The sequence below is a fragment of the Culicoides brevitarsis genome, chromosome 3 (assembly GCF_036172545.1).
Source record: "Culicoides brevitarsis isolate CSIRO-B50_1 chromosome 3, AGI_CSIRO_Cbre_v1, whole genome shotgun sequence".
Taxonomy (NCBI): domain Eukaryota; kingdom Metazoa; phylum Arthropoda; class Insecta; order Diptera; family Ceratopogonidae; genus Culicoides; species Culicoides brevitarsis.
In genome coordinates this window covers 3,702,630-3,774,718 of record NC_087087.1, presented here as the reverse complement: position 1 = coordinate 3,774,718, position 72,089 = coordinate 3,702,630, and the positions used below count along the sequence as shown (strand labels likewise).

The window sequence follows — 72,089 nt, the reverse complement described above, 5'->3', positions numbered from 1 at the left end:
TACAAATTTAAGTCTTAGGAGTTTATGTACTACTAAAGAAATACAGAAAAAATATCCGCTAGTCGATATATTTTGCCCTTTTTATGAATTCATAGCGATAAAAGACTGATAAAATTTAAGAAAAAAAAAATTCTTGTCATTTTTTAACATTTTTTTTATTAATTTAAAATTTAATTAAATAATTTTATTTTTTAATTAAATTAAATTTAAATTAAAATAATTTTTTTTTAATTAAATTAAAATTTTTTTTTAATTTTTATTTTTTACTTAATTTAATTTTAAATTTATTTTTTTTTATTTTTAAATTAAATATTTTAAAATAATTATTTAATTTAAAAAAATTTTTTTTAATAAATTTAATTTTGAATAAAATTAATGAATTTTTTGTTTTATTTAATTTAATTAAAATTTAATTATTTAAATAACAATTTTGATTTTTTAGTTCATTAAGTTTTAATTAAATATTTATTTAATAAAATAATTAAATTAATTAAAATTTGATTAAAAAAATCAATTTTTATTAAAAAAAATAAATTAAATAATTAATTTAAAATTGGTTAAAAAATTATTTTTCTCAAAAAATAAAAAAAAATATTTTACTTTTTAATTTTTTTTAAATATTTTTTTTAATTATTAATTTAAATTTTAAAATAATTTTATTAAATTTTTTTTTTATTTTTTGAAAAATTAAATTTTTAATTAATTTTTAAATTAATTATTTAATCTTATTTTTTAATATAAATTGAATTTTTTTATCAAATTTTAATTAATTTAATTATTTTATTAAATAAAAATTTAATTAAAACTTAAAAATGTTAGAAAATGACGAAAATAAAAAAAAATAAATATTAATTAAATATTTTTAAATAAAAAAATATGGCTGAGAGCAAAAAAATCAAAATTTAACTTATATAAAATTAACAGCAAAGTACCAAAAAAATATATACAAATAATTATTATTAAAAAATAAAAATAAAATAATAATATGTATTAATAAATTTTAAAGGGCAATATATTTATATTTTTATATTAAAAAAAAATAAAATTAAATGATAAAATAACGAAAAATCCTCAATAAAATTAATTATTAAAATTAATTTTTTTAACGAAAATAATTTAAAATGTTTAATTTTAAATTGAAAATGATTATAATTTTTTTTTAAAAAAAATATTTTTAATAAATTAATTATTTATTATTTTAATTATTTTTGTATAAATTAAAAAAAAATTAAAATTAATTATAAAATAATTTTGTTTAAGTAATGAAAATTGTAGTCAGACAATATAGCGGTAAGAGTACTATTAAAAAAAATAAATAAATAATTTATATTAAAAATAAATAAAAAATAAATCTAAGTCGAAAAAAATACAAATAAAATTAAAAAACAAACCAAATATTGGCCAAAAATGAAAAATTGAAATAAAAATAATAAAAATTTGAAAAAAAAAATAATTAATTTTTTTTTCTTAATATTAATCATTTATCGCCCAAAAAAATATAAATTATCCGAAAACAACGCAGTTCTTTCAGAAAAAAATATTTAAAAAAGATTAATTGATCTTTAACAGTCTAATAATGTGACATTTGACGCGTTTTTCTTCCTTAAAGATGTTCATAAAAGGTCGACATCTGTTTTTTTCATCGTGCGTTTGGTTCCTTTTCAAGTTCATCGCAGTTCAGTAAGTATTCTTACAAATGGTCTCTTTTAAAATTTAAATAAATCTTGCGCGCGACCCTTATTTATTTTTATGTACTGTAAAAAAAAGAACTTTTATGTATCGAGTAATAAATAAAATAAATAAATATTCACGTGCCAGATTTTTTTTTCTCGACAAGCACGTTAAAAAGGGAGACAACTTGATAATAAAATAAAAATTTTAGGCGCTATTTGAGGACATGTCAAGGGATTTAAATTTGACCGCTATTTTGAAAAAAAAAATTTACGGAAGTCTATTGATTGAAAATTGAATAAAAATTACTTCTTTAGAAAAAAAATCAAACTTCAGATGAATGATCATTTTTAATAAAAATAAAAATAAAATTTCTTATGAAAAAAAAATCAGGGGGAAAAAATTTAAATTAACAAGAAAAAAAATGTGACACGTGTTATTCACAAGGGATTATCCTCCTTACGGTTTTATAATATTTTGAAAAAAAAAATTTTTTTTTCCTTCCTCATTTTATTTCTTTATTTGTTGTCAATGATGATATCTTAAAGAAAAAAAATATAATAACGAGGATAAAAGAAATGTAGTCACACGGATGTGGGTCAAATGTCATCAAAAAATTGTTACGTTCATTTTCTCTCAATTGTCAGAGATCAGGAACTGTAAATAAATATTGCTTCTTAAGATTTGAAGATTAAAAAAAAAATCTAAAAAAAATGGAGGAAATCACCCCAATGTTGAGGTTATGTAACGACGAATAGAAAAGAGCGGATATAAAAAAATTGTTTGAAAAAAAAATGAACAAGGGGAATTTTTTTTATATGAAGATAATTAGACTTACATATAAAAAAATTACCCTCGTTTATTTTTTTAACAATTTTTTTAACGCACTTGTTTTTTGATGTTTTTAATAAAAAAAAAATACAGGGGAAAATGTCAAGTGCTGTGATTTATGACAGGTTCAAAAATGTATTTTTTGAGAAGTTATTTAAAAAATTTTAATTAAAAAAAGCGGATAAACTTGACATTCAACGACGCCTTCTACATGGAATGAATGAATTTTTTGATCAGGTACGTACTCTATAGAAATAAAATTAAGATTTTCAAACCAAAAAAAATGTTTGAAGAATTTTTGTTGATTAAAATTTACTTTTAGAAGTCCTTGGTTAAAGCTTAAAACATTTTTAGACACAAAAATTTTTTTTTTAATTATTGAAGAATTTTTTTTAATTAAAATTTTCTTTTAGAAGTCCTTGGTTAAAGCTAAAAACATTTTTAGACCAAAAAAAAATTTTTTTTTAAATTATTGAAAAATTTTTGTTAATTAAAATTTACTTTAAGAAGTCCTTGGTTAAAGCTAAAAACATTTTTAGACCAAAAAAAATTTTTTTTTAATTATTGAAGAAATTTTGTTGATTCAAGTTTCATTTCAGAAGCTTTATTTTCAAAACCTGAAAGCTTAAAACTTCAAATCTTACCTCTTTGCCCATTTTTTAAAACTTTCCTCCAACTCCATCTCTGCTAATGACATCTTTTTACTTCCTACATCTTTCATTTCATCCATCTAACAGGAGATTAGGTGCATCCATGACGAAGACTTGTCTCGTATCTATGGAAAAAATTGATTGTCAAGTTCAATTACACATGCTTAGAGCGATAAATTCAACACAAACTCTTACTTTCATTAAACACTTAGACACTTAGAGAGACTCTGTTTCATACAGAAAACTTGAATTTCGATTAATGAACGAACGATGGTGGTCCGTTTCTTATTATTTCAAGTACGTGCAAAAAAGCGTCGAGCCCAAAACTTGTCAAAAAATTATCTGTCGAATCTTTGCATAATATTTAACTCTCGAGACACGAAAAAGGACCAAATTATGATTAACGAATCGGCATGTTTTGAATTGTTTTGATTAGATCACGTTACCGGATAATTGTTTGGAATTCAACGTAATCTCGTTATTAATTTGTCACAGCAATCGACTTATAACCGAACGTAAGTTTTTTTTTTTTCGATAAAAATCAGAACTTTCAATTTCATTTTGTTTGCTTCGAGTAGAAATATTTGCAAAAAAAAGAAGAAGAAAAAAACACAAAAAAATGCTTAAAGAGTATTGAATACGGATTTTGCAGACAATATTGATTTTTGTGTTGTTTCCTCTTGTTCGTCTTTCCTCTTTTTCTCACTTTTTTTTTTGTCTGCAAAACAATTCTTTGTCTGTTACTCGACATTCCTTACTAACTATAAGATCAAAGTTCAATTGATGGTCAATTTTTATGTCTTTAGTTAGTTTAACTATTTAGGAAGATGAAAAAGTCCCCTTGATGACTTAAGAGTTTGACCTTCTTGAGGAAAGATAATTTTAAAAAGGTGTCAACATCCAATCCGAAAATTTCCGGTAACTATTAAATGTTATTTATCAATTAATCCGTCTGCGAGCTGTTTAAAATGAGCGCCAGCGAGTCAATAAAGTGCAATGGCATTGCGATAATAATCCGATCTGTTCCAGACTACTGAATAAACAAATTAGGTAAAGTAGGGTTTTAACGAATTAAATCTCTTGTAATAATCTTTCTCACTTCACTTTGGTATATAGCGTGAGCGAAGTTGCCCTGCGAGATGAAATCAGGTAAGTTTAGCTCATGAAAGTACTAAAAGTATCTCTTGAAGAAGTTGGATTTACGACAAGGAGTATCTTTGAGGTAAGGTTTTAATCTGAAAGTGTTAAAATGTTCAAAATGTGTTTTTTTAGAAAAAAAATTTAAATATGTTTCAACGTTTAAGGCTAAATTTGAAAATTTTAACAGCTAAAAAAGGTAAGAAAATTAGAATTATAATTTTTTTTCATTTTAATGAAGTTTTTTAAGCTAAAGGAAACATTAGATAAAGTCCCATAAGTAAGTATTGATCTTTTTTTCCGATATGGTAAACTATACTATCATTTTCTTTTAGCTTAACATAAGATGTAATCGAAGGACCTTCAATGAAGGAATAATCTACCGGTTCTAAAGCAATATCTATAGAAGAAGAACTCAATCTCAATTATTAAACAATACTGATCTCAAAACAAAACAAAAGCAATTAAAAAAATCATTACATTCTGATGAAAAAAGCCATCAACATATTAACATGCTAAACTGCAAAATATCAAACGACAATGAAAGCTTAACACAGAAAAAATATAATTTGCGAAGAAATTGAAAATAAGATAATTTAAAAACATGAGACGAGATGGTAGATCAACATAAATTCCATCAATATTTTTCAAGATATCAAATCGTTTCTGAAATTATCTTTAGCAAAACTCTTCAAGAGTTGAAGGTAGATCAAAAATTGTCAAAAGTACAAAAGTTACAAAATTTAAAAGCTTCTACTTCAAAAAGCTCAAACGTACAAAAATTTATAAGAGACTAAAAAATGATTCTATTTCTTATATTTAAAATTTTAGATTTTTTATATTTCGATACTTTTATATTTTATCAAATTTTAAAATTAATTTGTTCAGTTTCAACTAAACTCACATATTCGTAAATTTTAACTTTTATATTACTGCAAGATAGAAAAGGGTTAAATTAATCTCTTTTCAAACCACAGTGCAGTTAGTATAAATACTCCGCGCATTGCACATGAAATAAATGGTGTAACTGATTCAATATTATGACAAGCGAAATGCATTTAAATGGGTCTCGAGTCAATCACTTTTTAAAATTCAATCACGCGTTGTGCAATTCTTTCTTTTTTTCCAAACCCAAAAAAAAACCAAACGGAAAATTCCTTCCAAAAGTAACTTTTACCTTTTAAATAGGTCAATAAAATAAAAAAAAAATCAATTTCCTTCTTAAATTTGTAATCTATAAACCACAAAAATCCATCTCAGCTGTTCGTTCGTTACATACCACGAACATCGCATTAAAACCAACATTAAAATCAGTTGCGATCAATTTTCAACAACACCCTCATGTATGTCTCTCATTGATTAGAATTTATCGCTGGATAATTTATCGACCGATTTTTTTTTATGTCATCAATAGAACTTTTTAAGATTTTTACAACAATACCCGATACGCGGGAAGATAATGCGCCATAAATTTGTGTGCAGAGCGACAGTTGGATGCATCTTCCTTCGATCGATGTTAGTTTATAATAATAATAATACAAACAAAAGATAATCTTTTTGTAAGGCAGAAAGAAGAAACGGACAAGATAAAAATGTAAAACCATAAATTTTGTTTTTTTTTTGTCTTATTGTCCGTGCAATATCGAAAAAAATCGTAACTGAGGACAATAGTACCGATAATTGAATCAAAAGTCTTCGTGTCTCTCTCTATCCATTACTTAGAAACGAAGGATGGCATGCAAAAATCCGTACAGGTATCTATGGACCAAGAACACACTTTTAACATTTAACATTTGACCAGCAAAGTACCTGAAACTGAATTCAATATCAAAATAATGGCAATAATGGGCAATTGTTTGAATAGAGATTTTTCTTCTTCGTGTCGTGTGCCTTGATTTGTATCATTAGATCTTCTGTATCTACAAAGAACCAAAAAAAAAAAGGTATTGTTCGTACTTGTGATGATGCACACAAAGAATGAAACACAAAAAATTGCCTTGGATCTTGAATCAAAACGAACGTACGAAAAAAAAATGAATAGAAAAAAAAAATAAAAATCAGTTTATGGTCGTTTTTTGGCTGTAACGTTTATAGACACAGGAGCGACAAAATTGACCGGTAAATATCATGCACTCTACTGCTCGATGATTAATATGTGTGTTCGGTATAAAAATCTTGCATTTGGCATGCGCCCAAAAATATCTATAAATTTTTACCATTTTTATGTAAAAACATCTGTCTATGTGTGCTGCATGAATAACGAAAAAAAATGTGTCCTGATGCAAAATATTGAAGCGACATTTTTTTTTGTGTATGTTTTCTATTTATTTGTGTCTCCCTCGCAACAGCCGGTTTTTTTTTGTGATAAATATGAAATTTATATTTTTATTAAAAATTGTTGGAAGAAAAAAAGTTAATTTAGCGTTCGATTCAAAGTCGATGAATGAATGAAAAGAAAGTGTCCTTGTAAGAATTTAATGTTGTTTAGATAGGTGCGTTTGACATTTTTTTTATATAAAATTTTTTTTGAGAGATTTGGACAATTAACGATGTCAAAAATTGGTGATGGTTGTCCGATTAATAAAAAGGAAGAAATCAATCAAAAAAAGTCTTGAATGGATTTTTTGCGCAATTTGACAGAGATTTAATGGTCTTTAGCGATTTCATGCCAATTGGAGGTTTGATGTCTTATTTTTTTTAAAGAAAATTTTTTAGCGAAGTTTAAATTTAAAAAAAAATTCTTATAATAATTTTATCAAAAAAAAAAAAAAAAAAATTAATAATAAAAATTTCATATAAAAAAATAAAGAAATTAAGAAAATAAAAAAAATATTAAAAAAAAAAAAAATAATTAAAAGTTTTTTTTTTTAATTTTAAAAATTTAAATAAAATAATTGATTCAATTAATTGATTTTATTTTATTTAATAATTTTTATTTTTTTTTAAATTAATTTTTAATTTAATTTTTTTATACATTTTTTTTTAAATCATTTTATCAAAAAAGAAAAATGTATAATAATAAAAATTTTATGTAAAAAAAAAATAAAAAAATTCAGAAAAATAATTTTTCTAAAAATTATTGTAATTATTAAAAACAAAAAAATAAATTTATTTTTATTATAAAAAATAATAATTTTTTAATTTTAAAAGTTTAAGTAAAAATTTAAATTAAAATAATTTATTTTAATTTATTATATTTTATTGATTAATTATTAATTTTTATAATTGAAAATATTTTTTAAATTAAAATTTAATTTAATTAAATTTTATTAATTTCAATTTAATTTAATTTTATTTATTTTAAAATTTTATTTATTTTTTTATTTTTATAATTAATAGAATTTAAGAATTTATTATTTAAACATAATTTTTAAAAAATATTTTGAAATTTTAATTTTAATTTAATATTTTAATTTTTTTATAAAAAAAAATTTTTATTTTTTTATAAAAATTTTAATAATTAATAAAATTTAAGAATTTATTATTTAAACATAATTAAAAAATTTATTTTTAAATTTTTATAATTAAAAAATATTTTGAAATTTTTTGTAAAGTAAATATTTTAATAATTTCATATAAAATTCTCCAAATTTTTTGAAAAAAATCTTAAAATGAGAAAAAAAATATTTAAAAATACTTCTTTCTCTTAATGTAAAACAAAAAAAAAATGTCAATGGCAAATTTCCAAAGAAAGTGATAAAATTAAAATTCTTTCCTTTATTTTCACAAAAAAAGGTGAAAACTCCTTTAACGACTTCTCCGCATAAACTTTTCACTTTTTTTCCTCAAATTCCTTCATTTTAAACGACTTTCTTTATCTTCCGAAAATCTCCAAAATACAATTTTCTCCTCATCTCCTCTTGTAAAAAGTCGAAAAAACGAAAAAACCTCATAAATAAAACTTCCATAAATTTGCCCGAATTTTTTGCCATTTATTTTTGCCTACAATGAGAAAAAACACACAGTCATCATTTAATATAAGTACAAAAATGCGCACAAAATAACAATAAAAAGAAGTCTAGTTGGTTGGTATGTTTGCTCATAAGATGAATACGAAGCAAAAAAAAAACAGACTCCCTGCAATAAAAGCCATTAAATACATTTTTATGAAAAAAAAGTAGAGAGAACGAGACACTTTTCTTTCTATTTGTGCTTTTTTGGTTGGATTTTCGTCCCATTTTAATATGAATTCCTAAATAATAATGCCATTATTGTGAACGAGAGAAAAAAATATTTTAATATAAAAAAATTGTATTCATGGGTGGATTTTGTTTGGATAATGCGTAAGCATAAATTCTCACTGTTTGATGTCCTTTTAAGAGGATCCGAATCAAAATTTAATTTACTGTTTTTTTTTTCGTCAGCATTTTTTTTTTCGTTTTCGTACTTTACAGATGGTTTTTGGACCAATTTCGAGGCAATTTGGAGAGGAATGTAGGAGTACCGTTTACGGCAAAATACCATCGAAGCGATCATTTATCATCTTTTAGTGCCTTTAGAATGGGCCATTATGAGTGCGCGCATTCTTTTTGATGATGTGCACGCACTAAAATGCGTATCATCGTTCTTCATCGTCGTCGGCGCTCCGACTTTTGCAAAACCCGAAAAAATATAGCAGACATTTATTTTTTTATATTAATATAAACAACAGGCTGGAATTGGAATGGGGTGCATAAAAACGTACGAAAAATGTAATTTAATCAATTTCTTTCGTTTTTTTCCATCTCTCTCATTTTTCTACTTTTTTTTTCGTATTTGATATTTTTGTCCATCCAATCCAATCAACCCTCATGATGATATCGATTGTTTTACAGAAAATACACAAAAAAGGGATTTTCTGCCGTTTTTTTCCTCACAAAACGAAAATAACGAGACGTGGGAGTACAAACATTCATTATTTTGTTAGGACGATTTTTTTTCTCAATTGCGGAGGGTGATGGATAGAATCCATATGGCTTTTGCACAAATTCACAGATAAAAATATTTACTTGAATTTTGTGATTTTTTTCGACGAAACAAAGTAACACAATTCGAAAGGTGCTTGAATGAACCCTTTTTTCGGATCTTTTCATGCGATATGAATTGATTTTTGATCCTGCTCGAGAAACAGATGCATTTTGAAAAATGTTTCAATTTCGCATCATTAATAACTTTTTTCTGTCATCAATGTGGAATTATTGGATTGTTGAGCGACAATTGATCGGGTTTTATTTTTTTTTAAAGGTTGAAGGGGTGAATTTTCAATGGATTGTTGATTTTATGGCGAGTTGAGAGTCTCGAGTTTTTCTATGGGAGCTTAATTAAGATATTTAATTTGAAAAATTTAATTTTTAAATTAATATTGTCTAAATTTTATATTTTTTTCATTTTAATTATTTTTATAAGTCAAAAAAAAAATGTTTTTTAATTATTTTAATTTCTGAATTTTATTTTTGATTTTTTAATCACTTTTTTAGAATAAAAATTATTAATTTTTTTTCTGATTATTTAAATTTGATTTAAAATATTTTTTTTTTTTTTTTTAAATAAATTTTTAAATTTTAAAAATAATTTTAAAACTTTAAAAAAAAATTTCTAAAAAATTAAATAAAAAAAAATTAAAATTTGAATTAAAAATCTAAAAAATTTTTTATTCCTTTTTGAAGCAAAAAAAAATTAATAAATTAAATTATTTTTTTAAATTATTTTAATTTTTTAATTAAATTTAAAATATTTTAATTTATTTTTTTTTTAAATAATTTTTAAATTTTTTACTTTAAAAATAATTAAAACTAAAATTAATAAAATGTCTAAATTTCCTTTTTTAAAGTAAAAAAAAATTGTTATTAAAATCATATTATTTTTTTAATTATTTTTTTCTAATTATTTTAAAATGAATGTTAATTTAATTTTTAAAATAATTTTTTTTTTAAAAATATTTTTTTTTAAATTTTGATATCTCATAAAAAATTCTTCAAAATCCCAAGTAAACAAAAAATATTTCAAGTAAACAAAAATTGTTAAAAAATTTCATAATCTCCTCAAAAAAATCAATATTTTACGCGAGAAAAAAACTTCACGTAACAACGCATGAAACTGACAATAATAAAGGTTAAACGATCAACCGTAAATAAATTTACCTCCCAAAAAAAAACATAAATTGAATTTTTTATTCCGTAAAAAATGTTGCTTTTACCGTTTTTTGTCTTATTTTAAACAGGAAGACTTTTAAAAAAATGAGACAAAATTAATCTTTTTTTTAATTTTTATTAAAGCACTTTTTAAAAAAGTGATTGAGAATTATGATAACATAAAACAACTTTTTCGTGCAAAATTTATCGGAGAGGTGTGACAAGCATCATTCATACTCAACAAAAAATTCACCCAAAAAAACAACAAACATTGACGAGTAACGAGACTTGAAGCGATATAAAAAAACGTTGGGCGGATAATTGGATGATGATTAAAATTTCAGTGGGTTTAACGCGATGAAGAGAAAAAAATAAAAAGTGCAAGAAATGAAAAGGAAAGTTGTTAGCGAACACTTGTTGCAGCAAAAGTATCAAATTTCCACGCAGCACTTTTTTTTTCTTTCTTTTCTTCTTTCTTTTCAACATGGTCAGTCACACGATTTCGTGCTTGGCGCACGTGACATCCATTTTTGGTGCAACATTGTGAGTTCCATTCATTGCCATTCGAAGCCATTTGAATGAATCAAAGGATTATTGTTTGGCGTAAAATAAAAAAAAAACTTTTTCTTTCATTTCAGAATTCGTGTCCGTGACATTGATGAATTTATGAGTTTTTGCCGCATTTTATTTGAAGAAAAATGGTTTTTTGTACGAATTGAAGTCTGTGGTTGAAATTTTTGAAATGTGCATTAGGTCGATAAATTAAAATTTAGATTTTAATGAAAAAGTTTAATTTTTACTGAATTTATTAAAAATTTGCATTGGGATTAACTTTTGAAATGTATAATGGGATTAAAATTAAAATTAAAAAAATTAAAATAAATAAATTAAAATTTAATTTTAAATAAAATTTTTCTAAACATTAAAAATTAAATATTTGATAAATAAATTTTTTAAAAAAAATAAAATTTTATTTCGAAAAATATTTGGTATAAAAAAAAAATTGAAATTAAAAAAAAAAATTAAGTTAAATAAAATAAAAAAATTATTTAAAAAATAAAATTAAAATTTATTAAATTAATTAAGAAAATTTTCAAAAAAATAATTTTTAGATTAATTCCGATTTTTTTTTTGAAATCTCAGAAATTTTTAATAAATATTTTTATTAAAAATATTTTTTTTTATTATTTTATAATTTTTTTTTTAATATTTTACTGAATTTTATTTAGCTTAAAATTATTAAAAAAAAAATACAATAATTCAAATAATTCTTAAAATATTTTTTTTTTTGAAAAATTAAATTGACTTTTTTCTTAAAAAAATTAAAAAAAAAATTAAAATTTTTATAAATTAAAAAAAAATTAATTTAATTAAAATATGCATTGGGTCAAATTCTTCAAAATTTTATATGAATAGAAGTTTTTATCTAACGATAACTTTCTTTCAACAATTTTTTGAACACTTTAAGACGAAACATGTGTAAATCAATCAATACAAAGCACAAAAAAAAGACGAGACGAGAAAACGAAAGAGAAAAAGAACGGTCAAACATACATTCGCGAGACCATTACTTATGATAATAGATGCAAACCTAATGATAGCTATTTTGTTTATAACAAATTACTTTGCGTGAATTCTTACGTCGTCTCGAGACGCGGCTCGTACACGTAAATATTTATCAAACTCTTTTCTTCACCTTTTGTTGGTCATGTTCATGCATTTTTTGTCTCGACGTTGCAGTTGAAAAGTGAGAAAAATGTTGCTTTGTGCATCACGCCAACCATTAAACGTCGCTCGTTACAAACATTCATGACACAATGTTCGTTTAGTGATTAATAGTGTGAATTTTATTCAATTATTTATTAACATCTCTTTTACCTTTTTTTTTCAATGTGCACTTTTTTGTTTTATTTTCATTTTTATCGCTTTTCTTCGCGCAGCTCGTGAATGCTTGACTAACAATAAAGTTTATTGATTGTTTTTGAACGTTACTTCCAGTTTTATGGCGAACTTGATGATGATGGTGAATGTTTTAGGTATTCGATGGAATTCTCATGGACAACGTTATGTCGGATTTAATTACATTTTGTGTGAATAAATTTATTGAACTTTTTTGTTCAAAAGTTTTAACGATGTTCCTGAAAATTTTTTTCCCATATTGTCTAGAGGTTAGGATATCAGCTTTTAAGGATACTTACCTGACCTGAAATCCTTGAAGCTTCTTCCTGAAAAAAAAAATAAAATTATCAAAATTCATTTTTCAAACTAAATTGCCCGTATTGTCATCAAATTCTTACCTCAATGAAGATAATCTTTTAAAATAATTTTTAACGACATTTCGCTCCAAAAAATCTTAAATTGCCTTTGTTCATTAAAATATTTCATAAAAATCCATTAAATCGTAAATTTTCTATCGCAAATTCGTATCAACGTTCAAAATTTGTCACAATCGTAAATCTTTCATGTCACCTTTGGTCCATACTTCGTTCCAACTGACAGAAATCTGTAACAAATATACAAAAAAAAAATGTTTAAAATTTATTTATTTAAGCAGGGGTCAGATTTAGAACAATACATTTTGCGTGCCAGGGGTTAACAATTTTAACAAATCCAAAAAATTGTCCGATATAATATTATTAATGGTGCGAAAATAAATAAATTGGTTCAATTGTGTTTTTTTTTCTTGTCTACTTCCTTTCATTTTTCCTATTTTTATGTTTATTCAACAAAAAATTTACTTTTACCGTTTAAATTTTTAACGTTCGAGTAAAGATCAAGGCTTTGCGTGGATGGCGCCAAATTACTTCATTACATGAGAAATTTAATCATTTTACGTCAAAAAACTGTTAATTGAGTAATTTTCGGATATGATCATCTGGTTAACATCTACTGTCAAAATTATTAATTTTTGGTGCGAATAACCTCCGTCAAAGTATTTTTTTGAGCGAAAGTGTCGTCATTATTAAATAACATCTTGTCTGAATCTACATTTAACACCTGTTTAGAACGATAAAAATATCATTTTTATTAAAATCGATTTTTTTTTCTTACCTGACTCTTAATTTTTTTTTTTTAGAAAAAAAAAAAAAATGCCACAGAATTGCATATTGCACCATAAATCCATAAATATGCCACGAATTTAGGTAAAAAAAAATTTTTTTTTATAGATTTTTATAAATGTGTTTTTTTCTACTTTTTAATAGGTATAAAAGGACACATGCGCCGACGACTTGATTTCTTCGAATATTCATTGCACATTTTTTGTGCATCTTGAAAAAAATTTTTTTTAAAAGGATATGTACCTTTAAACATAATAAACAACAACAAAAAACAGATGATGATGATGACAAAAGTTTTTTTTTTTTTGAATGAACAGAGGAAATGAAACCAAAATCTCTCTGACTTACATTTTTTTTTTGTAGAAACTTAATATATTTGTAAGTATCGAATTTCTTTTTAGTTCCTTTTTTTGCAATTTTTTTTTATTAAAAATATTTTTTTAGAACATCACTTGATCAAAAAAAGGAACCAAGAGCTAAACAAAAAGGTGTTTATGAATTTCGTTTCGCCCCATTAAGATCACTTTTGATCGACGGAATGATAAGTCTGATGTCTCGCTTATTAAATGCAACAAACATGTGTGGTTTAATTTGAGAACGTCCCGTAATCCCGAACAGATCGAAAAAAAATATACACATCAAAGCGATTTAATCCCTCATACAATAAAAATTTGTTGGTTGAAATTTTTTACACATCGTTTCCTTCATAATGGGATCAAACTACCTTAAAATCATCAAATTACGACGACGACATGATGATGCAACAAAAGCGCACAAAAAAGTGCTTGAGGGATGTTTTTTATGTATGGAGTTCAAGTTGTTGGTTCGCAACAAGTTTAGAAAAAAAAATGGATTGGGGTGATTTTTTTTATCAAATAAATTGAAATCAACCAATAACCGAGGGTTTGATTTTTTATGTTGATAAAAAAAACAAAAAATAAATAAATAGGGAACTCCCGGATGTTTTTTTAAAAGTTTTTTATGTGATCATGACACGAGTTCAGTCAACAGGTTGTTGACAAAAAAATGAATGGAGGGTAAAAAAAATGTTACGTAACAGGTTTAAATTAATACAAAAGATAATAAAAGGGAGTGAACCTTTTATCCCTTTTTAATAAAAAAAAATAAAGCGGTTATAAAATATGGAAGGATTTAAGCCATTTTGTGATTTTAATAAGAATAAATTTTAATCCATTGAAGTTGCTGAAAAGTTTAAATTATTCCCATATTGTCTAGTGGTTAGGATATCAGCTTTATAAATAAATGATACTTACCTAAATGGAAGCTTCCCAAAAATTCCTTTTATAGGCTGAAAAAAAAATAAATTAAAAAATTAAATTAACTTTAAAATCAAAAATTAACTATATTAATTTTAAATTGATTAATTTTAATTGAATAAAAACAAATAAAAAAAATTAATTAATTTTAAAAAAAATTTAATTAATTTTAAAATTAATTAATTTAAATTTATTTTTTTTTTAATTTAAATTTTTTAAAAATTAAAAATTTTAAAAAAAATAATTTAAATAAAATTTTTTTAATCTTAAATTAAAAATTAAATTTTTAAAATTAATTTTAAAATTAATTAATTATTTTTTTAATTTAATAATTTAATTAGTAAATTTTAAATTTTTTAATTAATTTAAAAAAAATTAAATTAATTTTAAAATTAAAAATTATTTTTTTTTAAATTAATTTTTAAAATTATTTTTTTTTTAAATTATTTTAAAATAAAAAAAAATTTTTAAATTAATTTTAAAACAAAAATTTAAAAATATCTTTAATTAAAAAAAAAAAATTCAAGAACACTTTCTATAAAATTCCTTTCGCTCAAAGTAATTTTAAAAAAAATATAGAAGAGACACAAAATTTATTACATTTGCGATAAAACGCGACTACCGGTACCGACTCAAGCCATAAATAAAAGTTAGAGAAGATGAAAACGTTCAGTTGGTGTGAAAATTGGATTCTTTATCTCCGCACTTGATCTTCTCGAATTTGTGTGCTTCTTTCTTATTTAGTAGAAAAAAAGCATTTCGTGATAAAAGTCAAGTACCTCGCTTCAAAGACAGGCAGAAAAGATGCTGCAGAGTAATAAAAAGGGAAATGAGTGAGAATTAAGTATGAAATTAATTTTTATTTTATTTTTCACTTTTGTTTGTCGTCTTCTTGCATTTAAACCAACCACGAGAAAACCACGAGTTGGTGTTATAGATAACATTAAAAAATATAGAAAAAAAAAACAATTTTAACGCTTGAATTAATCTTTTACGAGACCAAAGCCCTTTTTCTTCTTTCTCTCTCTATTTTTTTCTCGCATATCCTCTTCGCGCGACTCTCTTGTGTGCTATTTTAATTATTTTCATGCTTTTTCTCGACCGACACTGTGTAAAATTTTATAATTATATATTTTTGCATTCTTTCGTGTACGTCTCACAATGATCTAGACAAAAAAAGTTAAATAAATGCATGTTGAGTATCTCTCGAGATCATCAACATGCATACCTTGCATCTCAAATGTTTTTATTCAACACTTTTCTAAAAAAAAATTTATAACAAAAAGAACTTTGAATATTGAATTACTTGAGGAAGTAAAAAAAAAGTCTTCTAGATCTGATTCTAAATAATAAAAAAAACGAAACAATTTATTATTTTTTTCTAAGTATTAGATATAAAAAGGGCAACGAATTTGATACGTTTGAATCAAAGTAAAGCCATAAATTTGGTTGTCTACTGTTTAGGACAATTAAAAGAACCGCTGCTCGTTTTTTATTTGCTCTTTACGTTTTTTTTTTTTGTGAATATTCATAAATAAACAAGAGACTTGTAAAATTTATTGCATTAACCACAACTTGATGTCAAGTAAAATAATAATAAAATATACTAAATAGCAGAAAAAAACGCTAAATCGTGATTAGAGATATTATATTTGAGTTTTCTCGTTGATTGCTGCTACCTACAACGAAGGCAATTTTTTTATATAATATTTGCATAAGTTTTTTTTTCTTTACACTTTGACACACAGTTTAAAATTCAGTGAGTAATTTTAATGAAAAAATAAACATTTATAAGGAAAAATTTTGTATTTTTTTTTTAAAGATAAACAGGTGAATGTTTTTTTTTTCTTTTTTTTTAATTAATTACAAATTAAAGTTTTTTTATACTTAAAAGTTGACTTGTTGCTGAAAAGTTAAATATTCCCATATTGTCTAACGGTTAGGATATCAGCATTAGGTATATAGGATACTTACTTGAATCGATTTCTTCAATGATTAATTTAAAAAAAAAATTATTTTAAATTATTAAAGTTATTGAAAATTATTTTTTTTAATTATTTAGAATTATTTTTTTAATCATTTAGAATATTTTTAAAATTAAAAAAAAAAAATAAATTTAATATTGTTTTTAATTTAATTACACTGTACATTTAAAATTATTTTATTATTTAATTATTAATTATATTTTATTATTTAAATTTATTTTTTTAATCATTTAGAATTATTTTTAATTATTAAAAAATTAATTTTTTTTTAATTATTTAAATTTATTTTTTTAATTATTTAAAATTATTTTTTTTAATTATTTAAATTTATTTTTTTTAATTATTGAAAATCATTTTTTTATTATTTAAGATTATTTTTTTTAATTATTTAAAATTATTTTTTTAATTATTTAAAATTATTTTTTTAATTGTTTAAAATTATTTTTTTTTTAATTATTTAAAAAAATAAAATTTTTTTTTTTTAATTATTTTTTTTAATTATTTAAAAAATTATTTTTTTTTTTTTTAATTATTTAAAATTAATTTTTAATTATTTAAAATTATTTTTTTAATTATTTAAAAATTATTTTTTTAAAGTAATTTTATTTAATTATTTAAAAAAATATTTATAATTAAAATTTAATTATTTTTTTAAAAATAAATTTACCTTATAAACTTTTTGATTATTTATTTACACAACATTTCTTCTTTAAAATTTTACTTGAAAAAAAAAATAAACATGTCTCTTTTAATTACCTTACGTTGTCAACTATTTTTCTTCCACAAACTAATGATGTTTTGTAAATGAAAATTCACTGAAAAAACATTCAATGAACATGATGACAAAAACACCTTTTTTAACGTAATGAATATTCACGTAAAATAATGTTAATAGTTAGTTAAAGAGAAGTCAAGAATGTGGGTCAAAACTTTCAATTTTCGTCGATTTTAATGCAAGATAGTGTTTGACAATTATTTTACGTGAGTTTTCATCCTTCCATGTTTTCAAAAAATTGTAAAAAAAATAGTTTTTGTTCATGTTATGTTTAGTTCTCAAGAAACAAGAGTTGAATTTTAAACGAAATATGAAGGCTTGAACATTTATGAGAATATTAGAAGAGATGTTCATAAAACTTAAAACCTAAAATTTATATTGATGCATGCAATGGTTTAACTTTAGCATATGAGAACGTAAGATTTTAGCCTTTGATATAAATAACTGACTTATGTTACGATTTTTTTTTTGCACAACGAATGTGTTTAGGAAAAAAAACGCACATGAAACACTTTTATGCAAACAAAAACATAACGTATTTATGTTTTGCGCCAAATAGATGCCAATAATTGATATACAACTTGAGTTGCATATGTTTAACTATGTTGTTATTTATTCACCTGCATTTCGCATTGCATGCGATTTGCAGTGTGAATATAAACATTAAACATTACTGCACCAAGAATATTTATGCATCGCGTTGAATTTTCACTTTCCAAAAAAATACAAAATATATAAATTTTAAATTTTCCACTTGTTCCATTCCGTTCATGGTCGTTCAGTTAATAATTTAGTGTGTTATTTGCAGCATCTCGTGAATCGATTGAGGAAAAAGAGTTACAAAAGTGAATAAAATAGATATTTATGCAAAAAAATATAACTTTTAGTCTGTTAGTCTTATTATGTAAATGAAATAGCAAAATTTATTGTCCCATTAATCTACTTTTGAATAATGGGTAATAAATTTCAATTTACATCTCTCTTTCTCCGTCGCACTCTCTTTCTATCTCGCCTATTTGCTCGCGAAGTAAACAAACAAAAAAGCAAAATAATAGATAGATTTTCAATTTAAATAAATATAAATAAATTCAATTGACTTAAAAACCTTTTTTTTTTTGTAAATTTTATTTTTGTTTACTTTTAGATAAAAATTTTGCTAACCTGTATTGCGCTCGCTTGACTTGACAGAACAATTGCACCGAGAAAAGGTCAACTCTCGAGGAGAAACGAAATTTATATGAAAAATAAAATTAAAAAAGGGAATGTATTTTTTTGACAAGTAATGACTTGCAGTTACTTGCTAACTTTTGACGGGTGCTTAACGAATCTGAGCACTAAAAAAATAAAAAGTTAAAAAGGAATGCCCGCAAAAGACACAAAAAATAAACGTCAATTGCGATAATAGATTATGTAAATGCCCACAAAGAAAGACCTTTGATAATAAATCATATTTTTTTTCTGCGACGACGATCAGGATGCGAACAACCTGTAAACTTCGATGACTTTTTTTTTACTATCTAAAATGGAAGTTTAGACAGAAAGAAAGGTCGACTCATTAAAAAATTCAAAGAAGTCAATGATGATTGTCAAAAGGAATTCCATTGAATGGCGGGTCATTGACTTGAAATGTGCTTTGTAGAGAGTATGGAGAGCAAATGAGGCAGTATTGTGCCTTGATTTGAATCTTGTCAAGCAATGTACAATCCTTTTAAGTTAATTAAAGAAGTAAGAGAAGTTTGAACATGGAATGAATTGTCGAAGTAAAATGACTTTTGAACGTGACGTGATCGCTTTTTGTGCTTGGTTTGGATTAATTGCTAAAAATTTAAGTTTTCCCATATTGTCTAGAGGTTAGGATATCAGCTTTAGGATACTTACCTGAATTGATCAATTTCTAAAGGCTCAAAAAAGTCAAGAAAATTCGATTTTTATGCTTGGTTTGGATTAATTGCTGAAAATTAAAAGTTTTCCCATATTGTCTAGAGGTTAGGATTCACTGATACTTAAATTGATCCAACAAGTTTGAAATTGATCCTAAAAGCTCAAAAAAGTCAAAAAAATTCAAAAACTTACCTCAGTCAAAGACTTCCATATCCGCAAAGCCCTTCATATCCGCCTCCGAAACGCCATTTAGATCCATTGACATGATTATATGCATATGAATTTAATTTGCTCGCAACTCAACGCCATCCAATGTACTTACCATGTACAATACCGAACGAGTCTTGGTCAATTTAATTTGCATATAAAAGTGAGATTTGTATTTATTTTCCAATAGCAGCTGCTGTGCTGTTAGTATTGCCAATATTAGCTGAGTACATAAACCCATTAACGTCAACTGTACTTAAGAACACTCTTTTTTTTACACTCGAATTACTTTTCAATGTTTAATGCCTTTACAACAATGTTTGTTATAAACTCGCACTTTATTTCTAACATTTTTCCTCTCATTTCGAACACGTCTCCTGTCACACAACATAACATGATTTCACCGAGTTCTCGGTAAAGAAAACTCTCCCTTTTCTCACTTCACTTTGGGCGACAAGTTTGTCTAACGAAAGAAAATAATAATTGGGTCAGCTATTTAATTACAAATTGATCGATTAATTGGCGATAAATTTTCATTTTCTGTCGTTTTGTAGCACGAAGATGGTCAAAATATACTTAAAAACTGCAGGACGATGCAGAGAGAGACAGAGATAATTACAGCTTGTAAGTTGTTATAATTGAATCGTTTACTCTACTCTAGTTGCTTATATTGCGTCGTTTTTCTCACATATGAAACCATTTATTAATTACATTATTATTATTTTTTGCATTTTTCAACGAAACTCGCAGCAGCAACTCGAAACTGGCGCCTTCATATATTTTTTATAATGTCATGATAATCACCTTTAATATGCTTTCGATTTCTTTACAATCGTTCGTTGTCGCTGTAAAACGCGCAAATTAAGTATTTTAATCACACTTTTCATGTTTTACTTTGATAGTTGCGAAATATTATCACATGCAAGAAAGAATGCGCTCGAGAATCAATAAAGCACGGGCAAACTAGTTGTCAAACGATTTTTTTTTCTTATATAATATTAATGATTAATTATTTAGAAGAAAAAATTGAATAAAAATATGAAATATTGGCACGAAATAGTTATTTATTGGTTGGCGATTTTTTTATTGCTCAAGTCTATTATTGAATTCTTTCGTACATTGGAGTACAATGTTATCAGCTTTTGACATTCATAGAACCATAAAATGAATTTTTATTGCATTTTTTATGAAATTTTATCTTTGAAATATTTTTTTTAATTAAAAATTGCTATGAGGCTAATACAAAGTTGAAAAATGATTCAGTATAATTTTAGAAGGTTTTGTTTCGAAACGAAAAATGCTGAAAAGTTAAAATTTTTCCCATATTGTCTAATGATTAGGATATCAGCTTATGATACTTACCTGATTTGTACTTATTGAAGAATTTAAAATCTCTGAAAACAAAAAAAAAATAAATGAAAATTTGAAAATCTCTTTTTCGCTAATTCAAACTAAAAATTACTAAAAAAAAATTCTAAAAAAATTTTAAAATTAATAAAAAAAATTAAAAAAAATTTAAAAATTTGTAAATCGCTTCTTTGCTAATTCAAACTAAAAATTACTAAATAAAAAAATTTTTAAAGAATTTTAAAATTAATTAAAAATAAATTAAAATTATAAAAATTTGTAAATCGCTACTTTGCTAATTCAACCTAAACAGTTATTAAATTGAAAAAAATAATTAAAGAATTTTAAAAATTAAAATTAATGAAAAATAAAAAAATTTAAATAAAAATTATAAAAATTTGTAAATCGCTTTTTTGCTAATTCTAAACTACTAAATGAAAAATTTCTCAAAGAATTTAAAATTAATAAAAAATTTTAAATAAAAATTATAAAAATTTGTAAATCGCTTCTTTGCTAATTCAAAAAAAAATTACTTACCTCAGAATTCCTAATTTAATTTTTTTTCTGCAATTTCAATTCTTTTCTGAGTGACACTGCTCTAATTTCCGCAGAAAAACAATTATTCTCGCACCCAACAGCGCTCTAAACAAATATAAGTCATCTCTCATGTTGGTCAAGAACATCATCTTCTTGCATCTTCTCGACACAAAAGGCATGACAGACGCTTGACTTGCAACGAAATTCACTGCGTTGAGTAGAAATCGCCTCATAATTGTGTGTCAACAACTGTTGATGATGCCCACGACGTCGTCCGAGATGAGATGATAATCGTTTTACGTCACAAATGCGCTGTAAGTCGAGTGTTTACACAATTATGATAGAATCACTTAACAGAGATGAGAATTAGACACAAAAACTTAATCCCGAATGATACGAAAAAAATTATGAAGAATTTCAAATAAAACGTCAACCCGTTAACACCATCAACATCATTTTTATGCTGCCTCAGCCAAGAGAAGCGGAGAAGAGAAGTAAATACATTTTTGATTACCTATCATAAAATGCAACTATAACATACGTGAGGTAAGTACTTGAGGCTACAAAACATTATTTTTTGTATTTTTTTGTTGTTTGTTGTTATGTTCGCTCAATTGGAGGAGGATTTATTTTTTTTTATTCATTCACGTGATATGCTTGACTCCAACTTGATTGAAAGAAGGTGTTAAAGTGTTTTTATTTAGATTTTTTTATACTTAATTGCCACTTATTTTGACACTTTTGTAAATGAAGTTTTTAAAAAATTTACAATTTTGTTAAAATTTATTTGAATTTTTTTAAATATGAGATTTTTATTTTTATAAATTATTTTAAAAACTAATTAAAATAATTTTAAAATTAATGAGGAGTACTAAATTGTGACAAATTAATTTTAAATAAAAATAATTTAAAAAAAAATAAAAATTTAAAATTATTTAAACTGAATAAAAAAAATTTAAATAAAAAAATATTTATCAAATTTTAATTAAATTAAATTTAATTAATTTAAATTAAAAAATTAAAATAAATTTTATTTTTTTTTTAATTTTTAATTCAAATTTTATTAAAAAAATTATTTTAAATTTAATATTTTTTTTATTTATTTAAATTTAAAATTTTTTCCCGCCAAAACTTAAAAATTAATAAAATAATTTAAAAAAAAATCTAAAAAAATATTTTTTTTTAATTTTTATAAATTTATTTTTTTCAAATTAAAAAATTTAATTTAATTTAATATTTTTTTAAATTTATTTTATTCAAAAATTTTCCCGCCAAAACTTAAAAAAATAAAAATTAAATTAACTTAAAAATAAAATTTAAAAAAAAAAATTTATATTTTTTATAATTATTAAAAAAAGAGTAATTAAATTGGTGAATGACTAATTTGATAAATTAATATTTTTTTTTAAATTAATTTTATTAAAAAAATTTTCCCGCCAAAAATAAAAATTTAAAAAATTCTTACAAAATTTCGCAACTCAAGACTCAACATTATAATTAAAAATCTAACAAAATTAAAGAATCGCATATTTTAAAAAAAAGAAGAAAAAAAAGTGATTTAGCGATGTACGAGTTATCTTAATTCAATCTACATATTAATTTAAAACGCATTCAATTTAAGTCCTAAAATGTATTTTTTTCTGATTTCTCATGTTATTTATGCGATGCAAAGAAAAAAAAGCAGTCCAGCCCTTTAAATAATTTGATTTATTATTATTTTACGATAACAATCATAATAATAATGAAGGTGTTGTATAACTTTTTTTTCGATGCATCTTTCTCTCCCGTATACTAAATTGACATACATTCTCAATTTTTTTTATGAGGGCTACCATTACCTTCACATTACATTAAATCTTACATTGTAATGAATTTTGGATGATACAAAAAAATATTCAATCAAAAGTAATTGCCTTCGTATTTTTTTTACTCACGTGGCTCCGATGCTAATTTCCGTGCTTTGTGGATCAATAATAGTATCATAAACATTGATTTCGGAATTTATGGCACCGCTGAAAGTGATCAAAAGTTAATAATTAACGGTCGATATTTATGTTTCGCGACGAAAAAATCATAAACTACACTCGTTATCTTTTCAACATTAATATCAATAAGAAAATATTACAATATAATTAATTTGCTCTGAGGTATGTTCAGCTTAAATTTTATTAGTAATTAATTTTAAAAAAGTAAATATAGCGTATCGGGTTTTCGTCGCGTCGCTCACAGCGAGTTTGGGGCGTATTAACTGACGGAATATTGAATAACTTCTGTCAATTTGAAACAATCGAACGTTATGTAATCCGAAATCAATCTTGGAGTTGCGGTATGATACAAATGTGATATAAGAAAATGACATACAAAAAATTTTCTGAGGAGACAAAAAATTAACTAAAGTGCATTTTAAGATAAAAATTAAAAATTTCACAAAAAAATATTTTTTTTTTAATTAAATTTTTTTATAATTTAAAATTTTTTTAAATTTTTAATTTCTTAAAAATTAAAAAAAAAATTTTTTAAAAAAAAAAATAATTTTTTCAAAAATAAATCAAAATTATTTTTTTTAAATTAAAATAATTTAATTTAATAAATTTTTTTTTTTTTTTTTTTTTTGAAAATCAAAATTATTTTTTTTTCAAATTAAAAAATAATATTTTTTTAAATAAAAAAAAAATCTTAATTCTCTTAATTAGAAAATTTTTAATTAAAAAAAACTCAAAATGTTTTTTTAAAATTCAATTTAAAAAATGTAAGTTTAAATTTAAAAAAAAATTTACATATATTTTTTTTTTTTTTTATTTTTATTATTTTTTTTTAATTTTCAATTTTTTTTAAATTATTTTTTTAAATTTTAAAATTAATAACGTTTCATAAACTATAAAAAAAATATTTTTAATTAAATTTCACAAATTTTCTTTTTTAAAATTTATTTAAAAAAAATTAAATTAAAAATTATTTAAATTAATTAATTTTATTTTTTTTTATTTTTTATTAAAATTTTTTTTATTATTAATTCATCTTTTTTATCAATTATTTTCTTGTTTTTAAGTTAAAGACGTCAAAAAAGACAAAATTTAATTTTTTCCTCCAAAATGCGTTTCAGTAACGCAGAATTTACTGCCCTTCCAACTAATTTATTTATTAAAAGCCTAAATCGTCATGTCGTGCAGAAGTGTAGCGATTATTATTACATTACCGCGCATTCAAAGTAAACATAATAAACTACAAAATAGCTCGCACAACGAAACAAACAAACAGCAAAAAAATGGTAACTAGTAATTTATTTTCAGTAAGTTACTGTGATTTATTGTGTCTTGCTGCAGTTGTTTCAACTTTTTTATTAGTAAAGTTTTTTTTATTAGATTTTCAGCTCGCCTCGTACACAGGAACAAATAAAAAAGAGACGATCAGTTTATAAATATTTGTTCAATGTGTAGTTAAATAGTTATTAGATGGCGCACGTTCAAAACTCCCATGAAATCGCTTCGATCGTTGCTTCGGCTTGGGAGATGCAATTGCAACGCGCAGCGAAACAGAAAAATCGTGATAAAAGCTAAATAGATAATCACTTTTATTATTGTTATTATTATTTTTGAATGTTTTTTTTTTACTTAAGATGAGGAGCAGCAATTTTATTCACAGGTAATGTAATGAAGAGGAAGGAACATCATCGGTGACCGACATCAATTTCAATTAATTTAATTGTGTTTAATTTTATAGGTTTTTAATGTTTCTTCAACGTGCTCAGTTTTCTTTTGTGAATGGAGAGAGAAGATTTTTACGAAAGGTCTTCTTATCTTCTTGGATTTTTATTGAAGAAATATTTAAAAAAAAATAAAAATCTAATTAATGGAAAAAATTAAGAAATTTTGAAAATTTTACAATTTATCAAAGCAATTTGTTTTTTTATTTGAAAATTAAAAATTTTTAAAAAATGAATTTTTTTGAAATTTTTTTTTTTTTTTTGAAAATTAAATTCTTTTTGAAAATTTTTTTTTTTGAAAATTGAATTATTTTTGAAAATTTATTATTTTTTTAAAGTTTTATTATTTTTGAAAATTAATTTTTTTTAAAAATTAATTTTTTTTTTAAAAATTATTTTTTTTTTTGAAAATTAAATTCTTTTTCAAAATTATTTTTTTTTTTAAATTTTTTTTTTAAAATTTAATTTTTTTTGAAAAATTTTTTTTTGAAAATTAAATTTTTTTTAAAAATTAAATTTTTTTTTTGAAAATTAAATTTTTTTGAAAATTAAATTTTTTTGAAAATTAAATTTTTTTGAAAATTAAATTTTTTTGAAAATTAAATTTTTTTGAAAATTAAATTTTTTTGAAAATTAAATTCTTTTTGAAAATTTATTTTTTTTTTCAAATTAAAAATTTAAAAAATATTTAAAAATTGAATTATTTTTGAAAATTGAAATTTTTTAAAAATTAAAAAAAAAATTGAAATACATCAGAAAAAAATGAGTAAAATTTTTGCCTTTCTTTTTAATTTACTGACAATAAAATTTTAAGAATAAAATTACAAAAAATACAAAAAAAAATGTTAAAAATCCAAAATTGTTAATTTTCGAAAAAAAAAAATCTCAAAACAAATCTTCATTGTTCATCATTTCCCTCAAGTACCTTATTAAAATTTCACCGCAGCAATTGATAAAAATAACAACAACACTCGAAACTACTCCAAAGCTACAAAGCAGTTAATAACTTGAAGTTTTAACACTTTTTGATAGTCAAGTTGCTTATTTACCTTTCTTCGCTACAAAATGCAACATCAACATCGGGTAAGTACGCAGCAACGCATTATGCAAGACATTCAAAATATTCCCATAAAATAATCGTCGAAACGAAATAATAATAATTGCATAACCGTTACTTCCATTTTTCAATTGCAACTTTTAACGCCAAAAATCCAAAGTTGGACATGTGTTACAAGTTTAAAATCCTGCTGCCAATTTATTACTTTTATTGGTATAAAACCATCATTAAAATAGGATATTAGAGCGCTTAAAATTGCAACAATTGACACAAAAGGCAAAAAGAAACGTCGCTCGGACCGGAGATTACATCGAAAATTAGGACAATTATTGAAGAGTTACTCATGAGGGGTCAACACAACAATGCTGAACTTTGATCTGTGAGGGTAAGAATTTTTATTTAATTTTTTTTTTTGGCAGATTTTTTTTTTAAATTGGTGTGAAATGTAAGAATCTTAAATGCCAAGGGGTCACACAATAAACAATAGAACTGTTGACCAAGGGTTACTCAACAACAAACAATGAACCGAAATTTTGCTTTGATAGCAAAAAAAAAAGATTAATTTTATTAACGAATTTTTTTTTTGCATCATGTGAATTCGAAACCATAAATTCTACGGCGATTTATCGGTTTTTATTGGTTCGGAAACGACCATAAATTATAAAATTTACGAAAAAAAAGACAAATCTATTGAAAAAATGTAAAAATTTAAAATAAGATAAATTATTTATTTGTCAAAAAAATAACAAAAGGTTCATTGAGTCATAAAAACTCGAATTGAGAGAAAGATTCCAAGAAAGAAAAAAAAACGAAAAATTACTACTGTAAATACGAATCGCGATTTTATCACAACACAAGAGGTAATTTATTGTCGATGTAATGAAAATTATAATCGAACAAGGAACATTTAAATTACCAAAAAAAAATTTTTTTTTGTTTGCAAGATCCGCTCAAAGGCATCTCCTTCCAATAATTCATTAACACCTTTGACTTGTTTCTTGTAATTTTTTTTTGTTTTGAATCTTTTTTCAATATAAAGACATTTTTTAGCACCTTTTTTTTAATTTATTTATGATGCAATTATTTTATCGTGACTCACATAAGAATGCCGATCAGAAGTTTATTTTCGCATTAAAATGAAAGCCTACTCAAGTGAATTCATGCTGTTTGGACAAAAATGTTAGTTTTGGAGGTAAATTAATGCGCATTTCAATTACTTTTTATTAAATAATAAAATTTTTATTTTTTTTCATGTTGGAGACAATTGGCGACGAGAGGAATTTTTTTTACATGGATCTGAAGAATTTGAAAGACATTCAGTTTTTGGATAATTGAAAAAGTTTTTTTTTCGAAACCAAAAAAAAAAAAATTATTAAATGATGTTGCTTAATTTCAGTGCTCTTGATTTAGTTTTCAAAACAAAACTATGTCAAAGAAAAAATTTTTTTTCAGTTTCAATTTTTTGGCAGTTTTGAGTTATAAAATGATTAAAAATGATAAATTAGAGCCCTCTGACAAATTTCAATCCATTTGGAGCAAGATTTGACAAAAATAGCTTTGACACAGTTTTTTTGCTCTTGATTTAGTTTTTAAAACAAAACTATGTCAAAGAAATTTTTTTTTTTTCAGTTTCAATTTTTTGGTAGTTTTGAGTTATAAAATGATTAAAAATGATAAATTAGAGCCCTCTGACAAATTTTTATCCATTTGGAGCAAAATTTGACAAAAATTGCTTTGCTTTGACACAGTTTTTGACACAGTTTTTTGCTCTTGATTTAGTTTTTAAAACAAAACTATGTCAAAGAAAAAAAATTTTTTCAGTTTCAATTTTTTGGCAGTTTTGAGTTATAAAATGATTAAAAATGATAAATTAGAGCCCTCTGACAAATTTCAATCCATTTGGAGCAAGATTTGACAAAATAGCTTTGACACAGTTTTTGACACAGTTTTTTTGCTCTTGATTTAGTTTTCAAAACAAAACTATGTCAAAGGAAAATTTTTTTTTTCAGTTTCAATTTTTTGGCAGTTTTGAGTTATAAAATGATTAAAAATGATAAATTAGAGCCCTCTGACAAATTTTTATAAATTTGGAGCAAGATTTGACAAAAATTGCTTTGACACAGTTTTTTAAAGTTTTTAAAACAAAACTATGTGTAAGTTATAAAATGATTAAAAATGATAAATTAGAGCCCTCTGACAAATTTCAATCCATTTGGAGCAAGATTTGACAAAATTAGCTTTGACACAGTTTTTTTGCTCTTGATTTAGTTTTTAAAACAAAACTATGTCAAAGAAAAAAAATTTTTTCAGTTTCAATTTTTTGGCAGTTTTGAGTTATAAAATGATTAAAAATGATAAATTAGAGCCCTCTGACAAATTTCAATCCATTTGGAGCAAGATTTGACAAAAATAGCTTTGACACAGTTTTTTTTGCTCTTGATTTAGTTTTTAAAACAAAACTATGTCAAAGAAAAATTTTTTTTTCAGTTTCAATTTTTTGGCAGTTTTGAGTTATAAAATGATTAAAAATGATAAATTAGAGCCCTCTGACAAATTTTTATCCATTTGGAGCAAGATTTGACAAAAATTGCTTTGACACAGTTTTTGACACAGTTTTTTTGCTCTTGATTTAGTTTTTAAAACAAAACTATGTCAAAGAAAAATTTTTTTTTTCAGTTTCAATTTTTTGGCAGTTTTGAGTTATAAAATGATTAAAAATGATAAATTAGAGCCCTCTGACAAATTTTTATCCATTTGGAGCAAGATTTGACAAAAATTGCTTTGACACAGTTTTTGACACAGTTTTTTTGCTCTTGATTTAGTTTTTAAAACAAAACTATGTCAAAGAAAAATTTTTTTTTCAGTTTCAATTTTTTGGCAGTTTTGAGTTATAAAATGATTAAAAATGATAAATTAGAGCCCTCTGACAAATTTCAATCCATTTGGAGCAAGATTTGACAAAATAGCTTTGACACAGTTTTTGACACAGTTTTTTTGCTCTTGATTTAGTTTTTAAAACAAAACTATGTCAAAGAAAAAATTTTTTTTCAGTTTCAATTTTTTGGCAGTTTTGAGTTATAAAATGATTAAAAATGATAAATTAGAGCCCTCTGACAAATTTTTATCCATTTGGAGCAAGATTTGACAAAAATTGCTTTGACACAGTTTTTGACACAGTTTTTTTGCTCTTGATTTAGTTTTTAAAACAAAACTATGTCAAAGAAAAATTTTTTTTCAGTTTCAATTTTTTGGCAGTTTTGAGTTATAAAATGATTAAAAATGATAAATTAGAGCCCTCTGACAAATTTCAATCCATTTGGAGCAAGATTTGACAAAAATTGCTTTGACACAGTTTTTGACACAGTTTTTTTTGCTCTTGATTTAGTTTTTAAAACAAAACTATGTCAAAGAAAAATTTTTTTTCAGTTTCAATTTTTTGGCAGTTTTGAGTTATAAAATGATTAAACATGATAAATTAGAGCCCTCTGACAAATTTTTATCCATTTGGAGCAAAATTTGACAAAAATTGCTTTGACACAGTTTTTGACACAGTTTTTTTGCTCTTGATTTAGTTTTTAAAACAAAACTATGTCAAAGAAAAAATTTTTTTTCAGTTTCAATTTTTTGGCAGTTTTGAGTTATAAAATGATTAAAAATGATAAATTAGAGCCCTCTGACAAATTTTTATCCATTTGGAGCAAAATTTGACAAAAATTGCTTTGACACAGTTTTGAAAAAAAATTATTGTAGTTTAACTGCAGTGATCTGACGAGAAAGTAATAAAAATAAAAAAAAAATTATTTAAAATTAAAAACTAAAAATTATTAATTAAAAATGATTAAAATTCAATAATTAATAATTAAATTTAAAAAAAAATCAGAAATTAAGTGATTGAAATAATTAAAATTAATAATTCAAAAAAATTAAAAATAAAAAAATTAATTTAAAATAAATTAAAATAATAAAAAAAAATATTTAAATTTTTATTATTTTTTTATTAATTTAAAAAATAATTTAATTAAAAAAAATTATTTAAAATTAAAAACAAAAATTAAAAAATTTTAAAATTAAAATGAAAAATAATTTTAAACAATTAAATAAAATTAATTAATTAAAACAATTAAAATTAATAGTCAAAAAAAAAAATAAAAAATAATTAATTAATTAATTAAAAAAATAATAATAATTAAAATAAAAAAAAATTATTTAAAGCAAAAATATTGACTACATTGACCATAAAAAAATTTTTTTAGTCCAAACCAAGCAAAATTTAATTTTTTCAGGCCCATGATGCTTAACTTCAGTGATCTGACGAGAATTTATTAAAAAAAATTACCTAACCTTAAACTGACATTGAACAAAAAAAAAATCCCACACAAAAAGTAAAAGTTAACAACTCATAAAAGTTTCCCGAATGATTTATCTCCGCTAAAAAAAGATCATAACTTTTTGCATATTCATTATCAGAGTCACACAATCTCTAAATCTAATTAATATTTTAAATTGCACGTCAATACATGTCCAAACTTACCTTTTGGCAATTTTTGACTCGTTTTGCGTACAATTCACGCAAAAAGCCGTTCAATTCAATTTTAATAAAGTAATTTCTGCTATTAAGCTATTTTGAACTAATAATGTACAACTTTATTACTGTTATTACGACTTGTGCAGCTGCTGCTACTCTCTCTGTTGCTGATAAGAATGAGAGAAGAAAATTTACAATTTATCATTTTCGCTTTGCATACATTTGAGTTTTGAACAAAAAAAAAACAAAGAAACGACGGCGCAATAAACATATTTCAGATATTATTAAAAGGTAATAAAATAATAGATTTGTGAAATGAATGCCGGAGGAAATAATGGGAAAATTATATTATGACTTGTATTATTTGTTTGTTGATGCTTTTGATATGTTTCGAGTGAATTGTGATTTTTTCGAGTGAAATTTGGCTCCGAGTCATTTTGTGTCTCTCACAAACCCTTTTCCGAGTAATTGTTCGCGCGCGCAAAAAAAATTCAAATTTACGATTATTATCAATTGTTTTTGAGCAGTGAATGAATGAATCCTTCGCACGCTATTTTAGAAACTATTTTAGAAATTTTATTAAATTAAATTGTCCCACAAGTCATTTTTTATGCGTTGCGATGATTTCTTTCGGCTTTCGTTTAATTGGATGTCTCGTTGTCCCAAAAAAAAATTTTAATCTTGATCTGAAAAGAAAAAAATGACAAAATTTAACACGAAGTGCGTAATATTTTTTTTTTTTTGAGAGCAACTTATGTAATTTCTAATGTGAAGTAATAATGAGTGTTGGATAAGTATCTCCAATAAACACGATTTATTTTTAAATCCCTTTCTCCATTAAGAGACTCTTCTCAACGTGATTTTTCAGTTTTCGGTCGTCGTCGTCACAAGTACTTCCTCATTTACTCTCTTTTTCTTTCGTTTTGCCATATGCAGCGTATTTGTTTACAAGTTGCAATTCATTGGCATTTCTTATTATTTATTACTGTTATTCCGCAAACAAGTCGCTTTTGAATGTAGAGCTCGTGTGTGCTTGAAAAGAGCAAGAAATTAAATAAAAAACAATTATTTTATGAGTGTGATTTGCCGCGAGAAGTTCATGCCGTGAGCGATACGAGCAACTGTGGGCGATTTGGTAGCGTTTGATGAAATGTTAAAATCATCGTAATGGTTGATGATGAGGAAATGTGGGATTGATTTTACTGCAAATTATTAAATTAAATTAATAAATAAATATTGAATAAAAATTATTTTTTTAATTAAATAAATTTTTAATAATTAATTAATAATAAAATAATTTTTTTAATTAAAAAAGTAGAAAAAATAAAAAAAATCCTTTTCTCAAATATTATTGAATATTTAAAAAATTTTATTTTTTAAATTAATTAAAAAAATTTAAAAATAATTTTTAAATAAATTATTTAATTAAAAAATGATGCATTTGATTTTAATTTAAAACAAAACTCAAAATAAATAAATTTCAAAAAAAAAAAATAAATAATAATTTGATTTTAAAATCAATCAATAAATAATAAATAAATAAATAATAATAATTAAAATTTTTATAAAAACTTTTAAAAAAAATATTTTTTTTTCAAATTTAAAAAAATCATTTAAAAATATTTTCAACTTCTAAATTTTTATTCTAAAAAAAAAATAAAATAACTTCTGAAAGGTAAAAAAAAATTAAAAAATTTTTTTTTTAATTTTAAATCAATATAAAAATAATTGTTAATAAGTTTATTAATTATTCATTAATCAATTTTAATCATAAAAATTAAAAAAATAAATTAGTAAAATTCAAAATCTTTTAAAAGTAAAAAATTGAAATAAATTTCTTTTAACTTTCTTAATATAAAAAATAAATAAATAAAATTTTTTAAAAAAATATTAAAATTAATAGAATATTTTAAATTAAAAAAGACAACGTATTAATTTTTTTTAATTTTCAATTTCTTAAATTATTTTTTTTTTTAATAAAATAAAAAATACTCTTGCAGTTTCTTATAATTGAAAAAAATGATCAATATAAAAATTTTTAATCAATAATAATTTAAATAATCAATTTATTTAAAAATTATCAAAAATCAATTTAAATTTAAAAATTAATATTTGATTAAATTTAAATTTAAAAATAATTATTTTAATAAATAAAATAAAAATAATAATAAACAAATTAAAAAATTTCTAAATTAATTCGTTAACATAAATTTAAAAAATTAAAAATTTGTAACTAAAAAATATTTCAAGAGTAAAAATTTAAAAAAAAATATATTTTACCAAAAATACGAAACATTTAAAAATTAATTAAATTTAAATTTAATTTTTTTTTCTAAATAAAAAAAATAATGATAAGGAAAATTTTTCAATAAAACTCAAAAATTTTATTTTTCAAAACTGTCTTTTTTTTTATTTATTTTCATTTTTTTTTATCTCACTTCATATTCATTATATTTTTTTTATATAAGTAGGTAATCATAATAATAATAATTAATTAATAAATTTAATAAATATATTTGAGTATAAAAAGATTAAATATTTTTTTTTATTTACAACAACAATTAAAGAACAACGAATAATAGAAGAAGCTCAATAAGAATTCATTTTTCACTCACAATTAAATTTTTTTTATAGTAAAAGTAACAATCACAAATATGTTTTTGATGCAAATGAGATTTTTTTTATTAATTTTTAAGCATCAACATTGCACTTAAAATGGAAATGTAGATTTTTTTTTGTAACACAGATAGATTCGAGTTTAAAGAATTCGATAAAATAACACATATAGATTTTTTTCAAAGAAAAATTTGGCAATTCAAGTTTTTTTTTAATTTTTTTGAACACACGTAAAAAGTTTTTTTTGGCAAATTGTGTAAAAAAGTCTTTCAATTCCGTGTTTTTTTTTGTGTTTTGAGTAGTTTCAGTAGTTTTTTTTAGTATTTAAGTGTAAAAAAAGAACAAGCAGCTATTCACGATCATATAAAATATTCTAATTTTTCCTAAATTTTTAGTTAATTTCTAAGTTTTATGATGGAGGTTAGGCCTTGATGTTGCGACAGAGACGCCCGCGCATCCATTTGAACGCTTTTCCGCTCATGTCGGATTTCGGGGAGGACGTCGACGTCGATTGCGAAAGACTTTGAGCGACGGAGGATGCATCTTCTTCGAGAAGCACGGGGGTTCGGGGTCATTGAACGTGCGCATTTAGGTAGCGGGCGTCATCGGATTCGTGCGTGATGTATCGCAAGCCAATTTGTGCTTCGAGCGCTCGTAAATCGTTCCAGGTTTGGATCTCTTGGAGCCACGTGTGCGACAGCGATTTGTCGACAGTGAAGCGTTTGCGTTGTTTCACTTGCAGCAAATTGTTGATCAAATCAATTGCTAAAAAAAAAACATTTTTTTATTAAAAATAATTTTTTTAATTTCAGAAAAAATTACCTTCAGAAGAAATTTCCTTCCACGGATTCGGCGGATACATAAATGCCGCATTTTGGATCTGATCGTTGATGTCTTCGTCTTCGTTGAAGGGAAATGTGCCGCTTAAACTCACGTAAATAATCACGCCGACACTCCACATATCGAGAGATCTGTTGTAACCCTTGTTACGAAGCACTTCGGGAGCTAAAAAAATTTTTTTATTAAAAAAATTTCGTTAAAAGTTTGAAAAATTTTACCTAAATATGCTGGCGTTCCAACAACTGAACGTCTGAAAGACTTTTCTCCAATAATTCGGGCGAATCCAAAGTCACACAATTTGACTTGAGGAAATTCGGAATCAGATGAGAGTAAAACATTCTCAGGTTTGAGATCGCAATGCACGATATTTCGACTGTGAAGGTATTTTAAAGCGACGAGAATCTAAAAAAAAGGAAAAAAATCATTAATTTAAAAATTTAAATTTGATTTTAGTAAAAATTTAAATATTTTTAATCATTGTTTTTTTTTGAGGTTATGTTTAAGAGTTTATTAATTTAAATTATTTGAATTAACTAAAATTAATTTGAATTATATTTTTTTAAAAAAGGAATTTAAAGGAAAATTGTGTCGAAAATATTTTAAAATTAATTAATTTAATTTTAACAAAATTTAAAAAAAATTTAAAAAAATTAAAATATTAATTTTTCTGATTTTCGAAATTTTTAAATTTTTTTCAAAAATATAATTCAATTTATATATTTAAATAATTTATTTTTTTTTACATTTTTTTTGATTTTGAATTATTTTCCAATCATTTTTAAAATTTTTATTTTTTTTTATTTTTTTAAATTTTAATTTTCTTTTAATTTGATTTTTATTATTATTTTATTAATTCTTGTTCTTGATTATTTTAATTTAATTTCTTTTAATTTTCCTTGAATTTTTTTTTTGCAACTTTTATTTAAAATTAAAAATTTTTTAGGTTCTCTAAAAAAAAAAACAAAATCTTATCTTTTATCTTAAAATGTTCAATATTTTAAAACTTTATCGAATATTTTGTTATGTACCATATTTTTCTCGCTTTTTTCATGAGATATGGGTCTTTTTTCAATTTTTTTGAGGTTATATTTTTAAATTTAATGAAAAAAAAAGAAAACATAACCTCAAATTATTTAAAATAAAAATTTAACTGAAAATATTGAGATCTTTTATCTTTTTAACTGATAAATTCAACAAATTTTGATGAAAATTTAAATTTTGAGGTTATGTTAAGATCAAATAATGAAACATAACCTCAAAAAATTGAACTTTTCGAAATTTAAAACAAAAAACTGTCATATTTTTACCTGAGTTATGAGGAATTTCGTAACTCTTTCCGACAATCTTCCATTCTGATGCGATAAAATCATCTCCAACATGTCTCCCTTCAATTTTTCCATTATGACAAAAATACGTTCGGTTGTTTCAAACATTCTTTCCAAATTCACAACGCCTGGATGAGATAAATTCTACAAAAAAAAAATCATTTAATTTATATTTCCTTTAAAAAATTCAAAAACTCACCTGTAAAATGGCAACTTCATTCTTCAATTGCGCCTCCTGCTTCGTGGGGAAACGCAATTTATCGATAACCTTGATCGCAACTGATCGATGCGTCTTTTTGTGAATGCCGCCATAAACGATGCCAAATTGTCCCGAACCCAAAACCTCATCGGGAAAGATTTGATAAACTTGTGTAATGTCTGTCGTTCGACTTTCGGGTTGTTCGCTTGCCGATGGATCGCTGCGAGTTGCTGTCACGGGCATCAGTGCTTGACGAATTGTCGTTTCCCAACTTTTTGCGAGATATGCTCCGACGCCGCTTTCGGGAGGCGGCAAATTCATCATTGGCTCGTTTTCTTTCAGATTGTGCAGCGGGTCTTGGCCCACGTAGTAATCGACATTTGCGGTACGAAGTTCAAAACAATGCGGAATTTCGCCTTGAAGACTCTTCGCAACTTCAATTGAGGTTATTTCGTCGAGCGGGATCTCTTTGTAGTATTTGCTGCCTTGATCCGAGACAAAAAGTGTGATCGCTTTTGAATCTAACCTCCAATAATGGCGTCGCACAGTTCGATCTTTGTTCGTAAAATGCACGAGCCATCCTTCCTTAATTGCTTTGCCGTTTCGCTTTTTCGTGTGTTTCACGGACTGAACAATTCTCATGAGCGGGATATTCGCACTCGGCGACGAACTGGCACTACTTTTGCGTGATTGTTCGATGCCCGTCGCTTCGTTCCCGCCATTTGGATCCATGTCGATAATTGGCGCCAAATCGTAGTTAGTTCCGTTGATTTGCACAGGGGGCGCTGCAACGCGATTGTTATTGTTGTGAGGCGAATGCGTGTCGTCGCCATCGCTGTCTTCGAGTTCTTCTTTGTAATAAATTTCGCCGCCAGACATATTCAAGTCGTTCATGTCGCCAACGAGACAACTTTCGCCCGTGCAGTCTTTCGGGACTTTTTCGACGCATTTTTTGTGCGCGTTGTAATGACAATCTTTGCATTGAACGCCTTGTTTGAACAAGCCACGGAGGAGTTTTTTGCACAAATGACACACCGTTGGGCGCGTGTACGAATGGATGGCGAATGAATGAGGAATGCGCATACTTGAGCCAGCTGTGAGAATGCTTGAGCAACTGCCGCCATTGCTGGATCCGGTTCGAGATCCTGCGGGAGAACGACTTTGACGACGCACTGTGGGAACGTTCTGAAAGAAAATTTAAAAAAAAAATTTGAAAAGGTAAGAAAAATATTTTAAAAGTAAAAAAAATAGTTTTAATTAGGTCAAAATAGCTAAATTTATAAAAAAATATTTTTTTTATCTTAAAAAAATAAAAATAATTTAAAATTTACAAAATTTCGTCATTAAAATAAATTTTTAAAATTATTAATTTTTAAAATAAAATTAAAAAATTGAAAACATAAAAAAAATATAAAAAAAAAAATAAAAAAAACATAAAAAATATAAAAACTCAAGTAAAAAAAATAATAAAATTTGGGCAAAAATTCTTAATTTTCATAAAAATTAAACAATAAGTGTCCAAATTAATCAAATTATTATTAAATTAATTTTTTTATTATTTGGTATCTTGAAAGAGTTTTTTTATCGTTTTCGATTGTTTTAAAAAATATTTTTTTATTAATTTTTTTTTTATTTTAATTTAATTTCTAAAAAATTATGTAAGTCTTATCTCTTTTTTTAAATATTTTATTTTTTAATTAATTTTTTTTTTAATTTTAAATTTTTTAATTTAATTTTTTTTTAATTTTAAATTTTTTTATTATAATTTTTTTTAAATTTTTTTTTAATTTTTAAAATCTTGAAAGAAATTACCTTTTTGATTTCAATTAAGGATCTGATAAAAAAAATAAAACGACATTTTTATTTTAATAAAAATAAAAAATAAAGTTTATTCAAATAAAAAAATAAACTAAACTAAAAAAATTACAAAAAATATCAGATCCTTAATTAAAACCATCACCAAAAAATAAAAAAAAAATTAAAAAATATTTTTTTAAAGAAAATAATTCTCAAAAATGGACGGAATCAGTTTCCAAGGTAAATTTGTTCATAAAATTACGACTTAATTCGTAATGTCATTCATCAATCGCTGCATTTTCCTTACCAAAGTTGAGCCTGCGTTACTTGAAGCAGCGCCTGAATTGTTGATAAGGAATGCATCGTCGTTCGTTGAAGCGCCTGAATTATTCGAATTAGCTGAAGGACTTCGGGGAGCATGAAGATGCTGTTGTTGTTGTTGTTGTAGACGTCTTGCTGTGTCTTCGGATCGACTGCAGTTATTTGGCACCTTTACAACGCATCGTTTATGGTAGTTTAAGCCACAACCTGAAATTTTAAAAATTTTAGAGATTTTTTTTGAAGAAATTTTTTTTTTTTTTTGAAAGATTTACCTTCGCATTTTAATCCTTGCCGCACTAAACCGAACAACATTTCGCCGCAAAAGTCACAAAATGTGGGCGCTTTGTAGGAATGTACGACGAGAGCGTGAGGTCTCACAAGGGGAATGTCGTTGCTGCTGCTGTTTGGAACGTGACCTGATGAGAAAAAAAATTAAAAGTTAATTTTTATTATATTTTTAATATTATCAATTTTTTAATTTAATTTAATATTTTTTTTTTTTAATTTTAAAATTAATTTTTTTATTTTTTTTATTTATTTAGTTTATTTTTTTTATTTTTTAAATTTTTATTTAATTTTATTTATTTATTTAAATTTTTTTTTTGTTTGGTTTTAATATATTTTTAAATTTTTATTAATTATTTTTAATTTTTTTAAAACATTTTTTTTTTTTTTTAATTCTATAATTTTTTAAAATTTAAAAATTTTTTTAAAATTATTTTTAAATCATTTTAATTAAATTTTTAAATTTTCATAAAATTTTTAAAAATTTTTAAAATTAAAAAAAAATTTTTTTTTAATTTATTAATTTTTAATTAATTTAGAATGAAAAATTATTCAAATTTTTTAAAAAAAATGAATTTTATTAAATTTTAATTAATTTTTCAAATTTTATTATTTTTTACAAATTTTATTTAAATAATTTATTTTTTTTTTAATTTTTTATTATTTTTTTAATCTTTCTTATTATTTTATAAATTTAAAAAAAATATATATAAAATTATCTATTATTTTAAAAATTATTCAACAATTTTTAATTATTTAATTAAATTTAACTTTTAAATAAAAAAATACTCACTATTTGCAGTCAAAACAATTTCAACGACAGTTTCGTCAACAATTTCTGTCGTAGAATTTATCAGTTGTAACACATTCACGGAATTATAATCGTGTCGAAAAAGCAATAGTCGATCAGCCAAGTGATTCACACCATTTTCGGGTACCTGTTAAAAAAATTAAAAACAAAAAAATTAACAAATTAATTAAAACTTTGTGTTAAAACAAAAGAAAAAAAAACTTCAAAAAGAAACTTTTATCAAAAGAATTCAAAGCTTACCTTTGTGTTAATAAAATCACATGCTAAATCTTTTAAAGTTTTTAAATTAAGTGTTGAAGCATCTACTGTTACAATATCACGCCAATTTCCAAATTGAAACAAAAAAGTTATCTCTGGGCCTGCCATTTTTATTTTTTTTAAGTTTCTTTCTTTAATAATTAATTTTTTAATTTATTTATTTTTTTTGTATATCGTAACAAAGAATATATTTTTTTGTATATATAATTTTTTTTTAATAAAATTTGTTTTTTTTTTATGTAAATATAAGCACTTTTTTTAAAATCTCTAAATATATTCTAACAAAAATGTTTTCTTGTTAATCTGCACTAAAGCACTATATTTTTTCCATTTATTGTTTTTATTTACTTCTATTTTTGTATTGTCACTATACGCTATAGTACGAAGCTATTTAATATTGGAAATAAATGGGTCTCGTGTGTCACAATAATGTTTGATTGTGATTAAAATAAATGCGCTGATGTGCAAAAGAAGCAAAAAACTGAAAAATAAAAGAAAAAAAATTGACATAAAAATAAATCCAATATAAATAAAAAAAAAGAAATGTAGAGAAAATGGGAAAATTCTGTATGCGAATAAACTAACTACTTTTGCTATTGAATGAGATAAATACGAAAAACAATTGGAAAAGGGAGGTTTGGAACGTTTTTTTTTGGTAAGTAAAATTTATTGATTTTTGATTAAATTAATTTTTTTAAATATTTTTTATAAACTTTTTACTGTTTAATTTTTCAATATTTTTTTTAAAATTTTAATTTAAATCAAAATTTTATTTAATTTTTATAATTTGATTATTAAAATAATTTTTTTTTAATTAAATTTTTTTATTCAAAGAATTTTAAATACTATATTGAATATTTATGCCAAATTATAATTTTTTAAAAAATTTAAATTTTCTTAAATTAAAATCAATTTTAAAATTTTTAATTAGAAAAAAATAATTTTTAAAATTTATTTTTTAAAAATTTAAAATAATTTTTTTTTAAAATTTTAATTATAATTTTAAAATTTTTTTTTAAAAAAAATTTAAAAAAATTTTTTTTTTTTTTAAAAATTTAATTTTTTCAAAATTTATTATTAAAAATTTTGTAAAAAAATTTTATATTTTTCTAATTCAAAGAATTTTTAAAATATTATTTATGAAAAAATTTAAATATAATTAAAATTATTTTTTAATCAAATTTTAATAATTTTTAATAATTTTTTTTAATTATTGCAAAAACTTTATTAAAAATAATTTTTTCTAATTCAAAGAATTTTAATTATTAAAAAATTATTTTTTTTAAATTTATTAATTAGAAAAAAAATATTTTTTAATTTTTTTTTTTTTTTTTTTAATTATAAATTTTAAAAATTAAGCAAGGTAAATTTTTCTCTTTAGAAAATAAATATTTAAAAAAATTTTATTTTTTTTAAATTTTATTAATTTCAAAATTAAAAATTAATAAAAGTTATAAATTAATTAATTAATTTTTAAATTTATTTTTTTTTTTTAATTAAAGTAATTTTTTTTAATTTTCAAATAATCACAAATTTAAAAAAAGTGATTTTTAAAAAATTGTTTTGTTTTAAATTATTTTTTTTTTAAAAAAATTTTAAAATTAATTTTGAAATTCACACAATTAAAAAAAATTATTCAAAAAAAATTTAATTAATTATTTTTTAATTCAACTTTTTTTTTTAAATTTTAATTAAAATTATCAATTTATTAAAAAAAATTAAAATTTTTGAAAAAAAAATTAAAAATAAAAAAAAAAAAATTAAAAATCATTCCAAACCCCCTCTCTTCTCAGCAAATCAAACCAAGAATAAAATGACGCCGATAAAACTGATAATAGAAGCAACTCTATGCATTCCAAGTGGCAAAACGAGTGAAAACGAAGTTGAATGAAATGTTGATGACAAAAACGAATCGAAAAACAGTCATTCAGTGCGAAGTATCTTCAATACAAAAGTTCAACCTCTTTATTGCCTCACGGCATTGAACGTTGCAACATTGCATCACTTTCGAGAAGTTCAAGGCTGCTGCTGCTGCTGATAAGAAATGCACAACAATAATTCGATTAAACAACTCACATTATCAGTGCCGAGGACTTGTCACATGTTTATCATGCGATAACCATGCCGGTCGTCTGTTTGTCTTGCGAAACACTGAATCTGAAACATAAAACTTCGCCAGCCGTCTTTATTAATGATGACTAATAAACATCGTTCGTTCGTTCAGTCGATTCGTAACGAAAGCCTTATAATCACGACGAAGCACGACGACTGTTTTTTTTTTATATTTGTTTGGTCTACTGAGCCGGATATAAATTCTTTATGGGGCATTTTCTTGTCTTGCTTGATAGTATGTGTTGTGATTATTTTACTACAAACAAACATGTTACCGGCATTTTTATCTCTCTCGTGCGCCATTTCATGATAGAATCGACGTTGTTTGTTGTGTTATTTAACGCATGACATGTTTTGTTCAGCGGATAATGAAACGAATTTCATTAACCGAAAAACGGTGAAAATTTCTCCCGAGAATTGATGCCCAAATATTTAACGTGAAAAAATACGTTTAATTAACTACTTTTTTTTTTTTTTTGCAGGCAGGTAGCTTTTGTCAATAGCCTTGACCTCGATTTTTACAACATTTTTATTATTTTTATATCAAATGCTGAGATGACGTCAAACGGAATGTCAAATGAGAAAGGATGAGACATAATGCGAGTGAATGATGTCTCTTGAATAATAATTCCCGTAAGTTATTAATCAAAATTGTTTTTCGTTTTAGTGTCGACGACTTTCGTCCCATGAACGAGTTTTGATAAGGAAAAATTGATTTTTTATGAGTTCATGTGAAAAATTGGTAAGTTTTCGAAATTTAGTTGAATGCATTTTTAATTGAAAATTGTACTTTTAGATAAACAACCAGGCGTTAAATGGAATTTTTTCAGGTATTTGAATTTTTTGATGAAATAAGTTAATCCAAACCAAGCAAAATTTCTAAAGTTTCATGATAAAGGCTTTTATAAAAGCCAAAAAATTATTTCAATTAATCCAAACCAAGCAAGATCGTCTTTGACGTTCAAAAATCTCCTGAAGCTATTTTATTTAAATAAAATTTTATACAAATTACCGTAAAGTTGATAATTCTAAAAGAAAAAGTAAAATTTACAAATTTTTTTTCTTAAAAATGTTTTTTCTACCAACTTTTATATTTAAAATTAGTTTTTACAAAAATTTTCACAAAAATATTTTTTTTTTAAATAAATTTTAAAATTAATATTAAATACCGTAACGTATATTATTCTATGAGAAATTAAAAAACTTTTTTTTAACGAAAATAGAATTTAAAACTCGTTCTCTTGACATTTTTTGTTTCAAATTCTCACTTTTAAAAAATGTTTATTTATAACAAATTTTGAATTTTAATTTTTTAATTATTTAAAAAAAAAATTTTTTTTTTTTTTCATTTTTATTTAAATAAAAATTTTTATTTATTAAAAGAATTAATGTTTTAAAACTAAGTTTTTATTTTATTTTTAAAAAATTAAATTAATTTTTAAATTCACATTTATTTTAAAATTAAAATAAATTATTTTTCATAAAAAAAAAGGTTTGATTTTTTAAATTAAGTTAATTTAATAGAGTCAAAAATATTTAAAAAAAAACTAAAAATTGTTAAAAAAAAATTTTTGAGAAGTCTAAGAGAAATTTTGTTCTCTTTATTAATTTTTTTTTAAATTTAAAATTCTCTTAATTTTTTTACATTTTTCTGTTTTATTTGAATTTCAACGTTTTTTCTCTTAGGATTATCTACATTACGGTATTTGATTTGATTTTTTTTTAGTTAATTCAAACCAAGCAATATTGTCTTCGATGACATTCAAAAGTCTTCTAACTGAAGCATTTTTCTAAAATTAAATTCGATACAAAATATTCTACGTTACAAATTTTAGCAAAACGAACGATAAAATTTTAAATTAATTCAATAAATTTTCATTAAATATTTCATTTTAAACCAATTTTGAGAACAAATTATTGTCAATTTATCCAATAATTGCCCGGAAAGATAAGAAAAATGATTTTATCCTGCATTGAAAATTTTTGCAATAATACTGCAACTTATTTCTACAAATTGAATCAATGATATCCGGCATGTCAAAGAATTTTCCTTTAATGCTACTTGAAATGTTTTAAAGCTTGTTTTTCATCGATTTTCCATGAATTTAAATGGAAACCTATCAAAAAAAAACTTTTCTCTTATTTATTTACTTTCTAAGTAATCATCTGCTTTTGTTACAAATTCTTGTTCAAACATGAAACCAAAGCAACAATAACAAAAGCAAAATTTATTCAAAAACAATATTTGCTTCAAGTGCTTTTTCACCTACACTTCGTCCTGATTTGAGAACGTTTGTACTGAATCAATTTCAACTTATCTTAATGGTAATCCATTTAATAATAACATAATCATAAGTTATCAATGTTATTGTCTCTTCTTCGGTCTCTCTCTCCAACCAACGAAGTAACCTCAGTAAATTGCCGCAATATTTGTGTGACGTAATCTTTGTGAAAGCAAAACAAAGTAGCAGCATCAAGAATGTGAGAAAAACAAGAAAATATTACAGCTTTGCTTAGAAAAAAAAACAAAGAGCAAAAAAAAAGTTGAAAAACTTTTTAATTTAATTCTGAATTAGATTGCCTTCAAGCAATTATCTGCATTGGAAGGAAGTAATGTTTCTCTCGTTTTAATTTTTCACTTGACAGAATTTTGAATATGTTTCAAGATTAATTTTATGCATATTGGCGGATTTTTTTGCATTAAGGTTAAAAGACTTTTTTTTAATTTTTAGACACTATTTAGAAAAATTAAAAAAAAGAAAGTTGCTGGATTGTGATTTTTTTTGTAAAATTAATTTAGAAAAATTAAAAATAATTATTAATAAAAATTTTCATAATTTTTAAAAACATTTTTAACGAAAGAAAAAAATACAAAAAAAAATAATAAAAATTAATTAAAATTTAATAATTGAAGGAAAATAAATTTAAATCTCAATTTAATGATTAATTAAAATATGTTTTTTACAAATTAATTTAATTTATTTTAATTAAAAATTTAAAAAATTTTTCAGTGAAAAAAAAATAATTCAATTTTTAATTATTAAAATTAAAAATAAATTAATTGAAAATAATTTTACAAATTAAAAATTTGAAAATATTTAATTTAATTTACAAATATTTAAAAAAATCTTTAAATAAAATAAATAAAAAAATATGCAAAAAATTTTATAAAAATTTAAAAAAAAATTATTAAAAAAAAATAAAATTATTTTTTAAAAATAAAAATTAATTATGATCAAAAATTAAATATATTTATTTCTTAAATTTTGGCAAAAAATATAAATAAATGAATGCAAATTAATTTTTAAAATTAAATTTTATTTAATTTGCTTAAATTTTTATTATTTTTAACTTTTATTTTACTTTCATTGAAAATGTTTTAAAAATTCAAGAGTATTTAATTTTTAATTATTTTTTTGTTAAAATAATTTTAACTAATTAATTCAAAATAATTATTTATTTAATTAAATTAATTATTAATAAAAAATTTAATAATTTAAAAAAAATAATTAAAATTTTAAAATCGAATCGCATTAAATTTGATCTAACGATTATTAAAATATTTTTTTCCCAAACTTTTAAAAATAAATGACAAAAATTAAAAATGAATTTAATTTTATTTAATTAAATTATTAATCAAATTATAAAAAAATATTAATTTACACATTAATATAATACAATTTTTTTTAATTAGAAAAAATTTAAATTTTTATATTTAATTCTTTTTTAAATTCAAAAATAAATGAGAAATTAAAAATTAATTCAACTTTGAAAAATTAAAAATTAATTAATTAATTAATTAAAATAAAATAAAATATTATTAAATTTAAAGTAAAAATAATTAATCAAAAAAAATTAATGTTCATTAATTAATTAATTATTTTTTTTTAAATAAATCATAAATTTTAATTAATTTGCTTTAATTTTTTTCACTAAAAAATATTTAATTTTTTTACTTAGAATACTTAGTAAATTAAAATTTTTTAAAATTATTTTAATAAAAAAAAGAAAAATAAAAATAAAAAAAATAATCCAAACCATAAAATGCATAAAATTTTCAATTTTTACTCAAAAATATTTTTTTTTTCGAAAAAATTATTTTAATTTTTTGCGAAACACATTTTTTTCACAATTAATCCAGACTCTTTTATCCAAAAGAACATCAAAAAAATATCATGTTTGCTTAATTACTTTTCTCTGTCTCCATGAAAATTCTAAACAAATTTCTAAATAATAATTTCACTAACAGAATTCTTTTGTAAATATTTTTTAATTTTTTTTGTAACACAAGTCACCGCAAGTAAAAGTTTTTCGTACTGTAGTCTGTAGTTAGGTATTATTATTACATTTTAAAGTGAACCGGTATCCCGTTATTCCGTCGTCGACGTCGTCGTTCATTCCATTGAAGCGCACAGATACTTTCTACAAGTGGTTAAGATTGGTATTTATCGTGCCGTGCGCTCGTACAGAAAAATTCATAAAATAAAAATAAACCTTTCGTGGATCGTCGTTGTTGTTGTTGTTTTTTTGTAGCTGCAGCAGCAGCAGCAATTCTTCTCTTGTACTCTTATGCATTATGCAAAAGAATTTTTATCTGTTCAAATATTAAAGTTTATGCCTTTTGTTCTATTTCTGTGTTTCTATGAGGTTTAGTACTCTAACTGATGAGCTTTTAACTCCTACAAGCTCAACTTTTGGAATATTTTTCGTTTTTTGTTGTAAAATGTACTTTTGCAGATAGTCGTCATCATTAACTTTAATGACTTTACATCAATTCTAATGGCTTTTGTTCGACTTTTGTATCAAATCGACACACTGACTGACTGCTAATCAAAAAAAAAGTTGTAAAAAAACGAAGAAACTTACCTTCTTCACTCCTTCGTGACTATAATTAAATTACTTCTTAGTTTAATTTATTCCGTACAACATCAACACAGATGAGATGAGAAGGTGAGATGATTTTTTTTTGTGTTTGTATTGAAAAGAACATCCAAGTCTCGAATGCAATCGATGATGAGCGAATGACGATGACTTTCAATCCATTCATAAAAAAAAATTTTTTTTTTCGGATTCTGGAATGTTTTCACTTTACGGATTTTTTATTTACTGGCGGAATGTGGGACACTTGTTAAAACATCATTTATTATTAATACTTCCGGATAAATTTAATTGTGCGGCACTGTTAATTCAATTTCGGGTTTGCTGCATTTTGTGTGATTTTTTTGGGAATTTTTCTGTGATTTATTTGTGTTGAAATTTTGTGATGAACAAAAAAACAGGTCGGAGCAGAACTTTCGTGCACCTTGTTCAGTCGAAACTCCTCTTGAGACGAATGAAAATTAACTTTAGAAGTCGATGCTTGTTGATTCAAAAAGTCTCCCGATGTGTAAATGGCGGGATTTTGGATTGTTGAATGGGATTTATCGTTTTCATTCGTCTCATTTGTTATACGAGTTTTACGTTTGAAATTTGTATAAAAGGAGTTTTCGTTAATTTTTATTTATTTTTTTTTATATTTTTTTTAATTTTAGTGAAATTTTGAACATTTTTGATGCGAGACAGATTAAAGGCGACAGAAATATTAATTGAGTTATCGACCATTAATGCACTCTCACTTTTTATAGCATAGTCTAATGCGAGTAATTGAACTTCCGGAAATAATAACATTCACTTAGAGCATTGCATGTTAGATTTAATAGAAGAGATTTTTAACTCATTGAAGCCAAATTTTTTTTATAATTTTTTAAGGAATTTTAAGAATTTTTTTAAATATTTCGTTAAATTAAAAATAAATCGTTAAAAAAATAAATAATAAAAATAAATTAAATAATTAATTTAAAAATTAATAAAAAAAATAAAAAATATTTATTTTTTAATAATTTTTTTTCTAATTTAAAAAATTAAATTAATTAATAATTAATTTTAAAAAATATTAAAAATAAATTTAAAATAAAAATAACTTGAACTTGAAAATATTCACTTTTTTAAAAAATATTTTTTTTTTAATTTAACAAAAATTTAATTAAAATTTTTAAAAATAATAATATTCAAGTAAACTTAAAATTTTATTTTTTAAGAATTTTTTACTTAATAATTTTTAAGCTTTGTTAATTTAATTTTAATTTTATTAAAAATTATTAAAAACATTTTAGAATTATTTCAAAATTTAATTAATTATTAATATTATTTTAAAAATTAAATTAAAAAAAAATTTAAATAATTTTTTTTTTCAAATTATTTTTTTTTTAATTTTTATTTATTTAATTAATTATTTTATTATTATTTTTTTAATTTTTGAATTAAATAAAAGTTAAATTAAAATTTAATAAAAAAATAATAGAATTTAAGTAAAATTATATTTTTTTTTTTAATTTTTATTTAATAATTTTGTTTAAAAATATTAATAAAAGTTAATAATAATTTCGGTTAGAATTTCAAATTGAATTAATTTTAATTTTTTAAATTTTTTATGAATTATTTTATTTTTTTAAAATTTTATTAAAATTCTTGTTAAGTAAAAAAATTTAAATAAATAAAATATATTCAAAAAAAAATTATTTTTTTTAAATTCAAGTTATTTTTATTATTTTTTTAAAATAATTTATTAATTTATTGAATTAATTATTAAATTAAAAATTTATTTTGATACTCAGAAGACTAATTTTTGCGAAAAATAATTAAACATCTTAAAATTTTAAAAATATCAAAATTATTTTTTTTAAATTTTTAATTTAATGTTTTCAACGAAAGGATTTTATAAAAAAACTATAATTTTTTAATAAAGTTTTCAAAATTTTTTAATAATATTAATAAAAAAAATTTTAAATAATTTTAGGAAAAAAAAATGAGGATAAAAAATTTCTTCAAAAAAATTTTCAATTAGAAGCAAGAAAATTTCTGAAACAGAAAAAAAAGTTCACAAAGGGTTAATTCTCTTCATAGATGACAATAACCGAGTACAATCCAATCAACAAAAAATATTTCAACTCATCTCTCTTCAGTCTCTATTCCCTTCTTCATACGAATAGTTTTCATTCCAAAGCTATTTCAACCCATCAACACGTAAAAATTTCTCATCCGACGAAAAATGGACGAAATCAAACAAAAACTCCTCGAAGCTGACCCTTTTAGCACGTGGTGGCCTTATCTCGCATCGGGACTCGTGTTCATCATCACAATCATCAAGTAAGTTAATCTACGGAAGAGAAAAATGCCAACTTTTTAGTAATTTAAAAGAAAATGTAAAGACAAACAGTGCGAAAGTTGACGCAAAATAATTAAAATTTTATTACACTTTTCGCTTGCGATGTCGTCGACTTGCCATCGTTGGCGGAATGTTAACCGCACCACGTTTCGCGTGATAATGTACGGAACAAGAAGGAGTATCATCACGCGAACGCATACTGTTTTATCATTTTAATGAGATTTTATAGTATAATGGACCAAGCGACGACAAAGAGTGTTAAAAGAGAATTTTGTGGTTTCTTTTTTGCTTTTATTTTATTTTATTTCATCAGAAAAAAAGAAAAACAAGATTAGATTTCTTCCTTATTTCTAATTTTGTACATTAAGGAATTCGACAAAAAAATCGCTCCTTACAGAGATTTCACATTTTTCCGTAAAATATTAAATTTGAAAAAACCACGTGACTAATTTTTAAAAAATACAAAAAAAAAATAATTAAAAAAAATTTGCAAAAATTATTTTTTTATTTTTAAATAAAAAAATATTTAAAAAAATATTTAATAAAAATTATTTTTTTTTAATTAATAAAAATATAAATATAAATAATTAATTAAAAAAATTAATTAAATAAAATTTTAAAATAATTAAAAAATAAAATTAAAATAATTAAAAATTAATTACCCACTTGATTTTAAAAATAAATAAAATAAAAATTTTTTAAATAAAATTAAAAAAAAAATAAATTTTAATTAAAATTTTTAAAAAGTTAATTCTTCAAAGCAATTTATTATTAAAAATTATTTTTTTTAATTTATTTTTTAAATTTCATAATTTTGAAATTTAATTTTATTTTTGTTTTTCCGTAAATTAAATTATTTATTTTTGTTTAATTAAAAAAAAAAATATTTAAAAAATTTTAATTTTCTTTTTTTTCAAAATTAGTCACGTGGTATTTTTTATTAATTTTTTTCATAGTTTTTTTTTTAATTTTTTTCATTATCTGAAAATACACTTTTGTTAATCAAAGTAATAAGAACTTTTTCCTTTCACAGAAATTTCATGAGCGGCGATATGTGTCCAAATACGAACACAATTGATGGTCAAGTCGTTGTGATAACGGGCGGCAATGGAGGCATCGGCAAAATGGTTTGTCAGGAATTGTGTAATCGCAAAGGACATGTCGTGATTGCCAGTAAAGATCCCGATAAAATGGACAAAGTGAAACATGCTTTATTGAAAAATAATCCACGGGCAACGGTAGAAGTTCGTTACTTGGATTTGCGATCCTTCGACTGTGTACGGAGATTTGTTAAGCAACTCGGTAAGGCAAAAAAAAAAATGAAAAATAATTTCGATACAAAAACCGACGACGATGACGACGACGGGGGAAAAGAGAAAGAAACTGCTCTAAACTTATAATCTTTATCATTCTTTGGGTTGTTTTGTCTCGATTTTTTTTTGCTTCCTTGAGAAAAATCGAAGAAGAATGGAAGGAGAAAAGGAAACTTATTGACATTTTCTTTTGTTGGAGCGTCTTTTGTTATGGTGTCGTCTTATTATGTTATGATTGCGTTCTCGATGTCACACATATTATAATTCAATTTTAAATTTTCGATCGTCGGTTTTGTGTTTGCTGAGAAATTGAAGATGAAGCAATATAAACATTTAAGATTATTTAAAAGAAGATACGAGAGTTTTTTTTAAAGGCATTTAGGGATGAATTTAGGATTTGAGATCATAAAGATGAGTTTTTATGGGAAATTGTTGCTTTTTTTAGTAGAATTTGTTCAAGAAAATCGAGTTTCAAGGATATTTTTGATAATTTTTCTTTTTAAAAATTCCCTTCGAAGATAAGAATTTTCTTTTTTATTTAAATTTTTTTGAAATTTTTTACAGTTAAAGTAAAAATTTCCCTTTTTTATTGAATTTTTTTTATTCAATGTAAAAATTTCCTTTTTTTATTAAAAAAATTATTATTCAAAGAAAAAATTTTCCTTTTTTATTGAAAACTTTATTATTCGAAATTAAAATTTCCCTTTTTTGTTGAAAATTTTTTTTATTCGAAGTAAAAATTTCCCTTTTTTGTTGAAATTTTTATTATTCGAAATAAAAATTTCCCTTTTTTATTGAAATTTTTATTATTCGAAGTAAAAATTTCCCTTTTTTATTGAATTTTTTTTTATTCAAAGTAAAAATTTCCCTTTTTTATTGAAATTTTTATTATTCCAAATAAAAAATTTCCCTTTTTTATTGAAAATTTTTTTTATTTGAAGTAAAAATTTCCCTTTTTTATTAAAAATTTTTTTATTCAAAGTAAAAATTTCCCTTTTTTATTAAAATTTTTTTTATTCAAAGTAAAAATTTCCCTTTTTTTATTAAAATTCCCTTTTTTTTTAAATTTTTATTCAAAGTAAAAATTTCCCTTTTTTATTGAAAATTTTTTTATTCAAAGTAAAAATTTCCCTTTTTTATTGAAAATTTTTTTATTCGAAGTAAAAATTTCCCTTTTTTAATGAAAATTTTTTTATTCGAAGTAAAAATTTCCCTTTTTTATTAAAAATATTTTTATTTGAAGTAAACATTTTCTTTTTAACTAAAAAATTTTTTATTTAAAGAAAAAATTTCCCATTTTTTATTAAAAATTTCATTCATCGAGCTCAAAATTCCGTTGAAATAATTTCTTTTTTAATTTTCCTGAAGAGAAAAAATCTCAAATTTCTCGACATTCTACTCCAATACTCTTCTCTAAAATTCCTCATGAAGCACTTTTCACATGAAAAATCCTCCTCTGCAGTCCATTTTAATGCAATTTATGCACCTGGCAGTTTAAATTTCCTCACAAAAGGATGCTTTCGGCTCAAATTAACACAATAACAGCAAAAGTTAACCATTTCTCGTTCGCACTAACCATCGTATATCGGACTCAATGAGGATACAATTGAAACAATAAACCACTGTGAATCGCATTATAATCTCATCTTTCCTCCTTTTCTTGTCCTCTTTTCGTGTCACGATGCATTTCTTCAACAAGGAGCTCTTCACCAAAGAAAGACTTTTTTTGTGAATTATGAATATTTAATTTAAAAAAAAAAAATTTTTTTTTTTTGCTTATCAGGTCGTCGTTAAGTAGGTTGATGAAGAGAAAAAAAAGGAGTAATTAAGACTTTTTCTATTCTGGTTTTTTCTCGTCTTTTCTCGGGGGACAAGAAGGATTAAGCGATGAAAGATAAGCGCGTTCGAAATTTTTATTTTATTACAATTACCTTTTTTCTCGTTTTTTCTCTTCGGTAGCTGATGACTTTCAACATATTGACGTTCTCATAAATAATGCTGGCATCACATTTTATCCGTGCGGCAAAACTGTGGATGGATTCGAGACACATTTACAAGTGAATTACCTCGGTAATGTTCTCAATTTATTTTCAGCTAATCTCATTGCCTTCGTTCCGCCACGTGCGGTTTTTAGACCAAAATCAATAATTTTTTTCTATTTTTTCTTTTTAGCTCACATGTACTTGACATGCCTAATGCTGCGCGACAAATTGCTGCAGCGCGACAGTCGCATCGTGAATGTCTCGTGTCACGCATATCTCTCCGCCAAAATGACGATTGACGATCCGCTGAATCTCGGAAAATGGGCGCCAGCGTTTCATGCACGCGATGCCTTTGCCCATTCGAAGGCGGCAATCGTCATGGCATCGCGACAACTGAGTGACGTGCTGAAACGTAAGTTTTTTACTGCTTTTTGTGATTAATTGTTTGGACAACGAAATTCTTCGCAATCTTTGTAAATAGAGGTTTGTGTGTGTTTTAGAGCAAAAAAAAAAGAGGAGAGTTGTTAAAAAGTACAGCATGGGTGATGACTCCCAAAAGGGGTATAAAATTACACAGAACCGAACCTTTTTGTGTTCAGTTTATCTCGTAAATGACAGACAACAGACATGAATTGCTTATAAATAAAAAATGGAAGATTTTTAATGTGTTTGAGGAAAGGGGAGAAAATGAGCTCCGTTTTGGAAGAAAATTTATTAAAAAAAATTTTCTCAAAACTTAAAATTATTCTTTTCAAAAAATTTAAATTTTTCATTCAGAATTTTAATTTTAGTTCTAAAAATTTTAATTTTTCTTCAGAATTTCAATTTTAGTTCAAAAATTTTTAATTTTTCTTCAGAATTTTAATTTTAGTTCAAAAATTATTTATTCTCTTTCAGAATTAAAATTTTAGTTCAAAAAAATTTAATTTTTCTTCAGAATTTAAATTTTAGTTCTAAAAATTTTAATTTTTCTTCCGCATTTCAATTTTAGTTCTAAAAATTTTAATTTCTTCAAAATTTTTATTTTACTTCAAAAAAATTTTAAATTTAATTTCTAAAAAAAAATAATTTTCCTTCAGAATTTCAATTTTAATTCAAAAAATGTAAATTTTTCTTTAGAATTTCAATTTTAATTCAAAAAATTTTAATTTTTCTTCAGAATTTCAATTTTTGTTAAAAAAATTTGATTTTCCTTCAGAATTTTAATTTTCCTTCAAAATTTCAATTTTAGTTCAAAAAATTTTAATTTTTCTTAGAGTTAAAATTTTAGTTCAAAAAATTTAATTTTTCTTCAGAATTTCAATTTTAGTTCAAAAAATTTTAATTTTTCTTCAGAATTTCAATTTTAGTTCAAAAAATTTAATTTTTCTACTGAAATTCAAATTTAATTCAAAAAAATTTTTTTAAATTTAATTTTTTCAAAAAAATTTCAAAAAATTTTAAAAAAAAAACAAAAAAAAATTTTTTTTTTAAATTCAGAAATTAAAAATTCAATATAAAAAATTTTATTAATTCAAATTTTTATTAATTAATTTAAAAAATTTTTAAAATAATTTTAAAATTTTATTTAAATTTTAAAAATTATTTTTTAAAAAATAAATTTATTTTTAAATAAAAAAAAAAATCAGAAACAATAATTTTTTTAAAAATTGACGACATTTTTTTAAATTTTTAATATATTAATAAAATTTTTTAAAATTTAGAAAAATAATTTCTGCATGAAAATTAAAAAAAAAAAATTTTTTAAATCAAACCATATCAAAAAACGCTTCTATCTCCAAAACTCCTCATCGAAACTCCTTTTTAAAAAAAACAATTTTTATCACTTTTTATTAGAAAAAGGCATCACGGTAAACGCATGCACGCCGGGTCTCGTACGTGGCACAGGACACTTGGCAAATAGTCCTTTGATGGGAGCATTATGTGCAAAGGTAATAACATTCCCATGGATGTGGCTCTTCATGAAAAGTGCTGACAAAGGAGCGCAAGTACGTTTTTTTCTCTCCCTTATTTTTTTATGTCTTTTTTTTTTGTGTCGCATTTGATTGAAAAAAAGAAACTTAACTGCTTCTCAACACGCAGGTTATCGTCCATTTGGCATCCGATCCAAAGTTCAAAACTGACACGGGAGGCTTTTACAAGTATTTAACACGCAATAAATCAGAATAAATTTTTATGAATTTAATTGAATTTTATTTTTTTAGCGACTGCCAACTTGTAGAAATCTCGGATTTGGCGAAAGACAAAGACTTGCAGCGAAAACTTTTCAACGAAACGCTCAAAGTGCTGAAATTAGATCAAGATATTTTTAATTAATTAACAAAACCGAAGGAAATAAATTTTAATTTTCTAATTTGATAAATTTTCTACTTACCCAAAAAACTTTTCTAAGCTCGACGAGGATGGGAGAAAATCGGAGGAGGAAGAGGAAAAAAACTATCATTGTCATTTTGTATCTTTTTGTTTATTTTTCCTTATTATTAAATTATATAATTCTCTTTTTTGTTGTAATTTTGTAATTCATTTAACATAATGTTTATCACGTTATGCTTTTCCTATGTACAAACACGTCGTCGTCGTTGTCGTCCTCGAGAGAAGATAGACGACTAATTTCGTAAGTTTTAAGTATATAATGTATGATAATTTTATTTAAAAGTTTAACTTTTATCTTGATTTTATGCGAAATTTTCTACAGCTATTTTTGTGCCTTCGTTCGTTCGTTCATTATTATTGGTATTCATTTCGTTTGCGTTTCGGGCCTTTTTATTATTGTGATTTTCAGAACAGATACACGAGATATATGTACGAAGAGAGATAGATTGAGATACTCCTACATTTTTTTTTATTTTATTTTTCCGCTAAATCATTCACTAAGTTGGTATTTTATGTGAGTTTGGAAAATTAAATTGGTTTGCGTGACTATTGATCGCAATTGACAGTTCTGAAGTTAGCAACGAACTTTTCAATGAATTTTTTTGAAGTTTTATTTTTTTCCGCAAGAGGGCGTTGGTTAGCAGAAAATTATAATTTTCTAAAAAAAAAATAATTAAATTTAAATTAATAATTCTGAATTAATAATTTATTTAAAAAAAAACAAGAATTTGATAAAAAATTATAAAAAAAGATTATTTTAATTTTATTAATTATTTAATCAATTATTTTTTATTAATTCTGTTAATTTAAATTAATTATTTTTTTTTATTTTTTTTTTAAACTGTTAATTTTCATATTTTTTACTTTTTTTTTAAATAAAATAATTTTTTATACAAAATAATTTTTTTAAAAATTTATAAAATTAAATGAATTAAATTTTAAATTAAAACTTTACATTTTAATTATTATTTTTTTTATACAAAATAATCAGAAGCCAAATATTTTCTTTAAATTAATTAATTTAATTTAAATTAAAAAAATTACTTATTCTTTAAAAAGTAAATAAGGGAATTTTTAAAGATTTCAAAAAAAAAAATTAATTTTTTTTTAATTAATTTTTTTAATTTAATTTAATAATATTGAATTTATTAAAAATGTGAAAATTTAAAAAATAAATAAAATTTTCTAAAATCCATGAATTTTAAAAAAATGAATGTTCAAAATAAAACGAATGTTTAAGAATTAAATAAAAATTTTAAATTTTTCATAAATAAAATTTTTACATTTTTTTTATATTTTCTATTAATTTCATTCTGAATAAAAATATCCAATAGAGGGCGCTTTAATTAAAATTAAAAAATATTCAAGATTTACTTTCAAAAAGTAAATTTTATTGTTTTGGTTATTGTTGAAAAATCAAAAATTTCCTTAAAAAATTTGAAACTTCATTTTAAATAAAAATATCCAGCAGAGGGCGCTTTAAGTAAAATTGTAAAAATATTCAAGATTTACTTTCAAAAATAAAATTTTAATGTTTTAGAAATTATTAAAAATTAAAAATTTTCTTAAAAAATTCTAAAATTTCATAAATTTAAACACAAAGAAAAATTTTTAAAATTTTTTTGCTAAGTTCGTTGAAAACTTCAGTTGCATTTTCTTAATCCATGTTGAAAAGTGAGGACGTCAGGTCCTTAACTCACACAAAAAATCACTGATTTTATCCAGAAAAACGTACTTGACTATTATTTTTTTTCCTGTTTTTACGATTAATGTAGAGAACTTCTACAGAGTTGAGTATAATTATGGTGTCTAGTTAATGATGTAACTTTGCGCGTTTGTTATGTTTTCTATAGATTATTTTATTTATTGTATTGTAATGATGAAAGAGTGAACTATATGAAATTATTGTTCTTTTAATGTGACAAGTGATTAATGGTTTTTGTATTACTTTTGGTACTCGTCATTATGATTACTTTTATGATTATTCGTCATTTTTTCAGTTTTGCGACAAACTACCACGAATTTTCTGCCATCAGTCTATTCTCAAAATGCTATAAAATAAAGTTTGCTTGTTTATGCTTTTTTGTGTAAAAATAATATAAATAAAAAACCATCAACTAACTCTATTAATATTATAGCAGTGTTAAAAACTCCGCACACATAACGAACATAAGGTTCTCGTCGTAAAATAAAATATGATACAAAGTCAGCAGAGTAACAGAATACCACTCTCTATCATTTCCGTTCCCTTAATTAAATTTGTTCTCTGCTTCCATGTTCACTAAGTAGAATAGAATAGATAAATGTTGTGCTTTTTAACATCGATTTTTTTTTCTCTCTAACGGACGCTTGTTTATTTATTTTTTTTCTTCTTTATTTATTTATTATTACTAAAATACACAAAAATTCTGATATTTTTTTCCTATTTTTACCGAATTATTCTAAAAAATATTTTTTTATTGGTCAATTTAAAGGCAATAGGATATATTTTTTTTATTTTACTATAAATTATTTTTTTTAATATTTATTTATTTTACGCCTGTTTTATTTATTTAAAATTATTTTTCATGATTTTCGTTTATTTTTTTCTAATAAACAATTTTTTATTTAATTAGTTTTTATTTTAACTATTTTATTTTGGGTTTTCAATTCAAAATTCATTTATTGATTTATTCATATTAAAAGAGTGTTCTATACATTTATTAATTTTTAATTAGTTCCTAATGATACCTAATGAAAAATATATGTGTGAAAGTCGTCTTGCTGCAGGTTTTCCTCCTGAAAAGATACAAAAAATTATTTTATTTTAATTTTAGATTTTAAAATTTTTTTTTGTAAAATTTTTATTAAAAAATTAAAAATAATTTATTAAATAATTTTTTTAAATAATATTTAATTTTTATTAAATATTTTTTTAAACAAAAAAAAATATAAATTAAATTTTAAAAAATTAATTTTTTTTTTTTTAATTTTAAAATTTTTTTAATTTAATTAATTTTAAAAAAAAATTTCAAATAATTTTAAATTTTAATCTTTATTAATTAAATTTTTATTACATTAATTAATTTTCGAATCATAAAAATTTTTTTTTTTGAAAAAAAAAAAAATAAATTAATTAATTAAATAAAAATTTAATTGAAAATAAAATAATTTATTAAAATTTAAAAATTAAAAAAAATATTTTTAATTTAATTATTTTAATTAATATTTTTTTAAAATCAAAAAAATTAAAATTTAAATTAAAAATATTAAAATTAAAATTTAATTAAATAATAATTAAAAATTTATTTTTTTTTTAAAAAAGCAAAAAAATATTTTTGAACATAATAAATTTTTTAAGTTATTAATTAATTATTTTTTATATAAAATCATAAAATAATTTTTTTTAATAAAAATAATTTTGTGAAATTAAATTTATTTATTATAATTTGTAAAAAGTTCAATTAAATAAATATTTTTTTTCGAACCAAAAAATAAAAATTTAAGAAAATTAGAAAAAATAAATTAAAAAATATTTAAATAAATTTAAAAAAAATATTTTTACTAATTAAATATTTTTTTAATAAAAAATAAAAAAATTTTTATCAAATAAATTTTTTATTAAAAAATTATTTTTTTTTAAATATTAATTTTTTTATAAAATAATTAAAAAAATTCAACTAAACAAATTTATTTTTTTTTATTTTCAGGATACAAAAAAATCATTTCCATTAATCCAAGCGAAAAAAAAAATATTTTTTTCAACAACAACACAATTACGATTAAAAGCACGCTCAAAAACACTTCAAAAAATTTACAACGAAAAAAGTCAAAAAATTATTAATCGCATAATCGTTGACTATATCAATCAACGAACATTCATATTTCATGAAAAACATATTTTTAAAACAGATTACGTGTTTTTCGTGTAAAGCCTCCCCTCCTCTCTCTTGTTCATTAGTATTCATTGCACACATTCACTCGACATTCAGCGACGCAACATTTTACACAAAAAAAAAGCTGCAAAAAAGTAACATTTATCCATATTTGTTTCATTTTTCGCTTAAGAGGCAAAAAATTATCTGCATTAAGCAAAAACTATTTTCCGTTGGAGGAACAAATTATCGCAAAAAAGAGCAAAAAAAGATTAAAAGTTACAAAATTTCAACAACTAGTAGATAATGAACGGCAACCTTTTAACTTAATTTGCACTAAATTTCGGCAATGTTGGAACAAAAGTAGAACTAAATGATAGAAAGTGCAAGAATAACATTCTACTTTATTTTTTTTTTGTCTTTCTTCCTGCTCGTTTAATAATGCACATTTAACTCGACAGACAGAAAATTTTCCCTCTCATACAAGAGAAAATTGGGGGTATTCTTCTGTACTTTTTGAAATTGTTCCAAAAACGAAAAAAAAAAGTTTTAGATCCTGACATTTGACACGATGATAAAGTTTTGTGTGAGTTTTATTGCATGTACAACTCGTTCATACATAAAACATCATCAAATTTATATTTATTTTGAGAAATCCTCGTTTTTAGGAAGAACGACGACTACGAGATGCAAAAGGTGATAATAATATGAGAAGAATCTCACATCAACATAAAAATTAAAAGGTTCGCGGTTAGACCGAGAAACCGTACAATTTTAGGAAGGAGGAGATGGAGGAAGGAAGGAAGAGAAACCTTAAAGATAATAATGATGTTTAGTCAAGAGACCTTTTTACACTCGACTAAGGCAAAAGCAAAACAAAGCAAAAAATGAGAAGTAAGTTCGCCCAATATTTTATTTATCAACAATTTTGTTTTGTTGTTTTTTTTTTGGGATGAAGATTTTCGTCTCACTCTTTGCGTTAGTTTACGGTTTTCCATTTCATTGTGCATTTCTCACCTTTTTTTAATACAAACACCTGATTCGATACTTATGTGACCTTTATCCTTTCGAACACGAAAGACTTAGTAGGCGGTTCGGATTATGCGGAGATTTTGTGTTTCGCAACTAAAGAAATTTTAAAAATTTCATGAAAAACTTTTTAAACAATTTATTTTAGATTCTTAAGATATATTTTCGATTTATTTTATCATAAAAAAAATAATTAAAATTAATTTAAAAAAAAATTAAATAATTAAAAATTTTAATTTTTGGCAACCCTGAGTTCGATTTTTTTTTATTTTAAATTTTATTAATTTGACTTGATTTTTTTATTATGATTAATTTTTACTAATTTTTTTAAATATAAAATTAATTTAATTTTTATAAAATTTTTTTGATAAAAATATTGATATTTGGCAACCCTGAATTTGAAAATTTTAAATAGTTTTTAATTTTTTAAATAAAATATAAAAATAAATTTTAAGAAAATATAATATTAAAAAAAATTTAAATTTATCTAAAAATTAAGATAATAAATTGAATAATAAATTGGCAACCCTGAGCTTAAAAAATACATTTTTGTTTAAAATTTTGACAATTTGACTTAAATTGATTTTTTTTTTATTATTTTTACAAGGTTTTATAAATATAAAAATTAATTTAATTTTAATGAAAAAAAAAATAATATTTGGCAACACTGATTTTAAAAATTTTAATTTGTTCATATTTTATTTAATGGTTTTTGATTTTTTTAAAAAATTATTTTTAAGAAAATATAAAAATTAATTTTAATAAATTTTTTTAACTTTATTAATTTAAAAATTAAGAGTAATAATAAATTGGCAACCCTGAGTTTTAAAAATTATTTTTAGATACCTATTTTTATTTTTTAATTTTTTTTTATATTTTTTTAATAAAAAAGTAATTTTAGTCAATAAATTTAATAAAAAAATTATTTTTGGCAACCCTGTATATTTTTGAAATTAATTTTAATAAATTAATTAACTAATAAAATTGCTTAATTAATTTTTATTTCCAATCAAATATTTAGATTAAATTCATAATTTTAAAAATTGAAAGAAAAAAATAAAAAAATGTGATACAGGGTTGCCAATTAATTAAAAATTTTATTCTTATTTTTAAATTATTTTTGATACAAAAAAAAATTTTTTTTTTCATCAAAAATAAAAAAAATAATTTTCATTTTTTTTCATTTTGGATATTTAGCATTAAAAAAAATAATTTTCTTTAAAAATTTTTATTGTTAAAACATAAATCCTTCGCAATTTCACAGACAAATCGGGTTGAAACAAAGACAGAAAAACCACAGGAATTGTTAAATTTTTCGTCTTTTTAACCCCTTTTCTGACCCAAATTTAACAACATTTTTATGAGGCTTCCTTTCTCAAACCTCATCTTTTTTTTGTCTCACATGATTTTTAAACGAAGAAAAGAAATAAAACCAATACTCGTACGAATATCCGGCCTATTTATAGTTCGAGAGAGGTTGCTGCTAACTTTAGAGGATTTTTCTTGTTATTTTTCTTCCTTCGTTTTACCTTGACTTGAATTTCAAATACCTTCAGCGCAGAGCGAAAAGAGCTTAAAACTTTTATTTTATTTTTAAAATTTTATTCCGTGCAGTGTTTCAGCGGAAAGGATGGATGACGGCGGAGATGATCATCGTTGATGATGAAAAATCGACACAAAAGTAGGAAAAATTGTTCAATTTCCATTATTTTAACTTGCATTGCAGTTTCTCTCGTTTCGCTTCGTCTTGTTACCTTTTTTTTGTCGATTTATAATAAAAGTTTTATCTTGTACCGAAATACCTGAGGGGAAATAAAATAAGTATAGCGAGCTACTTGGAACATTATTTACCCCTTTTTTCGTCGTGTCACACATCCAGAAGAAAATAGAAAAAAAAATTATGGTACATTGGAATGATGAATATTTAATAAACTCCATTCTCTCGCATTTGCAAGTCGAAACTTACATGTCGACGACGACGGCGGGGAATTAACGAGAAATTCTCGTTTTTTGTGAACTTATGCACTCAGAAGTAATAACAATAACACTATTTTCCATAAATAAATAAATAAAAACGGAAAATGTAATAATAAAATAAAAAAAAAACAGACGCAAAGGTCGCGATGATTATTTCCCATTTTTTTTTTGTTTTTCTTTCATCGCGCGAAAATTGAGAAAATTGACCTAATATTTTTTTTCGGTTCTTGTTGATTCAATTACGAAGGTTGTGAACATTTATAATAAATTTCTGCTTCATTTTTCACGAAAAAAAAAATAAAAATAATCGGATGACATTTTTGTCTCTTTGTGAAAAATTCGAGAAAAAATTTAATTAAGAAACTTGTTGAAATAAATTTTTCTGGTCAAGCCACGATAATTTTTCTTCTTTGATGAAACTCAAACTTTTGCCTTTGTTCAGTTCTCTTGCAGCAAAATAACGGAAAAAAACAAAAAAAAATCTCTTAAAAGATAAATTTTAAATAAGCTATTAAAACACTATTGCAATACGTTAAATTGTTGCCCTGATATTAAATTCATGTATTACCCCGGAGTGATTTAGAATTCATTTACATTTCCGCTTCTTTTTTTTTTTGTTTTCATCCGCAAATTGTCCGCAATCCGTATGTGTACGAAATTTGAATGTACAGCCAGTTTTTTCGAGTTATTTATCGCATTCGTACACCATGGAGATTTTCAAATGTTTTGCAAAGAGGTAATGAAGTCGACGAGTTGAATTCGGAAAAAAGGTTTGAGCGCTTTTTAAACCGAATCTGAAAATCGAGAGATTTAAACTTAAACTTTGTTAATTTCTCGATTCTTAGATTTGGTTTAAAAATTTCTTAAACCTTTTTCAAATTCAACTAAGAATAGAAACTTAAAAAATTGAAAAGTTACAAAAGTTGAAAATTTTAAAAGCTGAGAAAAAACTGAACTGTTTTTTTAGGTTTTAACAAAAGCTGAAAGTTGAAACCTGAACAATCTCTTTACTTAATTTTTGTCAGTTTTTGATTCTCAGCTCTTGTTTAGTTTTCATTTGATAGCTTTTAGTTTTAAAAACTGAGAATCCTAAGTCTTCAGTTTTTGAAACAAAAGCTAAGAATTGAAAACTAAACGAGAGCTGAGAATTTTAATCTGACAAAAGTTAACTTTCTCAAATTTCAGTTTCAAGAATTTGTTCAGTTTTTTTCAGATTTTTTAAGCTTTTTTCAATTTTCAGCTTTGGTTTGAAAAACTGAAGACTTTGGACTTTCAGTTTTTAAAACTTTCGAGAGCTCTAAAACTGACAAAAGTCTTAACTTTCAGAATTTAGGTTTAAAACTTTCAGCTTTTGAGTCTAAAAATTTTTTTTAGCTTTTAATTCTCAGCTCTCGTTTAGTTTTCAATTCTCAGCTTTTGTTTTAAAAACTGAGAATCCTAAGTCTTTAGCTTTTAAATCTAAAAGGTAAAAATTGAAAACTAAACGAGAGCTGAATAAAATTCTAAATAAAATCTTAAAAATTGAAAACTGACAGACAATTTCAAACCATTGAATTTCAACATTTTCCAATTAAATGCAAATCTCTTAAAATCGTTAAAAATGTATAATAAGAACAAATTACCCCACATTAAAACAAACAACCATACACACCGAACTCATACAAATCGAGTTCAAATAAGATAAAAAGCAAAAGATTATGCCGAAAAAAAAAAATACTTTTTCCATAAATTTTACTTTATCTAAAGGAGCGTATGAAAAACGGATTCATAACGAATTATCCTTTTAAATCATTTTTTACGCATATCGTTATTACACTCATAATTTCTGAAACTGAAAATATAATCATATCTGTCAGTTTTTTCCACATGACACACAGACACAAAACAAAAAATCATGACATGGGTTGCTTCCTTATCCTTGTTTAGTCACGAGAATTTTATTTGTTTAAGGACGACTTTTGATTTATTTGTCATACTTTTTGCCTCGGTACACGAGCAAAAAAAAAACGAGCATTTACATCAATTAAGAAAGCAGCACAATTTTCCGAAAAAGCAAAATGAATATTTTAGGCAATGAGTGTCAGTTTAATGAATTCAACATGACAAAGCAAATAAACAGAAGAGGGTTTCATATTGCACTCGTTTATTTGACTTTGCTGTCTTTCTCTCTTTGTGCTGTCCGAAAATAGGTGTATTAAGTTGTCAATATAGACAAAATGTGAAACAATTGGAAAAATAAACAAATTTATATGTCGAGATTCGTTTTGGCATGAAATCCGGGTGACTTGTCTATCGGGACAGGAAATTTCTATTAAAAAGTCTTAAATAAATGAAAGAAAATAAATTAAAATAATTAATGAAGTTCGGGGAACGCGCAAGCGATGTGCTTTTAATAATAATTATTTTCACCGCAGAGACGACGTCGTTTGTCAGTCTAGCATAGCAAGCCACATGCCAATTTGCATAATTAATTACCGTAATCAATATAATGATGTTTAATGTCTTCAACGAACGTATGTGCGATTCATCATCAAAAGAAGTCTCGACGGTTTCTTCTTCTTTTTCTTCTTCATAAACATGCGAGATTCCAATTTTATTATTTTTTTTTCTTTTATCTGAAAATGGAGACGACTTGTATTTTTTATTATTTTTTTTTCGTTTTTCATAAAAAAAAATATGAAAAACGAAAAAAATAAATAAATAAAAAAATTGGTCTTTAAAAAGAGAATTTCTTCTTCATAAACAGTTGGTGAATTTTTAATCATCAGCAATTCTATTCATGTTCGCCTCGAAATCATGTTTTTTACGACGATCGTTAACGTTACATGACTTTGAGCTCGTTCGTTGTAAATCAGCACACACACCTTGTCTAATGATTGCATGAAAAAATAATAAAAGAAATGATGAACACGCTCTTGTTTGTTCATGCAAGACGTTTTCTTCTTTTCTCTGTGAGTAGAGGGAAATTTTTGGCTGTTTTTGGAAAAAGTTTTGATGAAAGGTAGTTCAGCATTTTAACTTCCAGCTCTTCAGTTTTTAATTTTTTTAACTTTCAGCTCTTCAGTTTTTAATTTTTTTAACTTTCAGCTCTTCAGTTTTTAAATTTTTTAACTTTCAGCTCTTCAGTTTTTAATTTTTTCAACTTTCAGCTCTTCAGTTTTTAATTTTTTTAACTTTCAGCTCTTCAGTTTTTAATTTTTTCAACTTTCAGCTCTTCAGATTTTTATTTTTTTAACTCTCAGCTCTTCAGTTTTTAATTTTTTCAACTTTCAGCTCTTCAGTTTTTAATTTTTTTAACTTTCAGCTCTTCAGTTTTTAATTTTTTTAACTTTCAGCTCTTCAGTTTTTAATTTTTTTAACTTTCAGCTCTTCAGTTTTTAATTTTTTCAACTTTCAGCTCTTCAGTTTTAATTTTTTTCAACTTTCAGCTCTTCAGTTTTTAATTTTTTTAACTTTCAGCTCTTCAGTTTTTAATTTTTTTAACTTTCAGCTCTTCAGTTTTTAATTTTTTAAACTTTCAGCTCTTCAGTTTTTAATTTTTTTAACTTTCAGCTCTTCAGTTTTTAATTTTTTTAACTTTCAGCTCCTCAGTTTTTAATTTTTTCAACTTTCAGCTCTTCAGTTTTTAATTTTTTCAACTTTCAGCTCTTCAGTTTTTAATTTTTTTAACTTTCAGCTCTTCAGTTTTTAATTTTTTTAACTTTCAGCTCTTCAGTTTTTAATTTTTTTAACTTTCAGCTCTTCAGTTTTTAATTTTTTTAACTTTCAGCTCTTCAGTTTTTAATTTTTTCAACTTTCAGCTCTTCAGTTTTTAACTTTTTCAACTTTCAGCTCTTCAGTTTAAATCTAAGTACTTCAGTATTTAATTTTCTCAATTTTCAGATATCAAATTTCGTAAAATCTTTCATAAGCACCCTTTAATAAAAAGAAGCAACATCTCCTATCCTCACATAATCATAAAAAAAAACATCTAACGAAAAAGTAGATAGAGAGAGTTGTTTAGAATTTGTTTTGTTTATTCAACGAGGACGACGACGTGTTTCAATTTTTTTTCGTTTCGCTGTTTTTCGTGGAACAAAACGCGGGCGTGCGAACATGTCTTAACGCAAAACTCGAGTAGACGCTAATTTATTGTGGAAAGTCACACACATACACAACGACATCGCAAAATGGAAAGGGAGGAAATTCTTTGTTTTGTTTGAGTAGTAAATTATTGTTTCGTATTGTCTTTTCGAATAATTGTAGCACGTGATACTGTGTGTTCTTTTCTTTCCTTTGTTTAACTTGAACTCGTCATGGATCTCATAAATCGACGAGGAAAATTGTTTTATAATTTTCGTATTTTACAAACTATTTTATGATCACGTATTGTATAATTTCACGTCTGTTTCATATAAGTTGAAGTTTTTTTTTGTGCTCGAAAGAAAATTGTTTCAACGTGTCTTGAACAGCGATTCTATTATAAAGTCATTTACAGAAGAATTCAAGGAAAAATTGCATTCGTTTTGAAACAATCAGCGAATCTGCAGCAGCTGAGAACAAATAATCTGTTAAGATCAGTTAAACGAATGGTCATGTCATGTTTTATCTCGAACCGTAATTTCCATGCAAAACATTAAGATTTATGGATCAATCTAACATTTTCCTTGTTCTGCTCGTTGTTCGTGTTCCATCTATCTCGTGTAAATGAAACTTGTAAGCTATCACAAAACAATCCAAAATAATAATAAATAACCAGACGTCTTCTACGTGTTTCAGTGTCGAAGCTTCCTCGGAGCATGTGTGACGTGTATGCGTAACAATTTAATATATTAATGGATTTAATGGTCCAAAAATTCCCTCAAGGTTCATTTGATTTTGTGTCTTTGGCTCGAAATCTGAATAGATTTTCTCTCCTAAGTCTTTGGGGAACGGTAAAACGAAGAAAGGGTCTAATGTACTCATTATTTCAACTCAACTCCCTTTATGAACCAACCTACGACGAAACTGAGTAAAACAATAAATTCCATGTCATTGCCTTTGCAAAGAAAACCGATGATGTTACTGAAAATCAATAATTGAACCGAAAAAAAAGGAAAAATAATTGACAAGAATTAGCATGAAATTGTCATAAATTGTACTCGCAACCATCAATCGTTGATATGGCGTGAAATATTTTTTGATTTTTCTTCGAATCGCGAGGAAAAAAATGACACGTATGACAAATGATCAAAAAAAGTACTTTTTTATGTTAATAATTCATAAATTTTCACCAAAACTCGAGACTGTCCTTGTTCGAGAACAAAAAGAATTGTTCGTCATGAAATGAGAAACAAGAAAAACAAAAAAATGAATTCAAGATTTAATCCCGTTGTTATTTTATATTTTTCTTCGTTTCACTGAAAGCAATATGTTTCAAATATTTTTTTGATTATAAAAAATTGAACAATACCTTCGCATAAAGATTTCTATTATGATGGCATAGCTCAAAAGATCTAGTTACATTTATAATAGGAATTCAGGATTTGACCCAATAAAAGAGATTTACGATTTTCTGATTTTTGTTATGCTTTTTTGTGTGTGAAATGGGTTTTTTTGCTCTTTTCGTGAGAGTTTAAGTTTTTATTGAATTGAGAGGAATTTATGGTTGAATTTGTTTTATGGAAAATTGAGTTTTCATGTTGGGTTGTTGAACTTTTGAGTTTCGACTTTAACATGTTTTTGCTTTCAGCTTTCAATTTCTTTAGATTTTAGCTCTCAGTTTTCAATTTCTTTAGACTTTAGTTTTCAGCTTTCAATTTCTTTAGACTTCAGCTTTCAATTTCTTTAAACTTCAGCTTTCAATTTCTTTAGACTTCAGCTTTCAATTTCTTTAGACTTTAGTTTTCAGCTTTCAATTTCTTTAGACTTTAGTTTTCAGCTTTCAATTTCTTTAGATTTTAGCTTTCAGTTTTCAATTTCTTTAGATTTTAGCTTTCAGCTTTCAATTTCTTTAGATTTTAGCTCTCAGCTTTCAATTTCTTTAGATTTTAGCTTTCATTTTCCAATTTCTTTAGATTTTAGCTTTCAGCTTTCAATTTCTTTAGATTTTAGCTTTCAGCTTTCAATTTCTTTAGATTTTAGTTTTCAGCTTTCAATTTCTTTAAACTTCAGCTTTCAATTTCTTTAGACTTTAGTTTTCAGCTTTCAATTTCTTTAGATTTTAGCTTTCAGCTTTCAATTTATTTAGCTTTCAGGTTTCAATTTCTTCAGATTTTTGCTTTCAGCTTTCAATAAACCTTTAGTTTTCAATTTTTTTTAGTTTCTACTTTTACTTTCCTTTATTTTTTAATAATTTCCAATAAACTTAGATTTTCAGAAAAAAAAATTAATAAAAACGCTCAAATCAATTGCCATATCAACTTTATATCAGAAGCTCTTAACTTTTCATTGACATCATCACAATACATAAACTTCCCACAGCCACAAAAAATAAACTTCTCATCTGAATATTTTCTGTGTGTCGTCCATAATTTGTAAACTTTTTAGCATAGTTAGCTTTTGATATCATTATCTTGACAACGATCCCTTTGCATATACCAAAATTTATTCTTCTATTCGAGATGATGATACAGTTGCCTTTTTTATAAATCTTTTTTTTTTCGTTTTTTGTATTTTTTTTCTATTACTTTTTTTTCGGTTGTCGTCATCAAAAATGTATTTTCCATATTCCAATCAACTTCAGCCTGTGCAAAGACTTGGCGTCACACAAATCATCTCTTACGACAACGACCGATGTGTGAAAAAGAATAACATTAGAAAAATAAATTAAGTTCGGCAAAATGGCCTCATGTGCTATTAACACAAGGAACAAAAGAACAAAAAAAAAGGAAAATGACTCGAAATAAATCAATATCTCACTTCACTCTGCCATTTTTTTTTGTTCCTTTTGTTTTGTTTGTTACTGATACCATTTTTGAGGGTCACTTATTCTTTTTTATTTTATGAATATTTTCGTGTACAATAATAAGGTTGTTATAAATTATGTTAAATCATTTTGATTACATTTTTATTTCAGTTCCTGTACTTGTAAAGTGTCTGTGGTTGGATTACTTTATTATTTATGTATCGCGCACGACTTGCTGAAAAATGTAAATTCCAGTAATGAAAATTTTATTGATTTAAGTGTCATTGGCATGGTATGCAACTCAAAAATTGCTGACTTTTCAGGTAAGAATTTATTGCTTTTTTCCATAAAAAAAATTATTTATTGTCCGTAACTGATTTCTGATGTTTTTTGTTTGTTGACATTTTTCGTTGTATTCAGCGATGATGTGACAAGCGAAAAGGAAAATCAGTTATAACCATAACCTAACATATTATTTTTTATTGTTTAACCTACATTTGTATCGTATTTACATGAAAAATTTCTCAAGACATGACTCGATGTTGTGTTGAGTCGAGTTGAAGAGAGAAATTATACAACACAAACAAATTTTGACATCGTTTGTTGACATAGGAACAACCAACACATAAAATGATGAATAAATCAATGTCCTTTTTTTCCCTATAAGTATATTGTATATTTTAACAGACTTTCGTCTTACCTCGATGCAGTGACGGATGTTGGATTTGAGGATTCAATGGAGCAAAAATTCATCAAATTTATTCTGACAAAATGAAATTTTGAAAATTATTCCAATTAATTCAAACCAAGCATATAAAATTAATAAAATTAAAGCTTTTTTTTATTAAAAATCGTTTTCATGAATTTAAAATCAATTTTCATGAATTTAAGTTACAATTTTATAAAAATTAATTAATTTATTTATTTTTTAAAATAAATTTATTTTATTAATAAATTTTATTTAAGTTTTAATTTAATTGATTTTTTTAATTAATTAATTTTATTTAATTTTTAAATTAAATTAATTTTAATTTTATTTTTATTTTTAAAATTAAAAAATTTAATTAATATTTAAAATTTTACTAAATTTTTAATTAAATTCATTTTATTTTATTAACTAATTAATTTTAATTTAAATTTTATAGTTTTAGTTTTAGTTTTAATTATTTATTTAATTTATTAAAAAAAAAATTAAAAAATAATTTTTTAATTAAAAAATTAATTTGATTTTTTTATTTAGTTTATAAAAAAAATTATTTTACTAAAATTTTTAAAAATTTAATTAATTTCATCTAATTTTTAATTAAATTCATTTTAATAATTATTTTAATAATAATTATTTTAATTTTATTAATTTTAATTTATTTATTTAATTTATAAAAATTTATTCTACTAAATTTTTAAAAAATTAATTTATTCTTTCAATTATATTTATTTAATTTATTTTTTCTGAATTTTTAATTAAATTAATTTTTTTATTTAAATGTTTTAATTAATTAATTATTTTTTTTAAATTTTAATAAATTTTACTTAATTTTTAGTTAAATTCTTTTTTTATTTTTTTATTTAAGTATTTAATCAATTAATTATTTTAAATTTACATAAATTAATTCTACTAAAATAAAAAATATATTAAAAATTTTGAGTATAAAAAAATAACTTAAATTCATAAAAATCGATTTTTAATTTCAATCGATTTTGAATATGAAAACGCTCTTTGTCTCATGAGAGGGTTCAATTTCACAAACCCCTCACAAAATACGGAACTTTATTTTGCGTGTGTTTCAAATGACGCAAAAAAGGATTAATTTAGGCGGACACATTTCATTTATTACATCTTCTTGCCTGCTGCTGCTGCGAGATCGCCGTCGCCTGATAGGAACTGACATGCCCAATTCCAATTTTCCCTCAGAGACGCTTATCGTCATTTTGCATAACGCGGCGTTTTTCGTACTTTTTTAGGTACGAAAAATAAAAAAAAAACTCACAGACGAAAGTTAAGAGATCTCATTCTTCACTTTTATTATCATTATGATTATTAATGTACACGTATTACATTTCAGGTAATAACTTTTATTTCATCAGATAATAAAAAGGAGGAAAGAAGACACGACACGAGGCAACAAACAAGGCGTGTTTCACCAAACAAGAAAAAGTAACACGAAAAATAAATGTCTTGTTTTTTGGGTCGACGACGACGATTTAAATATTTAAAAATTCTTCTTTCGACCACTTAGTTGCTCGTTAATTATGTAAGAAGCCTTTAATTTTGCCTTTTTTAGTTTATCTTGATCATAGTAAAATTTTTTCGTAAATTTTTTATAGATTTTTTTTTATAGAAAATGGTTTATGAATATTTTATTTTTTAAAACTTCGATTAAAAATATTATTTCGGGATATTTAAATACTTTTTTTTATTTAATATAGAAAAAAAATATTTTACAGTAAAATAATTTAATTCACTAAATAAAAAAGTGTAAATGAAAAAAATAATTAAAAAAAAAATAAAAATAATTTAAATAATTTTCTTATAACTTTAAAAATAATTTAAATTTTTTTTTATTTTTTAAAATTATTTTTTTTTATTTTTAATTAATTAATTTTAATTATTTTTTTCTCAATTTTACTAAATATAAAAAAAACTAATTTATTTATTTATTTTTTTAATTAAATAAATTTAAATAAAAAATTAAATAAATTAATTTTAATAAATTTTACCCTTTTATTTAAATTATTTAATTTAATTTTTTAAATTTAATTATTTAATAAATTAAAAAAAATTATTATAAAATATTTTTTTCCTTATGAAAAAAAATATTTAAATAGGTATCAAAATTTATTTTATTTTATTTATTCTAATTTTTAATTTTAATTTATTTTTATTATAAAATTATTTTTTTTTTTCATTTTAGAATTTTTTTTAAAAGTTCTTTTTAACATTTTCGATGAAAATTCTTAACTAAAATCCATCGAAAAATTATCAAATCCCGGTCAATAATTTTCATTGGAAATCAACCGTCAAAAACTTCCCTCATGACTTGGTATAATGTCGATGATGGAAATCATTGATTGATGTCGACAACAATTGATACGCAATTAAAATGTGGTTTTATCTGTGATTTTATGTGAATTCGCATCAGCAAACAATGCCAAATATAATTTTCATTTAATGGACACTTTATATGGAGTTTGCACAGATGTTTATTTTGTATTTTTTTTTTCATCATCATCACGCGTTATCTCCTCATTTTTATATTTTCACGTCAACATTTTTCGGTATGACACTTTTTTTTCGTGCATATTGTTTAAATTTATTGAAATTTTTCATTTGTTTGCATAAATGGGTCAATATACAAAAAAAAGCATTTAAGCGAAAATAACGAGATAAATCTAATTAAATGTTGATATGAACAGCGCAGAATTTACGGAATTTTATCATTTTTCCATAAAATACAAGCGATACGCGCCTCTCTTAGCTAATTTTATGGAAAATTCACTGCACTACCAGACTTGAATAAATTTCGGCATTCATATTTAATTTATTGTTTAATACTTGGATGAGCAGGCAACAAACATATGGCCCGGAATTGAACACATGTCTAGCCTGCTGTTAGTTTTTGTGCCTCGCGAAAGTTAGTCAAAAAGCAATAAAAAACAAAAAAAAACTTTCGTTGACTGAAACAAGGCGCGCCAAGTTTTTCTCTCTTGCGATAAATTAATTTATTGGATCAACTGCCAACTAGCTACTCAGCTCGCACTGCATTTCATTTAGATCTGATTAAATATTTACGAAGTAATCCGTTGAATTTGATCTTTGCGCTCCTTTGCTGTTGATTAAATATTTAATCTTTCGTATTTTTTTCTTTCTCTCTTTTTAGGTTTGATGAATTTCCGAAAATTAAGAAGCCAAAAAAAAATTTCACACAATAAAGTCGAGCAACAAAAGAAGAAGTTAGTTAGTCGTTACCGATGACATGGAAGGAAATTTTTGTCATTGAAAGCACAATGTCAAGGCTTCGTCGAGAAGAACACGTGGAATGAGGAAGTAAGAAATATCTGCCGTGATTAGAGAAACTCATTGATCATCCTTTCCTTTTATGCTCCGTTTTCGCTTTGCGAAATTGCTTTGGTAAGTAAATGAAGCGGAAAACTTTATATTCCATTTGTTTTCCTTTT

General features: G+C 23.3%; 2 protein-coding genes across 2 annotated transcripts; one reads left to right on the top strand and one right to left on the bottom strand.

Annotated features, from left to right (window-relative positions):
* Positions 1-33,567: 33,567 nt before the first annotated feature.
* Positions 33,568-46,633, bottom strand: LOC134833547 (serine/threonine-protein kinase D1). The gene is made up of 10 exons (XM_063847900.1): positions 46,183-46,633; positions 39,187-39,685; positions 38,929-39,073; positions 38,123-38,266; positions 37,837-38,057; positions 35,733-36,917; positions 35,516-35,677; positions 34,427-34,610; positions 34,191-34,373; positions 33,568-34,133 (listed from the first exon to the last, which is right to left on the bottom strand). The coding sequence occupies exons 2-10, from the start codon at positions 39,310-39,312 to the stop codon at positions 33,940-33,942; spliced, it is 2,544 nt and encodes an 847-aa protein (XP_063703970.1). The 5' UTR covers positions 39,313-39,685; positions 46,183-46,633; the 3' UTR covers positions 33,568-33,939.
* A 1,738-nt stretch (positions 46,634-48,371) lies between these two features.
* LOC134835587 (retinol dehydrogenase 13) lies at positions 48,372-54,143 on the top strand. Its single transcript, XM_063850472.1, has 7 exons — positions 48,372-48,501; positions 49,554-49,822; positions 51,793-51,903; positions 52,006-52,227; positions 53,652-53,803; positions 53,898-53,956; positions 54,020-54,143. The coding sequence occupies exons 1-7, from the start codon at positions 48,404-48,406 to the stop codon at positions 54,129-54,131; spliced, it is 1,023 nt and encodes a 340-aa protein (XP_063706542.1). The 5' UTR covers positions 48,372-48,403; the 3' UTR covers positions 54,132-54,143.
* The last annotated feature ends 17,946 nt before the right edge of the window (positions 54,144-72,089 follow it).

Bases quoted from the DNA above. Each gene is read 5' to 3' on its own strand.
- LOC134835587 (XM_063850472.1), top strand. From the start codon at position 48,404: ATGGACGAAATCAAACAAAAACTCCTCGAAGCTGACCCTTTTAGCACG. The intron at 49,823-51,792 runs GTAAGGCAAAAA...TCTCTTCGGTAG, and splicing joins GAGATTTGTTAAGCAACTCG to CTGATGACTTTCAACATATT. The intron at 52,228-53,651 runs GTAAGTTTTTTA...ACTTTTTATTAG, and splicing joins ACTGAGTGACGTGCTGAAAC to AAAAAGGCATCACGGTAAAC.
- LOC134833547 (XM_063847900.1), bottom strand. From the start codon at position 39,312: ATGGCAGGCCCAGAGATAACTTTTTTGTTTCAATTTGGAAATTGGCGT. The intron at 38,267-38,928 runs GTGAGTATTTTT...TTTTCTCATCAG, and splicing joins AATTGTTTTGACTGCAAATA to GTCACGTTCCAAACAGCAGC. The intron at 34,134-34,190 runs GTAATTTTTTCT...TTTTTTTTTTAG, and splicing joins GAAGGAAATTTCTTCTGAAG to CAATTGATTTGATCAACAAT.